The sequence below is a fragment of the Malaclemys terrapin genome, chromosome 1, assembly GCF_027887155.1.
Source record: "Malaclemys terrapin pileata isolate rMalTer1 chromosome 1, rMalTer1.hap1, whole genome shotgun sequence".
NCBI classification, from domain to species: Eukaryota; Metazoa; Chordata; order Testudines; family Emydidae; genus Malaclemys; species Malaclemys terrapin.
This window is the reverse complement of record NC_071505.1, coordinates 349,053,735-349,122,868: the sequence shown is the minus strand read 5'-3', so window position 1 is coordinate 349,122,868 and position 69,134 is coordinate 349,053,735. Positions and strand designations below refer to the sequence as shown.

General features: G+C 46.5%; 5 protein-coding genes across 6 annotated transcripts in view; 3 read left to right on the top strand and 2 right to left on the bottom strand.

Annotated features, from left to right (window-relative positions):
* Positions 1–3,927: 3,927 nt before the first annotated feature.
* LOC128830229 (olfactory receptor 51G2-like) lies at positions 3,928–4,863 on the top strand. The gene has a single exon (XM_054016015.1). The coding sequence runs from the start codon at positions 3,928–3,930 to the stop codon at positions 4,861–4,863; it is 936 nt and encodes a 311-aa protein (XP_053871990.1).
* Positions 4,864–16,228: 11,365 nt separating this feature from the next.
* LOC128830228 (olfactory receptor 51G2-like) lies at positions 16,229–17,164 on the top strand. Its single transcript, XM_054016014.1, has one exon. The coding sequence runs from the start codon at positions 16,229–16,231 to the stop codon at positions 17,162–17,164; it is 936 nt and encodes a 311-aa protein (XP_053871989.1).
* A 16,166-nt stretch (positions 17,165–33,330) lies between these two features.
* LOC128830227 (olfactory receptor 51G2-like) lies at positions 33,331–34,266 on the top strand. The gene has a single exon (XM_054016013.1). It carries the CDS (start codon positions 33,331–33,333, stop codon positions 34,264–34,266), a length of 936 nt encoding a protein of 311 aa, XP_053871988.1.
* Positions 34,267–42,802: 8,536 nt separating this feature from the next.
* LOC128830226 (olfactory receptor 51G2-like) lies at positions 42,803–43,738 on the bottom strand. The gene has a single exon (XM_054016012.1). The coding sequence runs from the start codon at positions 43,736–43,738 to the stop codon at positions 42,803–42,805; it is 936 nt and encodes a 311-aa protein (XP_053871987.1).
* A 23,754-nt stretch (positions 43,739–67,492) lies between these two features.
* Positions 67,493–69,134, bottom strand: part of LOC128830225 (olfactory receptor 51G2-like) — a 4,286-nt gene continuing 2,644 nt past the window's right edge. For both annotated transcript variants that reach the window (XM_054016009.1, XM_054016010.1), the window contains one exon: positions 67,493–68,468. In XM_054016009.1, coding sequence (XP_053871984.1) covers positions 67,493–68,428 — 936 coding nt within the window. In that variant the 5' untranslated portion in view covers positions 68,429–68,468. The remainder of the gene's footprint in view (positions 68,469–69,134) is intronic.

The window sequence follows — 69,134 nt, the reverse complement described above, 5'->3', positions numbered from 1 at the left end:
GATCCAACCTACACTCTTTTGGGAAGCCAAGGGGCTTTTGGGACCAGTGTTGTAGCTAGAACAGGAAAACTGGGTGGGCCCAGCTTTCAGGAGCCCCATCACCACCTACAGGGGCAGATTAGGGTTTTGTGTGGCCCTGGCTCAACCAGGAAAACTGAGGTTCCCTCTCCATTCCTTCTGCAACCCCCCTCCTCCTGGGGAAATGGGGTCAAGGGCTCAGGGGTTTGCACCCTTTTCTCCTACCAGGGAGTGGGGTCAGGGCAAGAGGTCAGTGGGTGGGGGCTTGTTCCACTTCCCCCACCCAGCGATTATGAGATGCTCGGCTTACCCCACTCCTACACTCAGTGCTATTCCAATGCCTTGACCAGTTCTCAGGCAGTTGGGTGTGGGGAGAGGGGCAATCCCCCGCAACCAGACCGCGCTTCACCAAAGGAGAAGCAGGTGGGCGGAACAGAGCAGGGTGACACCATTGGCCCAGGACCTGTGGCTAATCCACTACTGGCCCAAACCCGCCCCCAAGAAGGCACATCTCTATCTGGGACAAGAGAAGAGGGAATCAGTGCTCCCGACTGGCAGGAGAGGGATACAGCTGGGCACCAAATTGGAGTCGGGAGTCCCAGTTGGTGGATTGGGTTTGGATGCTCAGTGGGTGGACCACGGCCCCCCAGGCCCACTCATGGCTACACCCCTGCTTCAACCCAGCCTTGATTCCCTGTGTCTCTGAGACCATCTTCCACTCTGTTTGCTCCTTTCTTGTGGAAGCAGCTTTTGCTGAAACCCGTGTGAGCCTGCGCCCAGTCACCACAGTGCTCTATGCTCAGTGTGTTACAGGGTCAAGGTGTGAAGCTGACCTTTGCCCTCAGACTACGTTCTGCCAGACAGACCATCTAAGATGAGGCTCCTGTGTCTGTTCTTCCTTTGTTTGCAATGGCTTCCAAACACCGGTCTGGTGACTGTGTGGAAACTCCCGGCATCCCCGTGACACTCCCACACTCCCCTCCGAAATCCTCTTCCTTATTCCTTGTTCCTCATGGAGAAGGGAAGGGTCCTCCCCGACTGGAAGGATCCAAGGGAAATTTCCATGTAGGGAGCATTGTGGAATCTCCCTTCCCTGGCCTGCACCCTGGGTTTGTAATGCAGGAAAGGGGCTGCCAGGGAGTGATCAGGCCCCATATTATAATTTTATTTTATTTTATTTCAGCAACATCACAGCTGTGACGGCATCATCGTTATCACTCAGCCGCCCTCGAAGTAGCCATGTCACTAATCAGAACCATTCGAGCAGTGATGACAAGCCCGGATTCTAGGAATGGAGCCTGCAGCAGGGTTGGCGCTGCAGTCCATTTAAGTTGCATCACCCCACGTCCCCTGTGATTTGGCCTCCTGCAGTTTGCCATTGGCCATGACGGGGGTTAAAGCTGGTGCACATGAAGCCAAGCAGCTGAGGTTCCCTGATGGTCAAGTGGCCCCCAAGGGAATGTGCAAACATGCTTCATAAAGGCAGCTACCTCCCTATCTGAACAGGTACTGTCTGCTGCCCATGCTACTTCTGTGATGACTCCTTGTCCTTTAGGGTGAAAACCTGGTGTCAGCGGCTCCTCTTCTAGCAGGAATTGGGTACGTTGGCAGGTGTCACTATCTTTAAATTGTGAAGTGAAGGGTAAAGGCTGTGAGCTGTTTAAATTTGAAGATGTTTTGTGCCACCGCAGCAAACTCGGCTGGGCTGTCAGAGTGACTCCGTAAGAGGGGCAGGAGGACAGGCAGCACTAGATAGCTTGGGAACCTGTTCTCTACATCTGCCCAAGGTGCTCAGTGGGTTACTCAAATTACACAGAAACCGGAGCTTGGAGTGTTAAAACCCTGATGCCCTGAGACAGGATTTCTCCAGGGGTCTCATTTCTATAGGTGCTGTGTGCTCTGGGCCCGATCCTGCCAGGGGCTGAGTGACAGGAGACCCCACGAAATGTCAGTGACTAGCTTTCAAATCTATTCAGGTTTATTTGCTCCTGGAAATTTAATCAGGAAATGCATTTTCAAAGCTTTTATTCTCTGGCTTGATTGTGAAGGCAGAAATTCAGAGCTGCATTGCTCTGTGGTAACAGGTCCAAGAGGGCATATTTTTGCCCTATAGTTACTATAGTTACAGGGCTACGGGCATCTATTCCCCCTCTTTGGTCTCTGAGTGCCAGATGTTAGGCCTTGTAGCCTTCCTGATCATGGGATCGAATCCCTCCATTCTCCCACCCTCAGACTGGGCAATGGGCTACAGCCCACTCTTCTCCATATACTGTTTGGAATGGGTTTGTCCAATTAACTCTGTTCAGTGGACATTTGTCTCCTGGTAACTGACTAGAAGCTGTTTCTAACACTTACATTCAGAGTCATGCACTCAATAAGACTGCAAGGCTTGTGCAAGACTTTCCAAAAAGTCATGAGAGAGCAGAACTGCTGGTCTGTGTTCCAGCAAAGAGTTTAGCTGAGGTGCAGGAAAGGGGAGTGGTATAGTAGTTGTATGTAATTGACCCCCGTCACCAATTACATGAGCATGGGTGAAGTAACGAAAGCTTATGCTCAAATAAATTTGTTTGTCTTTAAGGTGCCACACATACTCCTGTTCTTTTTGTACACTTCAGTGGATATTAGTGCAATATCAGTGTTGACCCATTTGTGAAGCCAACTCCTCCCCTGCGCAGCTGAAATAACTGTCAGTGTCAGCTTGTAATTTTCCAAATATCTACAGACTGTTGCATGGGCAGAGGGTGCAGGTCCCAGGGGGATAAAGAGAAGCCTGTAGGATGATCAAAGTCTCTGCATTCCATCAACATTGGCCAGGCAAATCACTTCAGCCTCTCTTGGGGGGCTTCTTGGGGGTCAGAGTATATCACTGGAAGCGTTTGGTACGGGTGAGTTGATAGAGCCTGGTTCTGATTGAATTTACACATGAAACTCTGGTGTTAGGCTGTTGATATCACTGTTATTGAAATAAGGACCAGACCCTAAAAATTTATCCCATATGCTGGAAAGAGGCAGTTGCATAACTAGAACCGTCAGGAGCACAGAAAAAAATAATTCATATAATGAAGCAATAAAACACATTTAAAAAATAGCATCAGTGCAGGACAGATAAATACAATGACCATTTTCACCATGCACTTGCCATGTATTTACACACATGGCATGATACAAAGGGCCACAATGAGAAGTGGAGGGCCAGAAAGGGTGTCTGTGTGAAGGGTATAACAGAGTTCAAAAGAGAACTACATACATTCATGGATGACGGATCTCTTGATGATGACCTGTTCTGTTCATTCCCTCTGGGGCACCTATCCTAAGCCACTGTTGAAGACAGGATACTGGGATTGATGGACCTTTCGTCTCACACAGTATGGCCACTCTTATGTTTTTATGTTCTAAAGTCACAATGGTAAAATCACACAGTGCTCAAGTAGGCTGTGGAATTCACAGCCACAAGGTATCAATAGGGCCAAGAGCTTAGCAGGATTCAAAGAGGGACTGAGTGATCTGAAAATCCAATTACAGTAGAGGATTGTTTTAAAAAAGTTTTGGAGAGGCTCTAAACCTTCCTGATTTACACCACAACATATATCTAAATAGTGGGTGTCAGGAGGAAACTCTCTGGGAGCAGGTTATCTCATAGCTGCCTAATCAGGACTTCTTCCACCTTCCTGTGAAGCATCTGGACATTGCCACTGGTTACTGGGGTAGATAGACTACAAGTCCGATCCAGTCAGACTAACCAGAACCATGTAAATCCAACAATATGTTTTTGCTTATCTACCTTGAGCTTTGGGAGTTTGTAGGTTTGCACTGAGAGCAGAATGATTTCTTGCTAAATACCATATAATCTCCTCTTATTTTCCTTTTAGGAAAGACATTTCAGAACTCCTCGTACCTGCCCAGTACATTATGTCAACTGTCAATGACACAAAATTAAAATCTGTAATATTCCTTCTCACCGGGCTACCGAGTCATGGAGACACATATCTCTGGATTTCTGTCCCCTTCTGCTTCATGTATGGTATTTCGATAGTAGGAAATTCAGTCATTCTGTTCATTGTAAAAACAGATCCAAGCCTCCATGAGCCCATGTACATTTTCCTTTCCATGTTGGCCGTCATAGATCTTGGCATATTGATATCCACTATGCCGACGATACTGGGCATATATTTGTTTAACTCTAGGGAGATCAGCCTTGATGCCTGTTTAGCCCAGGTCTTCTTCATCCACTTGTTTCAGTGCATTGAATCCTGTTTGCTGTTGTTGATGGCCTTTGACCGCTTCATCGCGATCCATAACCCTCTGAGATATGCTTCCATCTTAACCCTGCCGAGAATAGCCAAGATGGGACTGTTGGCTGTGCTAAGAGCGATGGCCATAATACTTCCACTTCCCTTTCTCCTGAAACGGTTCCAATACTGTCGAGCCAATGTCCTCTCCCATTCCTACTGCCTGCACCGGGAAGTCATGAACATGGCTTGTTCGGATATCACAGTCAACATCATCTATGGATTGTTTACTAAATTCTTAACAATGGGGTTGGACTCGCTGCTCATCTTCCTCTCTTATGTGATGATCCTCAGAACAGTGATGCGCATCACCACCTACAAGGAGTGCCTGAGGGCCCTGAACACCTGCGTCTCCCACCTCTGTGCCCTTCTGTTCTTCTACACACCAGATATCAGCTTGATTGTGATACACAGCTTTGGGAAGGACTCTTATCCCTTACTTCAGATTCTCCTGGGCTATATCTCCCTGCTTCTCCCCCCGCTGATGAACCCAATTGTGTACAGTGTGAAAATCAAACACCTTCGGGTGAAGATAATCAGGGTATTTATCAAGTGAAGGGTCAGTTCACTACCAGGGTCCAGTGACATGGGAGACAAAATACATGGGCCACCTCTTCCATACTGGACCGTTATATCCAAGATGACATGATATTCACTATAAAGAGAAGTTCAGGTGAGGGAAGACAGGGCACTGCGGGAGGGAGACCAAAGCAGGCAGCAACATTTACAGAATGACTGTTTGTGAAGAGCCAGAGGATAGGTTGAATGTTCGACCATAAAGAGCTGTATTGGTTTCCACTCTAACCTCACAATTCCTGTCGATAATCAATAAAGAGAAGGGATGTGAATGCTGTTTTCCATGGCCTGTCACTGTCCCTTCTCTGGCTACATATCCAAGGGCTATGAAAAAAGCTGCAGAGCTGTTCTGATGTAGCAGGCCTGACCCTTTCTGAGTGCTCTGGGTGCAGCATGACCCATGGGTGCTGCACCAGCTGGGGACAGGGGCTATTCAAGGGGCATGGTCACTCAGTCTTCACCAGCACACTCAGTCAGGTGCTAGTGACTTACAGGTGTCAGACACATGATTAACGCAGAAGTGCCAGTAATGGTCTGACACACAGGAGTCCTGGTAAGAGACTCAGGCCTACGTTCCCTCCCTGTCCGCTCCATTTGTGCTGCCCCAGCAATGCAAAACTGTCTTAACTATAAAAGGAAGGGTAACAACCCTCCTGTGTACTATACAATAAAATCCCTTCTGGCCAGAGACACCAAAATCCTTTTACCTCTAAAGGGTTAAGAAGTTCAGGTAACTTCGCTGACACCTGACCCAAAGGACCAATAAGGGGACAAGATACTTTCAAATCTTTTGGGGAGGGGGGAAGGCTTTTGTTTGTGCTCTTTGTTTTGAAAGTGTTCGCTCTTGGGACTAAGAGGGACCGGACATCAATCCATGATCTCCAAATCTTTCTGAACAAGTCTCTCATATTTCAAACTTGTAAGTAACAGCCAGACAAGGCGTGTTAGTTTTATCTTTGTTTTCTCAACTTGTGAATTTTTTCTTTGCTAGAGGGAGGTTTATCCCTGTTTTGCTGTAACTTTGAAACTAAGGCTAGAGGGGGTTCCTCTGGGCTCTTTGCATCTGATTACCAAGTAAAGTTATTTTCCATCCTGATTTTACAGAGATGATTTTTACCTTTTCTTTAATCAAAATTCTTCTTCTAAGAACCTGATTGATTTTTCATTGTTTTAAGATCCAAGGGTTTGGGATCTGTGTTAACCAGGACTAACTGGTGAGGGTATACCATCAAGCCTACCCAGAAAAAGGGGTGTAAGGACTTGGGTGCGGGATTAGTCACAAATCTGCCCAGGAAAGGTGGGGTTAGAGACTTGGGAAATATTTAGGGAAATGCAGAGATCCAAGTGGCTCTCCCCTAATACGCTTGGAACAAGCCTGGTGGTGGCAGCTTACTGTTAACCTAAGCTGGAAAATAAGCTTAGGCGGCTTTCATGCGGGTCCCCCCATCTGTGCCCTAGAATTCAGAGTGGGGAAGGAACCCTGACAAAAACAGAGGAAACTGGCCTCAGCTCAGGCCCAGCTAGCTCCTATCCCAGCCCAGCCCATTCAGGGTAGGGTGACCACATTTTCAAAAGGCAAAAGCGGGACACAGGCCGAGAGCCCTGTTGCCTCGGTGACCCCGCCCCTGCCCCCCTTTTTCCTGCTGGAGGCCCCACTCCCTGCTCCTCTTATTCCACCGAGGCTACACCCCCTGTCCAGGCCAGAAGCCAGAGCCAGGCCATAGAAAGAGTTGATCAGGGAGCCATAGCCTCTGTGAGGAGCCCCAGATCCTCCACCTGCCCTGGACAAGGGACTGGGGGGACAAGAGAATACCCCAGCCTATGTCCCTGCCCCTCAGGACGCATCACCAGAGAAGGTGGAGAGTTTAGGAATCCCCACAGCAGCCTGGGCTTCCGGGGTAGCTATAACCGTGCTTTTGTGGGTCACAACTGAAAATATCCAATTCAGGACAAACTGCTGAGAAATAGGGAAGAGAGACCCCCAAAGTCGTGGTTCTTCTCCTGTGAGATATACCAAGGATGACCACAGTGAGTGGGGTGAGGTGAGGGAGAAGAGAGAGGCACGGTAAAGGAACTTTTTGTTGTAGAACTCAAGCATATGAGGTAGAAAACACTGCCCCACATGCACTGTTCTGCTCACAATTTTATGTTTATGAACCTTGCTTGTGGCATTTTCCCTAATTAATATCAGATGACTTCCCTCCTTTAATTAAAAGTTACTTTCCTACACTGAGACTTTGTGCTTGCAGGTGGAGAAGTATTGCCTTTCAGGGGCACCAAGGGGTGGGGTGTAATTTTCCCAGTTTACTGGATGGGGGCTTGAACTGCTTCTCTGTTGTACTGTTGAAAAGGAACCCCTAGAGATTGAAGGCGGCCCTGGTTGCTGCTGCCTCCACCCGGCAGAAGGATGACATCTGCCAAGCTCCATTGTAAAACCACCTGGGTTGTTTGCTCAACACTGCTCCTGGGGATGTTCCAGAACATCCCTCCTCCGATGGTCAGAAACCTCCTTCTCCTTTCTAGCCTCAGTTTACTTCTGGTCAGTTTGTCCTTGTGCCAACACTGTATTTTAGCTTCAGGAGCTCATCTCCCTCCCTGGTGTTTACTCCCCTGATGTATTTATAGAGCAATTGGATCCCTGCTCAGCCTGCCTTGTCTTAGGCTAAACCTGTAAAGGTGTTTCAGTCTTCTCCTAAACCAGGCCTTCCATTGCCCTGACCATGCTCTGCAATTCCAACCTGAATTCTTTTTTTGGAATAGGAGTGACCAGAATTTTATACAGTTTGCCAGAGGAGGTCTCACCAATGTCTGGTGTGAGGATATTAAAGCCCTGGCTGGGATGATACAGTTGGGAATTGGTCCTGCTTTGAGCAGGGGGTTGGACTAGATGACCTCCTGAGGTCCCTTCCAACCCTGATATTCTATGATTAATTCTTCCTTTTCTCACCAGACGCATTCTAGGATCTCATGTGCCTTGTACATCCCCATATCAAGACTGGATGCATTCCTGGAAGATAAGTTTTAGATTATTACAAGAAATGTATTAGACAAACACAAGTCATTGTGCTCAATACAGAGGTGACTGGGTGAAATTATGAATCATGAACAAGTAGCTACTGTGAATGCTGATAGGCACTCAACAAGGACATATGCTGGCCAAGAAGAATCAAGATTGTCACAATAAAACTCTGATATATGGTCTCTTTACCCTCTAAACTAGGTCATTGCCTGTCATGACAGGTGAAGAGAAAGGAAGTAGGGAATTGTTATTTACTGTTTCTCATAACCCAAGAACTAGGGGTCGTAAAAAGAAATTAATAGGCAGCAAGTTTCAAACAAAATATTTCTTTACACAACACACAGTCATCTTGTGGAACTCCTTTCCAGAGGATATTGTGACTTCCAAGACATTAAAATGGTTTAAAAAAGAACAAGTTAGGAGGATTCCTGGAGGATAGGTCCTACAATGGCTATTAGCCAGGATGGTCAAGGATGGTGTCCGTAGCCTCTGTTTGCCAGAAGCTGGGAATGGGCAACAGGGGATGGATCAATTGTCTATTCTTTCCATTCCTTATGGGGCATCTGGCATTTGCCATTGGCAGAAGACAAGATACTTGGCTAGATGTAATATCAGTCTCACCCAGTATGGCCATTCTTATATTCTTAATTATCCCACTCTTAGAGTTTGGAACAACACCCCGTCTCTGCTAAATGCTTATCACCAAGTAGATCCGACTCAGTCTCTTCCCTTTGGGTACTTGTGACCAGAGCGATATAGTTACCCGCAGCCTCCTTAAAACAAATAGGTTTAGGAGTAAGCAGCACAAAGCATTAGAAAAATTGGTTTTAAAATAACAGACAGCTGTCACACATCTACAGTCATCTATCATATCACTGAAATCTAAGGTAGACAGGCTTTGCTCTGGAGATAGAGAACCAGAACTGGCCCAAATTAAATTCTTTCAGGAAGCCAAGTAACTCTTGGGACCCAGCTTAGGTTCCCTGTGTCTCTGAAAGCATCTTCCCATCTGTTTGCCCCTTTCCTGTGGAAGCAGCCTTTGCTGAAACCTGTGTGAGCTTGGCCAAGTCACCATTGTGCTCCGCCGTCTCCATGTTACAGAGCCAAGGCGTGAAGCTGACCTCTGCCCTCAGACTGCTGTAACTGGTGCTGCTTGCTCCTCAGTTAAATCCATTCAGACTGTGTAGCTCGCAAACACTGGTCCGCTGACTGTGCTGAACCACTTGGAATCCCTGTGATGCTCCAATACTCCCCTCAATGTCAAGCCCGAGCACCCCACATTTGCCATGAAAACAAAGAGGCTGGACTCATGGGGCATGCCAGAATCCAGTTGTCACAGGAGGCTGTGGTAAGAAGCCTTTTGTAGAGAAATGTCGGAGGTGTTGCTCTGTGAAACCCTGAAACAGCCCCGATCTTAGGGACTCAGAGTATCTGAACACCTTGAATGTATTTATCCTCCTGCCATCTCTACAAGGCAGGGCTGGGCTGTTATCCACCTGAACACAGGCGTGGAGACAGCCAATGGCTTGCCCATGGTCACAGAAGACAAGGGAATTAAACGTGCCTGTCCTGAGTCACAGAGTAGTGCCTAGACCACAGCACCAAGCTTCTAGCCATCTGAGGGGTGACAGGCCTGGATGGAATCTCTGCTGCACCTGCAGAGCTCCCCCTCCCAGCCATGCTGCAGAGAGTGGTGATAGGAAGGAGCGAGTTACAGAGGTTTGATTCTCTGGCCTGTTCTCCCCCTGCCTCAGCAGAGTTGAGAGCAGCCCGGGCACTTGGCTAACCTCTGCCTGACTTTAACAGCTTCCAAGAGCACAGTTCACTCTGACCATGTTCATACGGATCAGTGCCACCACTGAGTGTCCCCTGAGGGCTTGAGGTAGCCCTGCAGGCACTCTGCTCTGCCCTCTAGGGCAGGGGTTCTCAAACTGGGGGTTGGGACCCCTCAGGGCGTCATGAGGTTATTACATGGGGGGTCGTGAGCTGTCAGCCTCCACCCCAAACCCCGCTTTGCCTCCAGCATTTATAATGGTGTTAAATATGTAAAAAAGGGTTTTTAATTTATAAGGGGGGTTGCACACAGAGGCTTGTTGTGTGAAACGGGTCACCAGTACAAAAGTTTGAGAACAACTCCTCTAGGGTTCTTGTAATGACTTACTCTCTGGCGGGAATATTTAAAACAAGAGCTCCCTTTGAGGGGTCACGTTTATTCAGGCTTCTCCAAAACACAAGGTCTCCTATCCTCCAACTTGACCTGTCTGCTTTACTCAGGAACACCCTATCACCCTTGTTGCTGGTGTCTGCATTGCTTCAGACTTGCTGCAACCCCTTTTCCCTTGAGCCCCTCCCCCGCATCTCTTATCACTAGGCCCTGCCCCCTGCTACTCCACTTCCCCTGAGGCTCGGCCTCATGGCCATGCCAGTGCTGGGCAGTTGCAAGAGCTACTGTGATGTTTTATGATCAAACTACGATCATGTAGATCACTTTCACAACCACTGTTCTATATTTGCAACACATATGTACAGAATCTGACATGTAAGATGTCTATGATAAGGTTATGATTTGATGGTTATGGTTGTGCTATCTGTATGCATGTATCATTTTTGTATTTGAAGGTATGACTATTGTCTCTATATCTGAATTTCAAATGTTTGCTCCTAGAGTAATGCCCACAAAGTAGTTAGCCTGCAAATTTTGGTGAGACTATTCAAATTAGGGGCTCATCAAGAAACACTTAACTGACAATGGACCATGGAAGATGCCCATCTACACTGAATGGACTGTTCCGCAAACATTCTGTCTGGATATAGGTAATAATTTCCTGCTGTGACTGAACAAAATTATACATGGACATGTGACTTCCTCATGTGATTCCAGACCCCAACTTCTCACCTGTAACTTTCCACTAGCTGTGCTGTGGGCGGTATAAGAAATGGTAGGCTTCCCTGCACATGGCAGATGCTATAAAAGGCTATAAAGAGAAACACCTCCTTTTTGCATCTTTCCTGCTCAAGCCTCTGGACTATGAACTTATACTAATGGGAGCAATTTGAACCAGTGGACTCAGGTCCTTCCAATGGAAGGAACCAGAGACTTATCAAGACAACAGCTTATTCCATCACTGCTACAAGCCTGTGGTAAGAACTTTGCATTTATTGGTCGGAAGATGTTCTCCGAGACATAGAGAAACTAGAATGGGTCCCAAGAGCTCCTTGGCTTTCCAAAAGAATGTAACTTGGAAATGTAACTTTTCTGCTTGATGAAGAGACAATTAAAGGGGGATATGATGAGGTCAATAAAATCACGACTGGTGTGGAGAAAGGAAAGAAGGAAGTGTTGTTTACTACTTCTCTTAACACAAAAACTAGGGGCCATCAAATGAAATGATTGGCAGAAGGTTTAAAACAAATAAAAGGAAGTATTTCTTCACATAACGCACAGTCAACCTGTGGAATTCTTTGCCAGAGGATGTTGTGAATGCCAATGCCATAGCAAGGTTCAAAAAAGACCTACATACATTTGTAAGCAGAGTCATCCCCACAAACAGCTCCGCTCGCCGTTCCTTGGGCCGCTCTAACTGTCCCCACAAGGCTCCGCACCGCTTGCTTGCTGCGCCTCCAGTCATCCCCACAAATTAATCTGCCAGCTGCTTAGCAATATAGCTCAGGCTCCCTCACTAGTTAACACAGCACTTAATAACTTTAACTCTTTTGTGATTTCAGCTCAGAGTAGGGGAGCCCCAGTGCTGGTGCCCTATTGGCCCAAAGTGGATTCAGCTCTGCAGCCTGTAACTAAACTCCTAATGGAATCAAAGTTAGCTCTGACAGTCAACAGTGGAGAGAGGGGATGGTGCAATTGGTATTTCAAGCCCTCAGAGAGAGGAGGAGTAGGCATATCATCAGATAAAAATACCTGTCCAAATCCTCTCTCCTTTCACTGGGTTTTGTAACCCATGCCCCTTGTCAAGCAAGTGCTACTTAGGTAATGGTGAAGGACTCACTCAGTCTTTCTGTCATACAACAGTTCCACTGGCCTTGATTCACAGAATCAGGGTAACAAAACTGTATTCTTCCTGCCCCAATAACAGAAAAACTGGGGATCCCACACCAGCCAAAGTAACCATTTTCAGTTGCTGTTGTTTCATGCCAGGCGAGTGGGTGTGCCTATGCAAACAAGATCAGCCCCTGGAGTTCTTTTCCACACTCACCATAATTCACCACCAGATGTCAGGGTAGAGTTCATCCTGACTCTGCTTATATATTCATGGAGTATAGATCCATCAATGGCTATTAGCCACGATGGGAAGGTGTGGTGTCCCTAGCCTCTGTTTCCCAGAAGCTGGGAATTAGCAACAGGATGCTGCTGTTCCCCCCTCCCAACTAGAGCCGTATCACCGCAAGCATCAGGAATCTCCTTCTGAAGCTGCAGAGGGTGGTATGTACAAGCAAGTGCAGGGCCGCACGGAGAGACCTGCACTCCTCACCAAATGGGACCTGCCCCAGGTCAGTGCCCCACACCTGGAACCCCCTTGCGCACTCTTACTCCTGTCCAGGCCCCGCACCCCAACTCCCAGCCTGCTCCTGAACCCTAACTCGCTCCCAGACCCCCAGACCAACCCCCTGCCCTGAGCTCCCTCCTGGACTCCAAACACCTCATCCTCAAACCCAGCCCAGAGCCCACACCCAGATTTGGAGCCCTCACCCTGTCCTGCACCCACCCTCCTGCCTTAACCTGCGGTCCCCTCCCACACTCTGAACCCCTCATCTTTGTGCCCACCCTGAACCCTAGGGAGCCCCACAAATTCGAATAGCCCTGGGCCCCCAGAAGAGTTAATCTGGTCCTGCTCACATATCACTACAAGTTAGACAGGCTTTGTTCTGGAGATAGAGAAACAGCTTTCAGAAGCCCCATCTCCTGAGGCAGATTAGAGTTTGGTGTGGCCTTGGGTCAGCAAGGAAAACTGAGGTTCCCTCGTCATCCCTTGTGCAGCCCCCCTCCTCCTGGGGAGTGCGGTCAGGGCCTGCGGTCAGGCAGTGGGGGCTTATTCCGCTTTTCCCCATCCAGCGATTCTGAGATGCTGGGCTTGCCCCACTCCTATGCCCAGCGCTATTCCAGTGCCCCGACCCACTATCCGGCAGTTGGGTGGGGCGCAGAGGGGCAAACCCCCTCACCCAGATCTTGCTTCACTTCATGAGAGGAAGGTGGGTGACACCATTGGCCCAGGACCAGTGGCTAATCCACTACTGGCCTAAACCCGCCCTAACGAGGAACACCCGAATCTGGAGCAAGAGACAGGGAATCAGTGCTCCGGACCAGCAGGAGAGGGATACAGCTGGGCACCAAACTGGAATCGGGAGTCCCAGCTGGTGGATTGGGCTTGGATGCTAAATGGGTGGGCTCCGGCCCCCTAGCATGTGTCTCTGAAAGCAGCTTCCCATCTGTTTGCCCCTTTCTTGTGAAAGCAGCTTTTGCTGAAACCCCTGTGAGCCTGGGCCCAGTCACCATAGTGCTCTGTGCTCAATGTGTTACGGGGTGAAGGTGTGAAGCTAACCTTTGCCCTCAGACTACTTTCTGCCAGCCAGACTGTTTAAGATGAGACTCCTGTTTGTTGTTCCATTCTTTGCAATGATTTGCAAACACCAGTCTTGTGAATGTGCTGAAACTCCTGGCATCCTTGTCACACTCCCACACTCCCCTCCAAAATCCTCCTCCTTCTCCCTTGTTCCTCACAGAGAAGGGAAGGGTACTCCCGTACTGGAAAGATCTGAGGGAAATTTCCATGTAGGGAGCCTTGTGGAATCTCCCTTCACTTCTCTGGCCTGCACCCTGGGTTTGTAAAGCAGGAAAGGGGGCTGCCAAGGAGAAATCATAACCCATAGTAACAAAGAGTCCTACAGATGTATTGGAGCATAAACTTTTGTGGGTGAATACCCACTTCGTCAGACGCCTGCCAGACATGCATCTGATGAAGTAGGTATTTACCCACGAAAGCTTATGCTCCAATACGTCTGTGAGTCTTTAAGGTGCAACAGGACTCTTTGTTGCTTTTTACTGATCCAGACTAACAGGGATACCCCTCTGATACTTGATACCTCGTAGTATTACTCTATTTTATTTTGTTTCAGCAAGATCACAGCTGTGATGGCATCATTGTTACCACTTGGCCGCCCCGGAAGTAGTCATGTCACTAATCAGAACCATATGAACAGTGATGACAAGCCCGGATTCTAGAAATAGAGTCTGCAGCAGGGCTGGCGCTGCAGTCCAGATGGGCAGCATCACCCCAAGTCCCCTGTGATTTGGCCTCCTGCAGTTTGCCATTGACTGTGACGGGATTGAAGCTGGTGCACATGAAGCCAAGGAGCTGAGGTTCCCTAATGGTGAGGTAGCCCCAAGGGAATGTGCAGACATGCTTCATAAACACAGTTCCCTCCCTATCTGAACAGACACTGCCTGCTGCCCTTGCAACCTCTCTGATGACTCCTTGTCCTTGAGGGTAAAAAACTCTGGTGTCAGCGGCTCCCCTTCTAACAGGAATTGGGTACGTTGGCAGGTTTCACTGTCTTTACAATGTGAAGTGAAGGGGAAAGGCTGTGAGTTGTTTACATTTGAAGATGTTTTGTGCTACCGCAGTGAACTCGGCTGGGCTGTCAGAGTGACTTAGTAACATGGGCAGGAGGACAGGCAGCACTAGGTAGTTTGGGGATCCCTCCCCTGCATGTACCCAAGGTGCTCAGAACCTTATTCAAGTTACACAGAAACCGGAGCTGGAAGTGTTAAAAGCCTGATTCCCCAAGTCAGTATTTCTCAAGGGTTCCCATTTCTAGAGGTGCCGTGTGCTCTGGGCCCGACCCTGCCAGGGGCTGAGTGACAAGAGACCCCAAAGAATTTCAGTGGCTAGTTCCCAAATCTATTTGGCTTTATTTGCTCCTGGAAATTTAATCAGCAAATGCTTTTTCAAAGCTTTTATTCTCTGGCTCGATTGTGAAGGCAGGAATTCAGAGCTGCATTGCTATGTGGTAACAGGTCCGAGAGGGCATATTTTTGCCCTATAGTTACTATAGTTCCAGGGCTACCGGCATCTCTTCCCCCTGTCTGGTTTCTGAGTGCCAGATGTCAGGCCTTGTAGCCTTCCCACTCATAGGATGGAATCCCTCCATTCTCCCCCCCCCATCAGACTGGGCACTGGGCTACAGCACACTGTGGGTGAACAGTGGTTGTTGAGCAGGCCCGAGTAAGTTCAGCACCTGTGGTTGACATGTGTGTACTAAGGTACAGAAGTGTAAATGTTATGCCAAAACTATTCATTGTAATACAAATACTAGAAGCAGAACACATGAAAGACTGGTGGGAGGCTGTTGATATCATTGTTATTGAATTAAAAACCTGACTCTAAAAATGTATCCCAGATGCTGGAAAGAGGCAGCTGCATTACCTGGAGTGTCAGGAGAGCAGAAAAAAATAATTCATATAATGAATCTATGAAACACGTTTAAAAATAGCTTCTGTGAAGGACAGATAAATACAATGACCGTTTTCACCATAAAATTGTCACATATTTACACACATGTCATGATGCAAGAGTCCACACTCAGAAGTGCAGGGCCAGAGAGGGTGTCTGTGTGAAGGGTGTAGCAGGGTTGAAAAGAGCACTGCATAAATGGACGATGAATCACTTGATGATGAACCTGTTCTGTTCATTCCCTCTGGGGCAAGTGGCATAAGCCACTGTTGAAGACAGGATACTGGGCTAGATGGACCTTTCACCTCAACCAGTATGGTCACTCTTATGTTTGTATGTTCTAAGGTCACAATGGTAAAATCATACAGCACTCAAGCAGGCTGCGGAAATCACAGCCACAAGGTATCAATGGGGTCAAGAGCTTAGCAGGATTCAAAGAGAGACTAAGTAACCAGAAAATCCAACAACAGTATAAAGAACTGTTTAAAAAAAAAATTTGGAGAGGCTATAAACCTTCCTGATTTATACCACAAAATATGTCTAACTATTGGGTGTCGGGGGAAACTTTCCCTGGGAGCAGGTTATCTCATATGTTCCTATTTCAGGGCTTCTTCCACCTTCCTCTGAAGCATCTGGACATTGCCACTGGTTACTGGTGTGGATAGACTACAAGTCTGATCCAGTCTGACTAATCAGAACCATGTAAATCCAACAGTCTATTTTTGCGTATCTACCTTGAGCTCTGGGAGTCTGTAGGGTTGCACTAAGAGCAGAATGATTTCTTGCTAAATATCATCTAATCTCCTCATCTTTCTTTTAGGAAGGACACTTCAGAACGCCTCGGACCTGCCCAGTACATTATGTCAGCTGTCAATGACACCAAATTAAAATCTGTAATATTCCTTCTCACTGGGCTACTGAGTCATGGAGACACACATCTCTGGATCTCTATCCCCTTCTGCTTCATGTATATAATTTCAATAATAGGAAATTCAGTCATTCTGTTCACTGTAAAAACAGATCCAAGCCTCCATGAGCCCATGTACATTTTCCTTTCCATGTTGGCCGTCACAGACCTTGGCATATCGATAACCACCATACCGACGATATTGGGCATATACTTGTTTAACTCTAGGGAGATCAGCCTTAATGCCTGTTTAGCCCAGCTCTTCTTCATCCACTTGCTTCAATACATTGAATCCTCTGTGCTGTTGTTGATGGCCTTTGACCGCTTCATTGCAATCCATAACCCGCTGAGATATACTTCCATCTTAACCCTGCCGAGAATAGCCAAGATGGGACTGGTGGCTGTGCTAAGAGCGATGGTCCTAATACTTCCACTTCCCTTTCTCCTGAAACGGTTCCAATACTGTCGTGCCAATGTCCTCTCCCATTCCTACTGCCTGTTCCAGGAGGTCATGAAAATGGCGTGTTCAGATTTCACAATCAACAGCATCTATGGCTTGTTTACTAAACTCTTCCAGTTGGGGTTAGACTCGCTGCTCATCTTCCTCTCTTATGTGATGATCCTCAAAACAGTGCTGCGCATCGCATCCCATAAGGAGAGCCTGAGGGCCCTGAACACCTGCGTCTCCCACCTCTGTGCCCTCCTGCTCTTCTACACACCAGAGATCAGTTTGTCTGTGATACACAGATTTGGGAAGAGCTCTTATCCTTTGCTTCAGATTCTACTGGGCTACATCGCCCTGCTTCTCCCCCCACTGATGAACCCAATTGTGTACAGTGTGAAAAGCAAACACCTGCGTGTGAGGATAATCAGGGTGTTCAACAGGTGAACGGACAATTCACCACCTGGCTCCTTTGACATGGGAGATGAAAAACATGGGTCAGCTGTTCCTTCCTGGACCCTTACATCTGAGATGACATGAGTTACTGATCTCGACTATATGGAGAGGTTCAGTCAGGGTCTAAGGCTGGTGAGGGGGGACAGGGATGGTGAGGGAGGACAGGGCACTGGGGGAGGGAGACCAAGGCAGGAATCAGCATTTACAAAGTGACTTTGTTTGCGAGATCCGGGGGATTGGTGGGAGGTTGGCTCATAAAGAGGCGTATTAGTAGCCTCTCTGACCTCACAATTCCTGTCTATAATCAATAAAGAGAAGGGATGTGGATGCTGTTTCCCATTACACCTGGCCTGTCACTGTCCCGTCTTTGGCTAAACAATCAAGGGCTATGAAAACAGCAGCAGAGCTGTTCTTCTGTCACAGTTCTGGCCCCTCCTGAGTGCTCTTGGTACAGCATGTCCCATGGGTGCTGCACCAGCTGGGGACAGGGGCTATGCCTTCCCCTATACCATCAGCCGGGTGCTTGTGACTGAGTGGTATAAGAGACAGGATTAACGCAGGAGGGCCAGGAGAAATTATTCAGTTAATGGCTTTGCACACAGCACACCTGCTCAGTCCACTCTCCATTGAGGCAGGGCAGAGCTGCACGTGTGAGTAATGGTCTGACACACAGGAGTCCTGGTAAGAGACTCAGGCCGAGGTTCCCTCCCCGTCCGCTCCATTTGTGCTGCCCCAGCAATGCAAAACAGTGGAAACTGGCCTCAGCTCAGGCCCAGCTAGCTCCTATCCCAGCCCAGCCCATTCAGGGTAGGGTGACCACCTTTTCAAAAGGCAAAAGCGGGACACAGGCCGGTAGCCCGGCCCCCTCAGTGACCCTGCCCCTGCCCCTCTTCTTCCCCCTGGAGGCCCACTCCCTGCTCCTCCTCTTCCACCGAGGCTGCACCCCCTGTCCAGGCTGGAAGCCAGAGCCGGGCCATGGAAAGATGTGATCAGGGAGCCAGAGCCTCTGTGTGGAGCCCCAGATCCTCCACCTCCCCTGGGCAGGGGACTGTGGGGGGGGGGCAAGAGAATGCCGCTGCCTATGTCCCTGCCCCTCAGGACGCATCCCCAGAGCAAGTGGAGAGTCTGGGAATCCCCACAGCAGCCTGGGCTCCCGGGGTAGCTGTAACCGTGCTTTTGTCGGTCACAACTGCGAATACCAAATTCAGGACAAACTGCTGAGAAATGGGGCAGACAGACCCCAAAACTGGTGCTTATTCTCCCATGAGATATACCAAACCAGCAACAGAAAATAAACTTCTGTTTCACCACAATGGCTGACAAGAAGCACAGTAACTTGTCAGTGTAGACAAGCCCTTAGTGATTGTTGGCTCTTAGATATTTTCAGCTTGTAGCAGGCTGGGCAGAAACACTGTCCCACTATAAGTGATTTCAGCTCTCATTTATGGCTGACTTAGAACAACGCTCCCTTAGCTCTCGTCCCCTAACGGCCCTACTCTACTTGCGCTATATTGATGATATCTCCATCATCTGGACCCATGGAAAAGAAGCCCTCAAGGAATTCCACCATGATTTTAACAATTTCCATCCCACCATCAACCTCAGCCTAGACCAATCCACACAAGCGGTCCATTTCCTAGACACTACTGTGCTAATAAGCCATGGTCACATAAACACCACCCTATACCGGAAACCCACTAACCACCATACTTACCTAAATGCCTCCAGCTTCCATCCAGGACATATCACACGATCCATTGTCTACAGCCAAGCTCTAAGATACAACCACATTTGTTCCAATCCCTCAGACAGAGATAAACACCTACAAGATCTCTATCAAGCATTCTTAAAACTACAATACCCACCTGCTGAAGTGAAATAACAGATTGACAGAGACAGACGAGTACCCAGAAGTCACCTCCTACAAGACAGGATTATCACTTCAAAGGTTTTTTTTCTTCTGTTGCTGGTAGCTCATCTCAATTGATTGGCCTCTTACAGTTGGTATACGTGCTTCCATCTTTTCATTTTCTCTGTATGTATAAATATCTTCTGTCTGTGTGTTCCATTCTATGCATCCGAAGAAGTGGGCTGTAGCCCACGAAAGCTCATGCCAAAATAAATGTGTTAGTCTGGAAGGTGCCACAAGGACTCCTGTTCTTTTTGCGGAAACAGACTAACACGGCTGCTACTCTGAAAGCTCTCATTTGAGCACTTCAAATAACAAATGCTCCTAATGGACCCTACTTTGATGTACCTTTGAACAGTGGGGAGGAACAAGATAAACCAGACTGGGGACCCTTAAGGAGAGTCCACATCTCCTTGCTAGGATACCTGTCCCCACCCCTCTTCCTTTCAAAGGGCTTTGGCATACGAGCCCCTGGCTTAATCAGGGAATTTCAGCTGAGGGTGACCCCATCATTTGGGACAGGTTAAGCACAGTTCTGCTCCCTTTTATTCATACAATAAAGACAGCAACACTGATAATAACATTTCTCTACCCCTGCATTCAGTACTACGTGATTTGTAAGCCAGCACCAGCCAAAGTTGATCACTTGGGCAGCACAGGTCGGTCTGCTGGATGCCTAGGCAGAGTAAGTGTGTTCACGTAAATACAGTTTGCTCTTGAAGTCTCTCCCCATTCCAGCCGGCTGTCAGAAGAGAACTCATTCGCACCCTCCTTACACAGGTTTATGCACCAGACGATATGCTGGGGTCGCCTGTCCTAGCAGAGGACTGGACTCATTGATCCAGGAGGTCTCTTCCAGGCCTATGTCTCTTTGGGTCACATTTCCCATTTTGTGTCACCCTGGGAGCTTATGTGGCATTGCTTGTCCACTATGACCCTGCTCCATGCCCTGGCTGATAGATTTGTCCCTTAATAGATGCAGGAGAGAGCAGTTATCCAGCGTTATCACCTGGAAAAGGAATTGTTCTTGGGCTCTTGTTTAGTGATGTCACAGGAGTTTAATTCCCTGAGTTTCTGGTAATCTCAGCATGCTGAGCTGCCAGCTGCTCCCTCCCCCACCCTTAGCCCAGAGAGGAAGGATGGTTCAGCGGTTTAAGTGCTGGCCTGGGACTCAGAAGAACTGGCTTCAGGTCCATGCTGTTCCACCAGCTTCTTCTGTGACCTTGGGCAACTCACTTAGTCCCTTTGTGCCTCAGCCAGAGGTGTTTTATTATGGCTCATATCACTACCTACTGCCCAATTTATAAATAGGAAGGAGGCATTGCTTCAATAAATTCTGCTGTTCCTGAGGTAGCCATTTGGTTCGATTGACTTCAGGTGAAATTGTAGTTGCTGCTCAGTTCCCGCCGTACGAAAGAAGAAGGAGCAGCACAGCACTTTTTGACAAAGGAGTTTTTTACTACTTCTCGTAACACAAGGAGTAGGGGCCACCACATGAAATTAATAGGCAGCAGGTTTAACACCAATAAAAGGAAGTATTTCCTTACACAACGCACAGTCAACCTGTGGAACTCTTTGCCAGAGGATGTTGTGAAGGCCAAGACTATAACAGGGTTAAAAAAAAACTAGATAAATTCATGGAAGATAGCTCCATCAATGGCTATAAGCCAGGAAGGGAAGGTATAGTGTCCCTAGCCTCTGTTTGCCAAAAGCTGGGAATGAGCAACAGGGAGCTGCCATCCCATACCCCGCGCCTAGAGCCGCGACACTGCGAGTGTCAGGAAGCTCCTTCCATGGGGGGGGGGGATGATACCTGCAGGCAAGCTCAGGGCCTTGCGGAGCCACCTGCACCCCTCCACCAAATGGGATTTACCCCAGGGAAGTGCCCCAGAGCCCAATCCTCTGCCCCAGCCCTGAACCCCTTTGAACACCCTTACTCCAGCCCAGGCGCCACACCCCAACCCCTAGCCATGCCCTGAATCCTAAGGCCTGCCCAGACTCCACATTCCCAGCCCAACCCCCTGTCCTGAGCCCCCTCCTGCACTCCAAACGCCTCATCCTCAGACCCACCCCAGAGCCCATACTCACAGTTGGAGCCCTCACCCACTCCTGCACCCACCCTCCTGCCTCATACTGCAGCTCCCTCCCACACTCTGAACCCCTCATCTTTCTCCCCACCCTGGAGCCTAGGGGGCCCTACAAATTCTAATAGCCCTGGGCCCCCAGAAGAATTAATCCGGCGCTGCTCACCTATCACTACAAGCTAAGTTAGACAGGCTTTGCTCTGGAGATAGAGAAACAGAAATGATCCAACCAACATTCTTTTGGGAATCCAAGGGGCTCTTGGGACCAGTGGTGTAGCTAGAACAGGAAAACTGGGTGGGCCCAGCTTTCAGGAGCCCCATCACCCCCTACAGGGTCAGACTAGGGCTGTGGAAGTAGAGCAAGAACTGACAGGGATTTGAAGGGGATTTCAATGCATACAGTCCCTTCTCTGACCAAGAGTCAAGCTAGCTGTAATCCTAATAACGCGAGATTTGTAGAAGCGAGGATTGTGTGAGGCGCGTGGGAAAGAACTGTGTGAGAAGTTGTTGTGACCTTGTGTAGATAAATATAGAATGTAGACTAGAGTCTAAATAGATGTGAAAAATAAGCTATCAGGATGACCTATGTATAAACAAAATGCAGCTGTTGCTCATTATTGTCTGTAACAAAAGGTATAAATGCTTGCTGTAATTGTTTACCTGTTGAGAGACCTGCCTAGGAGGGGGAGACCCTGTGTCCTAGTGCACTCTCTCCCTCTACGCAATTGCTTGAGAAAATAAAGAGTCTGACTTTGCTGTACCCAACCAAAAGAGTGAGAACTCTGTTTTTCTCTGACAATTTGGGGGCTTGTCCGGGATGGCAACGCCCGCTGAGACTGCGGCAACTGCTGCGTACCATTCCCCTTCAAACCCCATGGCGCCACAATAGAGGTAGGACACCTTTTGAAATCTCCATTGGGGTATTGGAGGAGGACTGTCCGTGGGGCCGTCTGTCCCTGTTGGGCTTACGCTATCTGAACTTATTGACTGTGCAGCAGGATCAGATGCAGAGCAGTGCTGGGGAACTGTTTTGCCACCCCCCAATAAGGTTAGTTTGAAGTGGTACTGAGGACTTAGTTTGCCACCCTCAATAAGGTAGCTGTATGCGGTACTGGGGACTATAGTTTGGCCGCCCCGAATAAGGTTAAAGCATAAGGGAAATGCATTAGGTTAATGCACCAGTGCAGAGGGGTTGTGGTAACGCCCTCAGAGAAGAACACAGGTATGTTCAGTCTGGACAGAGGGGTTGTGGTGACACCCTCAGGTTAACTAAAAAAAGGAGGAAAAAAGATAAAAAGAGGAGAAAACCGATGCATCATGGTATTTAGAAACAGAGGCCTTGGTGAGTGGGATTGGAAAATGGATGAGGGACAGTCTAAGCATTCTCCCTCACCCCCTAAGGGTACCCCAGCAGATTTCATGTACGTACATTATGGTCCTAGAACCTGCAGATATTTAGAAAATTGGAATCTTTACATGTGTGAAAATCCATCTAAACAATGCCCACTAGAACGTACCTTCAATCTAGATAAGTTCATACATCTCAAAGGAGCTTTTAATCACCAAAAAGCCTCTGACACACAATGGGAGCAATTTGTCTATTGAGGAAAGGAACGGGTTAATTTGAAATTCAGCTTGGCCCAGAGATAAAGAGAAAGCTGCTCTGCATTCAAGGTCAAGAATCAACACAGACCATGCCAAGTACAAAGCAAAACTGCTTTTGGCCCCAGCTGGTTGTGAAAAAATATAGACAGAGGCAAACCAAAGGCAACACAAGTTACAGGACTGAGATTACATTTTCAAAGCTTAACTGTTCAGTGAGATCCAACAGTCTGGCTTTGCGACCCTGGAGCCGACGTGGTTTGGGGATGCTGAAGAAGCCACAGGCAGCCGGCCTGGACTGGAGTCTCTGAAGAGACGCTGCAGGAGATCCCAGGGTGTAAAAGAACAGCCCTCCCAAGAGTGGAAGCAAGAGTGGAAGTCTCCCCCTTCTCTGGACATTATACACAGATGTGAGACATTAGTGTTTTTCTTCCCCTGAGTGATGTGGGAGCGTTCCCAACACTCTCTGTTGTTGTTTATTATTCTATTAATGAAGCTTTAAAATTCAGTCATATGGTGTGCCAACGATCCTGCCGTGTCAGTCTGATCACCTGACACGAGGGATAGATTGGTAACAGAAATATGTCAGTTTTGGTGGAAATTGAGAAAGGAGGGAGCCCTGCAGAATGCACATCATCTATTTGTTTTGCCCTTGTTATTTTATGTTTGCTTTGCTTGGTATTGTTGGTGTTATATGTTGAGGATTGCATGATTAAAAGTGTGCCTACTCTCAGCTGCAGTAAGTCTGAGAACCGGAGAGGGGTTTAGCATTCCTCTGTCCACTCCAGTTGACCGGGAAGGGTGTCAGGTGGATCTACCCCAGTCATAGCAGGACTGGGCAATAGAGAAGTTGGAGAAAAGGGAAGAGATGAGTGCTGGCTGTGATAACTAGAATTGAGAAATTAAGAGCATAGATCATGAACCAGGCAGCAACTCAAACCTATGCCCAGGGCAAGTTGCAAGCCTGGAGACAGGACTTCCAAGCAGAAAAGGAAGCACTGGCTAAGCAAGTGCCAGTACTTCAGGGACTTGTCAAAATTTAACCATTTGTGCTAAGCATACTCCGTAACAGCAGTGTGTTTGCCACAAGAGAAAATTGAATAGTTAAACGCCAGTGGGCCATGCGTTTTTGCCCAGGTGGCAAGCCTCACGAGGGAGGACTCGGGTAGCCTTGTGAGTAAGAATGTTTACAGGAAGAGACCAGGAAGGGTGGAGGGCTAGTTGAGAAGCCCACCCTCCTAGCTAAATTGATAGTGGAACAAGCCGGTGCCCATGGAAGGGACGGTTCAGTGAGAAAAGTAGGATCGGGCCCAAGCAGGTAGGCAACAGATAGAATATTTGGAAAACAGTTTGGAAACTTTGAGGGCATAGTAGAAGGAAAGGATTAAGTAATTATAAGCATGGGGATTTCAAATCCCCAGGACAATAATCGAAATGGTAAAATCTGTGTTGATTGGGTGTGGTTTTGGGAGACAAGCAAGTGATTTAAGGAAAGAGAGGGAGAAGTTAACTCTGTAGTTGCTAGAGGGAATCAAGCAGTGAAACTTGGTAGAAATGTCTGTAAGTAATCCAGGCAAGAGGTTATTTAAGTGGAATTATTCAACTATGAATACATTAGTCGAATTTGCTGAAGAACATTCCTGCTGTGTACAATCTGTGTTTTATAAGTTTGAGATGAATTGGTATTGTTTAAAGTTGCAAAACCAAGAATACTTTTGTCAGACACAGGAAACTAGTATTGTTTAATATGGTATTTAGCATTTAATCCTTAAGGTGACTTAATACTTTACAAGATTTAAAATGTTTTAAATAAAGACCAAAGGTTATGGCTGCAGCAGGGTAGTCAAAGCCAGGAGAATAAAAAAAATGAATTTGGTTTTGTGTAACAAAATAGCAGATAAAAGATCTAGTAAAGAGAGAGAAGGACAGTGCTCCTGGCTCTGTGTGGTCGAGCTGCCACTTTACTAGGGGTGCATGGAGATTTTGTAAGCACAAAAGAAACAGTTACACCTTGTGTAGAAATTAATGTGACTAGTATTGTGGAAGTTTCCGTATGGAGGAAATGTGCATTTTCCCCAGGACATGTGCAGCGTATGTGTAGCAGGGGGAAAAGAAATGCAAACCTACCATGCTATTTAATTAAAATCATATTGGAACTCCAAAGGGAGCCACAATAGGTTGTGTTGTCTTTTTCAGATCGCTGTGTGTTTGAAAACAGGAGTTAAAAGTTAATTGTGTCCCTTTTTGAGTAAGAATCTTTAAGCTGTGGATAGCTTTGGATCCAGAAGCAAGCCAGAAAGCATCTGTATTAATGCAAATTATCTAACTGATAAGGTAGAAGCCACTGAAACCTGGGCTGCCTATGAAACAAATACAAGAAAATATGGGGTAATTCCTCTGTTTTGCCTGAAATCAACAAAAGTATTTGTATATAAAGGAAATATTTTAAGCAATGACTGACTGCCCCAGAAGGGGTAGACCTCTGTTCTTTTTGTCTTTCAGAAAATCAGAGAAAACTGATGCCAGCTGAACAACATTCAATGTACCATGCATTTACTGGCACAATAGGAATTATGTTCTGTGTTCTATTTCCTGTCTTGTGATGTTTGTCTCGTGGTCAGAATTGTTGTGTTTAATATTTTCATAAGACAGTCTAATTCAAAATTAAATAGAAGGATTAAATCAAAAAGCAGATACTTGTTTTATTCAACTTGGAATACAAAGTGTTTGGCTGAATCAGGAAAATGTGATATACTAAAGTCTAATACATTTGCTTAAGTCAGAAAAAAAAGAAATTTCATTGGCCAAATCTTTTAATTGAAAAAAATTATTGTTAAAATTTGCATACCAACAGTCTTTGGAAGCAAGGACATGAAAGGTTAACCCACTCCCCATATTGTACATGGGATCCTTCTGGCTACCTCAGATTTCTAGCCAGAGGGTGGGGAGGGAGGAAAGCTATTGGACACCAGAAGTTGTACTGAGTGGACTCCTCAAAAGTGGGTGTGCTTGTCCTGGCTTGTTGCTCCAAAGCTCTGTAACAAAGTTATTTTACTGGAAGGGTATATGTAGCAGATATTGAATAATAAGATTAATGACCTGTATAATGGCAATGTGTATGTGTTCATTGCTAGGAAAAGGTGTATGAGTGAAGAGTGGAAATTTCCTTTGTAGGTTAAAAGAAGCCAAGAAGGGGAGAAGGAAAAAGAACAGAACAAATTAAAAAAAAAATAGCTAGCAAGCTCGGTCCAAAGATAAGATGCTGGCCCCGTTTAAGGACACTGCCGAGCTAAGACTTGGCTGACAACCAAGAAAAGGCAGGGCCTGAATGTACCCAAGCAGCTATGAGATCTGCAAACCACTGCCAGGCATTAATGAAATGTGTTAGGTTTCTTTTCTCACAGGTAATGAAGTGCTACCCAAAGACCCTAGCAGCCCTGCCACTCCTTGGAACCAGGAGACTGGATCTATATAAAGGTCCATCAGTGAAAGACTGCCCTGGCTCCACACTGGAAGGGCCCTTTCACAGTCCTGTTACCCACCAACACTGCCGTGAAGTGCCAAGGACTACCTGCCTGGACCCATGCTTCGCACTGAAAAAAAAAAAGACCCCTCCACCTCAGGAGGATTCTCCTACTGATGATTAGACTATTTCTCCTTCTAGGTCTGCTGTGCCTTCTGGACAGCAGGGAAAAAGGACAAGGCGAAGTGCTAGTAACCTCTCCCTTGTCCACTGACAGACCTACTGTGCCTTTGGATTTTTCTAGAAGAAGCAAAACCATTACAGGATGATGTGTTGGTAAGCTCTCCCCTGTATGATGCTGAACCATGACTGATTCAGGAAAAGAGAAGAAGGAACACTCGCTCCATTGAAACCACTAAAGTCCAAGGATTCCTGCCTACAAAAGACATTAAGAAATGACCCTGGTGAAGAAACAAAGAATTATAAAGTGGAAGGAAGAAACTTGTGGGACCCATGCTTGGGAATGTGGTATTGATTGGATTTTGGGGTTTATTCTACAGGCTGCGCCCTGTGTTTTGGATAAGTCCTTCAGCATGTATTGCCCTCCCTAATTGGATTTTAAATGACAAGTACCAAAGGCGCCTTGTTGCCACTGCCCCTGCCATCTCCTCCATTACACTTTTACCCCTGCAACACATCCGAATACAGACAATGCCATATATCTGATAAAACAAATGGCCAAGGCCTTCACACTTTAGTGATTTATTTCAATATTGTTTGGAAAAAATATTTTTAAGGTTCAGGATATCCCATATAAGCGAACAATTGAGTGGAAACAGACTGGTCAGAGGAGATACTAGTATATGATATCACTACAAATGAACCCCAATAATCTGTAATTGAAATTGATGGGTTCTATAGTGAAGTAGATATGATGGCTGTCCCTGGAGTTTGCAATGTGTTAGATGAAAGAGGCCCTTATTGTTATTTGGTAACCCAATTAGTGAATAATTAAAAAATACCCAAAGAGTTTGTTCTGCCATCAGAAATTTTATCTGTATTGAAATTATTCCAATGACTGATAATGTAACCTGTACTCTATTGCAATATACCCCCCTCTTATACCACTAATATTAATACCTCCCAGAAGTATATAAAGGTGTACAACCAACAGATGTGGCATAGTACTATACCAAAGAGAGATGTATTAGGATATCAATGGACTGTGATTAATACAACACTAGGGACTGTCAAATTTACATTACCCTTATCCAACTTCCAGATCACCTCTACATACCCAAATTGCTCCCAGGGAGCTGCCATTAGATTGTCACAACAAAGGGCCTGGGTTATTTCCTCTAGAAAGATGAGGGACTTGACCGGGTCCCTATGGAATGGGGCCAATAGTGTAGCAGCAATTTGGAACATTTTCAAGAGCCAAGAACATGATGAGAAATTGGGGCAACTAGAAAAGGCCACTGGTCTTATTTCTGGAGCACAGCTGACCCAGGTGCAAGGAGTTGGTGAATTACATGCTATTTCTACCTTTAGTTAATAACCAGGAGCTGTTGACAGAGATGGTATTGAAGATCACTGAGGCTGGGAAGGTATTGCAGTGGGATTTGGCATGTTCAGAATTCAAGATTTCCTGAATGACCAGCTGATGGCCATTCGGAGTGATCTCGAGCATGAAGCATAGCCTACTGCCCTTACAGATACCTCCGAAATGCCATCTGATGTGTGGCCATGGAGACATACTTGGAGATTTTCAGGATGGAGTTGTATATGCTCACAGTGCTCCTCTCAAGCATATGGGCCGGTAGGAGGGGTGTGGGCTCCCACATACCGAACCCTGCCATGTCCATGGGGAGGATGAATGTGGGACTAGATTATTCACCATGATATCTGGGAGATAAGACCACCTGGTATGCCTAGCCGATTTGTTGTTAGTGCTCCTCGAATAACACCCGACATTTGGATGGGGATAGGGAGTCAATGGACATTTTGGCCGTTAGAACCTCCACCGCTTCAGTGTACATGTAAACTGAAGCCAGGGGAAGTTGTCACTGTTCATGCCAATGTTTGCTGGGAGGGTAGGGGAAAGGAACTACCCTGACAGGACACCTACTTTTTCAAGCTAATGATAGCTGTGTGTATGTTAAAGCCACCACATTGCGAGATATACATTTTAATCGCATTACTGCTGCAGGCAATCATTTTTTATTATTTACTGGCCTGCGGATAGAGTTTTACAAGTAGCCCTTAGGTACCAGATACCCTTTAAATGGACTAGTTTAGTACCTGATTAATTTCAAAATTTGCTTTCACTGTTACCAGAGGTTCAAAGAATCTCTGAAGTACAAGGGCAAATTCATATAGAATATGAATATATTCAAAATATATATCAAGTTGAAAAGAATGTCTTTCATACAGCTCACAGAGTGTTTACTTTGTGTACTAAGTATGATGTATTGTGCTTTGTGACTAAAACTGTACAACAGCCCCATCATATTATTACTGTGGGAATGTTACTGCTTTTATTGTTGTTATTTGGTTTAGGATTATGTTATTGATCTTGTAAAGGATGTGATAATAGTAATACCTTTCATCCCCATGCTAATGATGCATTGTCATTGCATCCAATCAAAACACCTAAGCTTGAAGCATTTGATATAGAATCTGAAATCCAAGGCTTAATGCAAATGGAGGTTTAAGGATGTTAGTTATACTAGAAGTACAAAAGGGGTGTGTGTGGAAGTAGAGCAAGAACTGACAGGGATTTGAAGGGGATTTCAATGCATACAGTCTCTTCTGTGACCAAGAGACAAGCTAGCTGTAACCCTAATAATGCGAGATTTGTAGAAGCGAGGATTGTGTGAAGCGAGTGGGAAAGAACTGTGTGAGAAGTTGTTGCGACCTTGTGTAGATAAATATGGAATGTAGACTAGAGTCTAAATAGATGTGAAAAATAAGCTATCAGGATGACCTATGCATAAACAAAATGCAGCTGTTGCTCATTATTGTCTGTAACAAAAGGTATAAATGCTTGCAGTAATTGTTTACCTGTAAAGAGACCTGCCTGGGAGGGGGAGACCCTGTGTCCTAGTGCACTCTCTCCCTCTATGCAATTGCCTGAGAAAATAAAGTATCTGACTTTGCTGTACCCAACCAAAAGAGTGAGAACTGTGTTTTTCTCCGACAGGGTTTTGGGTGGCCCTGGCTCAGCCAGGAAAATTAACGTCCCCTCTCCATCCCTTCTGCAGCCCCCCTCTCCTGGGGAAATGGTCAAGTGCGCAGGGGTTTTCACCTGTCTCTCCTGCCGGGGAGTGGGGTCAGGGCACGCGGTCAGGGGCTGGGGGCTTATTCCACTTCCCCTACCCAGCGATTATGAGATGCTGGGCTTGCCCTACTACTACCGCCCAGCGCTATTGAAGTGCCCCAATCCATTCTCCGGCAGCTAGGTGGGGGAGAGGGGCAAACCCCCGCACCCAGACCGCGCTTCACCGCAGGAGTGGCAAGTGGGCTGAACAGAACAGGGTGACACCATTGGCCCAGGACCTGTGGCTAATCCACCACTGGCCCAAACCTGCCCCCACTTGGCACACCCCCATATGCTGCAAGAGACCAGGGAATCAGTGCTCCAGATCGGCAGGAGAGGGATACAGCTGGGCACCAAGCTGGAGTCGGGAGTCCCAGTTTGTGGATTGGGTTTGGATGCTAGGTGGGTGGACCCTGGCCGCCCAGGCCCACCCATGGCTACACCCCTGCTTCGACCCAGCCTTGTTTCCCTGTGTCTCTGAGAGCATCTTCCCATCTCTTTGCTCCTTTCTTGTAGAAGCAGAAACCCATGTGAGCCTGGGCCCTGTCACCATAGTGCTCTATGCTCAGTGTGTTATGGGGTCAAGGTGTGAAGTTGACCTTTGCCCTCACACTACTCTCTGCCAGCCAGACCCTCTAAGATGAGGCTCCTGTGTCTCTTCTTCCATTGTTTGCAATGACTTCCAAACACTGGTCTTGTGACTGTGTGGAAACTCCCGGCATCCCCGTGACACTCCCTCAGTCCCCTCTGAAATCCTCCTCCTTATTCCTTGTTCCTCATGGAGAAGGGAAGGGTCCTCCCATAGTGGAAGAATCCAAGTGAAATTTCCTTGTGGAATCTCCCTTCCCTGGGCTGCACCCTGGGTTTGTAATGCAGGAAAGGGGCTGCCAGGGAGTAATCAGGCCCCAAATTATAATTCTATTTTATTTTATTTCAGCAACATCACAGCTGTGACAGTATCATCGTTACCACTCAGCCGCCCTCGAAGTAGCCATGTCACTAATCAGAACCATTCGAACAGTGATGACAAGCCCGGATTGTAGGAATGGAGCCTGCAGCAGGGCTGGCGCTGCAGTCCAATTAAGTTGCATCAACCCACGTCCCCTGTGATTTGGCCTCCTGCAGTTTGCCATTGGCCATGACGGGGGTTAAAGCTGGTGCACACGAAGCCAAGCAGCTGAGATTCCCTGATGGCCAAGTGGCCCCCAAGGGAATGTGCAGACATGCTTCATAAAGGCAGCTACCTCCCTATCTGAACAGATACTGCCTGCTGCCCATGCTACTTCTGTGATGACTTCTTGTCCTTTAGGGTGAAAACCTGGTGTCAGCAGCTCCTCTTCTAGCAGGAATTGGGTACGTTGGCAGGTCTCACTATCTTTAAAATGTGAAGTGAAGGGTAAAGGCTGAAAGCTGTTTAAATCTGAAGATATTCTGTGCCACCACAGCGAACACAGCTGCGCTGTCAGAGTGACTCCGTCACAGGGGTAGGAGGACAGGCAGCAAGGTGCTTAGTGGGTTATTCAAGTTACACAGAAACCTGAGCTTGGAGTGCTAAAAGCCTGATGCCCCAAGTCAGGATTTCTCAAGGGGTCCCATTTCTACAGGTGCCGTGTGCTCTGGGCCCGATACTGCTAGGGGCTCAGTGAAAGGAGACCCCCACGGTATATCAGTGACTAGTTCTCAAATCTACTCAGGTTTATTTGCTCCTGGAAATTTAATAACCAAATGCTTTTAAAAAGCTTTTATTCTCTGGCTTGATTGTGAAGGCAGGATTTCAGAGCTTCATTGCTATGTGGTAACAGGTCCAAGAGGGCATATTTTGCCCTATAGTTACTACAGTTACAGGGCTACCGGTATCTCTTCCACCTCTCTGGTTTCTGAGTTCCAGATGTCAGGCCTTGTAGCCTTCCTGCTCCTGGGATGGATACCTCCATTCTCCCACCTTCAGACTGTGCACTGGGCTACAGCCCACTGTGGGTCAACTGTGCTTGTTGAGCAGGTCCGAGTGGGTTCAGCACCTGTGGTTGACATGTGTGTACTAAGGTACATACGTGTAAATGTTAGGCCAAAACTATTCATTGTAATAAAGACATTACAAACCAAACTTCCATGCCATGCCTCTATATCGAAAGCCAGGAGCAGAGTTGTTAGAATCTCGGCCGGAAGGAGCAGGGGTAACTTTACTGTTTAATTGCTTTTGCTTTAGAAAGTGTTTCAGAAGTGCTCCACGTACTGTTTGCAGTGGTTTTGTGCTGTTAACTCTTTGTTCAGTGCACATTTGTGTGATACTGTCTCCTGGTAACAGACTAGAAGCTGTTTCTAACACTTATATTCAGAATCATGCACTCAATAAGTCTTCAAGACTTTTGCAAGACTTTCCAAAAAGTCATGAGAGACCAGAACGGCTGGTCTGTGTTTCAGCAAACAGTTTAGCTGAGGTGCAGGAAAGGAGAATGGTATCGTGGTTGTATATAATTGACACCAGTCACCAGTTACATGAGCATAGCCGAAGTTGTACACTCAAGTGGATATTAGTGCAATACCTCTGTTTGAGGAATTGAACATTTGTGATCCCACCTCCTCCCCTGCCCAGCTGAAATAACTGTCAGTGTTAGCTTGTAATTTTCCAAATATCTACCGAAACTTGCATGGGCAGAGGATACAGGTCCCAGGGGTATAAAGGGAAGCCTGTAGGATGATGAAAGTCTCTGGATTCCATTAACATTGGCCAGGCACTTCAGCTTCTCCTGGAGGGTTTCTTGGGGGCCAGAGTAAATCACTGGAAGCATTTGATAACAGTGAGTTAATAGAGCCTGGTTTTGAGTGAATTTACACATGAAACTCTGGCATGAGGCTCCTGATATCACTGTTATTCAATTAAGGATCTGACCCTAAAAAATTATCCCATATGCTGGAAAGAGGCAGTTGCATAACTTGAACTGTCAGGGGCGCACAAAAAAATAATTCACGTAATGAAGCTATAAAATACATTTAAAAATAGCTTCAGTGCAAGACAGATAAATACGACTGTTTTCACCATTCACTTGCTATGTGTTTACACACATGGAATGATACAGTGGGACACACTCAGAAGTGGAGGGCCAAAGAGCGTGTCTGTGTGAAGGGTATAACAGAGTTCAAAAGAGAACTACATAAATTCATGGACGATGGATCACTTGATGATGACCTGTTCTGTTTATTCCCTCTGGGGCACCTGGCCTAAGCCACTATCGAAGACAGGATACTGGGCTAGATGGACTTTTGGTCTGACCCAGTATGGCTACTCTTGTGTTTTTATGTTCTATGGTCACAATTGTAAAATCATACAGTGCTCAAGTAGGCTGTGGTATTCACAGCCACAAGGTATCAATGGGGCCAAGAGCTTAGCAGGATTCAAAGACGGACTGATTAACCAGAAAATCCAGTTACAGTAGAGGATTGTTTTTAAAAAGTTTTGGAGAGGCTCTAAACCTTCCTGATTTAGACCACAAAATAACTAGTGGGTCTCATAGCTGCCTAATTAGGGCTTCTTCCACCTTTCTCTGAAGCATCTAGACAAATCCACTGGTTACTGGATAGATAGACTTCAAGTCTGATCCAATCTGAATAATCAGATTCATGTCAATCCAACCGTATGTTTTTGCTTATCTATCTTGAGCTCTGGGAGTCTGTAGGCTTGCACTGAAAGCAAAATGATTTATTGCTAAATATCATTTAATCTCCTCTTATTTTTCTTTCAGGAAGCACATTTCAGAACTCCTCCGACCTGCCCAGTACATTATGTCAGCTGTCAATGACACCGAATTGAAATCTGCAATGTTCCTCCTCACTGGGCTACCGAGTCATGGAGACACACATCTCTGGATTTCTATTCCTTTTTGCTCGATGTATGTTATTTCGACAGTAGGAAATTCAGTCATTCTGTTCATTGTAAAAACAGATCCCAGCCTCCATGAACCCATGTACATTTTCCTTTCCATGTTGGCTGTCACAGACCTTGGCTTATCGATAACCACCATACCGACGATAATGGGCATATACTTGTTTAACTCTAGGGAGATCAGCCTCGGTGCCTGTTTAGCCCAGCTCTTCTTCATCCACTTGCTTCAGTGCATTGAATCCTGTCTGCTGTTGTTCATGGCCTTTGACCGCTTCATTGCAATTTATAACCCTCTGAGATATGCTTCCATCTTAACCCTGCCGAGAATAACCAAGATGGGACTGGTGGCTGTGGTAAGAGCGATGGTCATAATACTTCCACTTCCCTTTCTCCTGAACCGGTTCCAATACTGTCGAGTCAATGTCCTCTCCCATTCCTTCTGCATGCACCGGGAGGTCATGAACATGGCTTGTTCGGATATCACAGTCAGCATCATCTATGGTTTGTTTACTAAACTCTTAACAATGGGGTTGGATTCACTACTCATCTTCCTCTCCTATGTGATGATCCTCAGAACTGTGCTGCGCATCACCACCTACAAGGAGTGCCTGAGGGCCCTGAACACCTGTGTCTGCCACCTCTGCACCCTGCTACTCTTCTACACACCAGAGATCAGCTTGACTGTGATACACAGCTTTGGGAAGGACTCTTATCCCTTACTTCTGATTCTCCTCGGATACATCTCCCTGTTTCTCCCACCAATGATGAACCCAATTGTGTACAGCGTGAAAATCAAACATCTTCGTGTGAAGATAATCAGGGTATTCATGAAGTGAAGGGTCAGTTCACCACCTGGGTCCAGTGACATGGGAGATGTAAAACATGGGCCACCTCTTCCATACTGGACCGCTACATCCAAGATCACATGAGTTATTGATCTCTACTATAAAGAGGGGTTCAAATGGGGTTTAAGCCTGGTGAGGGGGGACAGGGATGGTGAGGGAGGACTGGGCACTGGGAGAGTGAGACCAAGGCAGGCAGCAGCATTTACAGAGTGACTTTTTGTGGAGAGCCAGGGGATCGGTTGGATGTTGGACGAAAAACGGTCATATTAGTGGCCGCTCCGACCTCACAATTCATGTCGATAATCAATAAAGAGAAGGGATGTGGATGCTGTTTCCCATTAGATCTGTCCTGTCACTATCTCTTCTCTGGCTATACATCCAAGGCCTATTCAAGGGGCACAGTCACTCAGTCTTCCCATGCACACTCAGCCAGATGCTTGTGTCTGAGTGCTGTCAGGGACATAATTAACACAAAAGCACCAGGAGAAGCCTTTCAAGCAATGCCCCCATTAATGGCTTTGTGCACACCACACCCACTCAGTCCACTCCCCACTAAGGCAGGGCAGAGCTGCACGTGTGAGTAATGGTCTGACACACAGGAGCCCTGGTAAGACCCTCCCCGTCCACTCCATTTGTGCTGCCTCAGCAATGTGAAACAGAGGAAACTGGTCTCAGCTCAGGCCCAGCTAGCTCCTCTCCCAGCCCAGCCCATTCAGTGTAGGGTGACCACCTTTTCAAAAGGCAAAAGCGGGACACAGGCCGGGAGCCTGGTCCCTTCGGTGACCCTGCCTCTGCCCCTCTTCTTCCCCCTGGAGGCCCCACTCCCTGCTCCTCCTCCTCTACTGAGGCTCCACCCCCTGTCCAGGCCGGAAGCCAGAGCCAGGGAATGGAAAGAGCTGATCAGGGAGCTGGAGCCTCTGTGAGAAGCCCCAGATCATCCACCTCCCCTGGGCAAGGGACTGGGGGGACAAGAGAATGCCCCAGCCTATGTCCCTGCCCCTCAGGATGCATCACCAGAGGAAGTGGAGAGTCTGGGAATCCCCACAGCAGCCTGGGCTCCCGGGGTAGCTGTAACCGTGCTTTTTTGGATCACAACTGAAAATATCAAATTCAGGACAAACTGCTGAGAAATAGGGGAGAGAGACCCCCCAGATTCGTGGTTCTTCTCCTGTGAGATATACCAAGGATGACCACAGTGAGTGGGGTGAGGTGAGGGAGAAGAGAGGGGCATGTTAAAGGAACTTTTTGTTGTAGAACTCAAGCATATGAGGTAGAAAACACTGCCCCACATGCACTGTTCTTCTCACAATTTTATGTTTATGAACCCTGCTTGTGGCATTTTCCCTCATTAATATCAGATGACTTCCCTCCTTTAATTAAAAGTTACTTTCCTACACTCAGACTTTGTGCTTGCAGGTGGAGAAGTATTGCCTTTCAGGGGCACCAAGGGGTGGGGTGTAATTTCCCCAGTTTAGTGGATGGGGGCTCGAGCTGCTTCTCTGTTGTACTGTTGAGAAGGAACCCCTAGAGATTGAAGGCGGCCCTGGTTGCTGCTGCCTCCACCCGGCAGAAGGATGACATCTGCCAAGCTCCATTGTAAAACCACCTGGGTTGTTTGCTCAACACTGCTCCTGTTGGGAGGCTGTTCCAGAACATCCCTCCTCAGATGGTCAGAAACCTCCTTCTCCTTTCCGGCCTCAGTTTGCTCCCGGTCAGTTTATCCCCATTTGTTCTTGTGCCAACACCGTATTTTAGCTTCAGGAACTCATCTCCCTCCCTGGCATTTACTCTCCTGATATATTTATAGTGAAATTGAATCCCCACTCAGCCTGCCTTGTCTTATGCTAAACCTGCCAAGCTCTTTCAGTCTTCTCCTAAACCAGGCCCTCCATTGCCCTGACCATGCTCTGCAATTCCAGCCTGAATTCTTCTTTCTGGAATAGGAGTGACCAGAATTTTACACAGTTTGCCAGAGTAGGTCCCATCAGTGTCTGGTATAAGGATATTAATACTTCCCTTTGTCCTTGACACATTCTAGGATCTCATGTGCCTTGTTCACAGCCGCATCACATCAATGTCTCACAGTCATCGTTGGACTGACTAACGCACCTAGGTCTTTCCCCTCCTTTGCTGTTAAGAACTTACCCATGGCTATATAAATAGGAGTGTAATGAATGGAAGTAGGGAAGATTGAAAGCTGTATTGATGACAGTGTATAAGCACTTTCACTGGGATGAAATAGCAGCTATTAACAGGTTCTTTTATCTAGCAGGGAAAAGTATAACGAGAACCAATGGCTGGTAACTGAAGCAGAAAAAATTAAATTTGGAAATGAGGCACCCATTCTTCATAGCAAGGGCGCTTAACAAGTGGAACAAACTCCCAAGGGAAGTGGTGGATTCTCCAGACATCCCCATGTGAAGATTGGATGCCTTCCTGGAAGGTATGCTTTAGATTAATACAAGAGGTGGTTTAGTCAAACACAAGTCATTGTGCTCAATATGGAGGTAACTGAGTGAAATTATGCAGGACATCAGACGAGATGATCTTATAATTCCATATGCCCATAAATTCTATGAATCTATGAATCTTGAGTGTGTTAGGATATAGATATTCAGGCCTGTTTGCAAAGGCCTATACTTTAAGAATTTAGCTAGTTACAAAGGTATAATAGAAAGAATTAAAATCACTGTCTGCTGGTATAACGGTCTTTTCTCACTGTGACAGTCTAAGGCCTTGTTGTAAGCCTAAGGCCTTCAGCTAAGCAGCATAGGCAGCCATAAACTGAAAAAGTGTATAGTCATATCCTTACATTTCAAACTAGTCACATGGAAATAAGGTGCTATTGGGCTGTTAGGAACACAATCCTGTCCTAATATTTTTATCACCTCCAGAGAAATGGAAGAGCCTAGAAGATGTAAAAGGAAACTTAGTTTGATAGCATCCTGTCTGGCAAGAACTCACTTATCAATGGCTGGGATGTAAAATCCCCATTTCTGTATTGTTCTATCACTGTAGTCTCTACTTCCCTATTGTTTGTCTGTATAATCTCTGTCTGATTCTGTGATTGATTCTGTCTGCTGTATAATTAATTTTGGTGGGTGTAAACCAATTAAGGTGATGGTATATAGTTGGTTAAATAATTATGTTACAATACGTTAGGATTGGTTAGTTAAATTTCAGTAAAATGATTGGTTAAGGTATAGCTAAGCAAAACTCAAGTTTTACTATATAGTCTGCAGTCAATCAGGAAGTAAGGGGGGGATGGGAACAGGGACTCAGACAAGTTTCTGTGGTGTCAGATCTGGGAAGGGGGACACTGAGGAAGGAAACTGAAATCATGCTTGCTGGAAGTTGACCCCAATAAACATCAATTGTTTGCACCTTCGGACTTCGGTTATTGTTGCTCTCTGTTCATGTGAGAAGGACCAGGGAAGTAAGAGGGTGAAGGAATAAGCCCCCTAACAGAGTGGATCATTATCTTGGATGCAACATGAACAAGTAGCGACTCTGAATGCTGATAGGCAGTCAGCAAGGACATATGCTGGCCAAGAAGAATCAGGATTGTCACAATAAAATTCTGATATATGGTCTCTTTACCCTCTAAACTGGGTCTTTGCCTGTCATGACAGGTGAAGAGAAAGTAATTAGGGAATTGTTATTTACTCTTTCTCATAACACAAAAACTAGGGGTCATAAAAATAAATTAATAGGCAGCAACTTTAAAAAAAACATATTTCTTCACACAACACACAGTCAACCTGTGGAACTCCTTTCCAAAGGATGTTGTGACTTCCAAGACTTTAAAATGGTTAAAAAAAGAACAAGTTAGAAGGATTAATGGAGGATAGGTCCATCAATGGCAAACACTGGTCCGCTGACTGTGCTGAACCACTTGGAATCCCTGTGATGCTCCAATACTCCCCTCACTGTCAAGCCTGAGCACCACACATTTGCCATGAAAACCAAGGGGCTGGACTCATGGGGCATCACAGAATCCAGTTTTTACCGGAGGCTCTGGTGAGAACCTTTTGTAGAGAAATGTCAGAGGTGTTGTTCTGTGAAACCCTGAAACAGCCCCGATCTTAGAGACTCAGAGTATCTGACAAAAACAACAAAGAGTCTGGTGGCACCTTAAAGACTAACAGATTTATTTGGGCATAAGCTTTCGTGAGTAAAAACCTCACTTCTTCGGATGCATGAACACGGCTACCCCCTGGTACTTGATCAGAGTATCTGAGTACCTTGAATGTATTTATCCTCTCTGTGAGGCAGGGCTGGGGTACTATCCACCTGAGCAGAGGCTCAGACACACGCAATGTCTTGCCCATGGTCACAGACGACAAGGGAATTAAACGTGCCTGTCCTGAGTAACAGAGCAGTGCCTAGACCACAGCCCCAGGCTTCCAGCCATCTGAGCGGTGACAGGCCTGGATGGAATCTCTACTGCACCTGCAGGGCTCCCCCTCCCGGCCATGCTGTACAGAGCAGGGATGGCAAGGAGCCAGTTACAGAGGTTCGATTCTCTGGCCTGTTCTCCCCCTGCGACAGCAGAGTTTACAGCAGCCTGGGCACTTGGCTAACCTCTGCCTGATTTTAAAAGCTTCAAAGAGCACAGCGCACTCTGGCCATCTTCCTGTGGATCAGGGCCACCACAGAGTGCCCCCTGGGGGCTTGAGGTAGCCCTACAGACATCCTGCCCTTCCCTCTAAGGTTCTTGCAATGGCTTACTCTCAGGCTGGAATATTTAAAACAAGAGCTCCCATTGAGGGGTCACATTTATTCAGTCTTCTCCAAAACACAAGGTCTCCTACCCTCCAACTTGACCAGTCTGATTTACTCATGAACACCCTAACATCCTTGCTGCTGGTGTCAGCATTGCTTCAGACTTGCTGCAAACCCTTTTCCCTTGAGCCCCTCCCCCGCATCTCTTACCACTAGGCCCTGCCCCTTGCTGATCCACTTCCCCTGAGGCTCCACCTCCTGGCCATGCCAGAGCCAGGCCATGGTAAGAGCTACTGTGATGTTCTTTGATCAAAATATGACAATTTACATCACTTTCGCAACCACTGTTATGTATTTGCAAGACACTCGTACAAAATGTGACATGTAAGATGTCTATGAAAAGGTTATGATTTGCTGGTTATAGCTGTGCTAACTGTATGCATGTATCATTCTTGTATTTGAAGGTATAACTATTGGCTCTATACCTGGATTTTAAATGTTTGCTCCTGGGGTAATGCCCACAAACTAGTTAGTCTGCAAATCTTGGAGGGATTATTCAAATTAAGGGCTCATCAAGAAACACTTAACTGACAATGGACCATGGGAGATGCCCATCTACACGGAATGGACTGTCCTGCAAATGTACTGTCCCCGTATAGGTAATGGTTTCCTGCTGTGACTAAGAAAAATTATGATGGACATGTGATTGGCCATGTGATTCCAAACCCCCACTTGTCACCTGCAATTTTCCACTGGCTGTGCTGAGGGTTTTGTTTAAAACAATGGGTTTCCCTCCACATGGCAGATGCTATAAAAGGTTGTAAAAGAAAACACCTCCATTTGGCTTCTTTCCCGCTCAAGCCTCAGAACAATGAATTGATACTAACGGGAGCATTCTAACCAGTGGACTGAGGTCCTGCCAATCATTTTTAAGCAACCAGAGACTTATCAAGCCAGCAGCTTATTCCTTCACTGCTACAAACCCGAAATAAGAACTTTGCATTTTTTGTACGTATTTGACTCTGTAACAGGGTGCTGGCCAGGAGGCGCTGAGCCAGGCCTCTGTTAGCCCTGCTCCAATTAAGAAGTATTAATTGGGGCTGGCTGGGTATGCCACGCCTAATTAGTGAAACAGAAGCACCAGCGGGCCTTATTAGCCAGGGGGCTATATAAAGCTGACAGGAAGGCAGTGAAGGTGGGACAGTGGTAAAGAGCAAGGAAAGGGCAGTGCATCCCTGCTGGCTGTCCTCCAGGTTGCTGGTTTGCAACTGACTGTAACTAGAAGTTGGTGGAAGTTGACAGTGTCGAGAGGAGGGATAGCTCAGTGGTTTGAGCATTGGCCTGCTAAACCCAAGGTTGTGAGTTCAATCCTTAAGGGAGCCACTTAGGAATCTGGGGCAAAATCAGTACTTGGTCCTGCTAGTGAAGGCAGGGGCCTGGACTCCTTGACCTTTCAAGGTTCCTTCCAGTTCTAGGAAATGGGATATCTCCATTAATTTAATAAAAGAAGCACTTGGAGGAGGTCTCTGACTGATTTGTTCAAGGGCAAGTGAAGGCCTCGTTACAGGCTCCTTTAACCAATTATCAGTCTTGCCTTTCTTTCTTTCTTTATAAATAAAGCTTTAGATTAGAGATAACAAAGGATTGGCATCAGCATGATTTTTGGGTAAGATCTCACTTCTATACTGACCTGCATGTGCGGCTGGTCCTTTGGAATCAAATGAACCAGTTATTACATTAAATTTGTTTTAAAGAACCACTCATCTTTAAATCTAGTGTTTTTTGGGATATTAGGGCTGGAATATCTAAGGAAACTGCTTTTATGACTTCTTGTTAGCCATTGTGGTGAAACAGAAGTTAATTTTGTATTTCTACTTTGGTATATCTCATGGGAGAATAACCACCAGTTTGGGGTCTGTTTGCCCTGTTTCTCAGCAGTTTGTCCTGAATGTGGTATTCACAGTTGTGACCCACCAAAGCATCGTGTGACAGACCCAGACCAGTGGGGTACAGGAGTCTGGTAGAGGGCAAATATACTGGTCACTGAATGAGTAGTTTTCTGTTCCCTGAGTGACCAGGGCAGGGGCTGCACTAGAGCAATCAGGAACCTGTTAGAACCAGTTAAAGCAGGCAGGCTAATTAGGACACCTGGAGCCAATTAAGAACAAGCTGCTAGACTCAATTAACGCAGGCTAATCAGGGCACCTGGGCTTTAAAAAGGAGCTCACTTCAGTTTGTGGTGCAAGTGTGAGGAGCTGAGTGGGAGGGGGAGGACTGAGGAGCGCAAGCGTTATCAGACACCAGGAGGAAGGTCCTGTGGTGAGACTAAGGAAGGTGTTTGGAGGAGGCCATGGGGAAGTAGCCCAGGGAGTTGTAGCTGTCATGCAGCTGTTACAGGAGGCACTATAGACAGCTGCTGTCCACAGGGCCCTGGGCTGGAACCTGAAGTAGAGGGTGGGCCCGAGTTCACCCCAAACCTCCCAATTGATCTGGACTGTGGGTTCTTCCAGAGGGGAAGGTTTCTGAGCTGTTCCTCAACCCACATGGTGAATCTCTGAGTCAAGAAAATCCACCAATAAGCGCAGGACCCACCACGATAGAGGAGGAACTTTGTCACAACTGTTACAGCTACCCTGGGAGCCCAGACTGAAGTGGGGACTCCCACACTCTCCACCTATTCTGGGGATGTGCCCTGAGGGGCAGAGACATAGGTTGGGGCATTCTCTTGTCCCCCTTGCCCAGGGCAGGTGGAGGATCTGCGGCTCCTCACAGAGGCTCTGGTTCCCTGATGAGCTCTTTCCATGGCCTGGCTCTGGCTTCTGGCCTGGACAGGGATGGAGCTTCAGTAGAAGATGAGGAGCAGGGAGTGGGACCTCAAGGGGGAAAAAGGGGTCAGGGTTACCAAGTGGATCTGGTTCCCTGCCTGTGTATCAGTTTTACCTTTTGAAAAGGTGGTCACCCTACCCTGAATGGGCTGGGCTGGGATAAGAGATAGCTGGGCCTGAGCTGAGGCCAGTTTCCACTGTTTTGCATTGCTGGGGCAGCACAAATGGAGCGGACCGGGAGGGAACCTAGGCCTGAGTCTCTTACCAGGACTCCTGTGTGTCAGACCATTACTCACACATGCAGCTCTGCCCTGCCTCAGTGGGGAGTGGACTGAGCAGATGTTCTGTGTGCAAAGCCATTAATGGAGGGGTTGCCTGAATGGTTTCTCCCGGCGCTCCTGCATTAATCATGTCCCTGACACCACTCAGTCTCAAGCAACAGACTGAGTGTGCAGGGGAACTCTGAGTGACCGTGCCCCTTGAATAGCCCCGGTCCCCAGCTGGTGCAGTACCCATGGGTCATGCTGAAGTCAGAAATGGCCAGGACTGCTACAGCAGAACAGCTCTGCAGCTTTTTTCATAGCCCTTGGATGTTTAGCCAGACATGGGACAGTGACAAACCAGATGTAATGGGAAACAGCATCCACATCCCCTCTCTTTATTCACTATTAACAGATATTGTGGGGTTGAAGTGGCCATGAATATGGCTCTTTTTGGGCCAACATCCCACGGATCCCCAGGCTCTCCACAAAAAGTCGCTCTGTAAATGCTGATGGCTGCCTTCGTCTTCCTCCCCCATTGTCCAGTCTTCCTTCACAATCCCTGTCCTCACTCACCAGCCCTAGATGCTGTTTGAACCTCTCTATATAGTGGAGATCAGTAACTCATGTCATCTCGGATGCAAAGGTACAGGACAGAATAGGTGGCCCATGTTTTTCGTGTCCCATGTCACTGGACCAAGGTGGTGAACTGACCCTTCACCTCATGAATACCCTGATTATCCTCACGCGAAGGTGTTTGCTTTTCACACTGTACACAATTGGGTTCATCAGCGGGGGGAGAAGCAGGGAGATGTAGCCCAGGACAATCTGAAGTAAGGGATAAAAGCCCTTCTCAAAGCTGTGTACCACAGTCAAGCTGATCTCTGGTGTGTAGAAGAGCAGGAGGGCACAGAGGTGGGAGACGCAGGTGTTCAGAGCCCTGAGGCACTCCTCGTGGGATCCGATGCTCAGCACTGTTTTGAGGATCATCACATAAGAGAGGAAGATGAGCAGCGAGTCCAACCCCATTGTTAAGAGTTGAGTAAACAATCGATAGATGATGTTGACTGTGATATCTGAACAAGCCATGTTCATGACCTCCCGGTGCGTACAGTAGGAATAGGAGAGGACATTGGCTCGACAGTATTGGAACCGTTTCAGTAGAAAGGGAAGTGGAAGTATTATGACCATCGCTCTTAGCACAGCCAGCAGTCCCAACTTGGCTATTCTCGGCAGGGTTAAGATGGAAGGATATCTCAGCGGGTTATAAATCGCGATGAAGCGGTCAAAAGCCATCAACAACAGCAGAGAGGATTCAATGCAATGAAGCAAGTGGATGAAAAAGAGCTGGGCTAAACAGGCATCAAGGCTGATCTCCCTAGAGTTAAACAAATATATGCCCAGTATCGTTGGTATGGTGGTTATCAATATGCCAAGGTCTGTGACGGCCAACATGGAAAGGAAAATATACATGGGCTCATGGAGGCTTGGATCTGTTTTTACAATGAACACAATGACTGAATTTCCTATTATTGAAATAACATACATGAAGCAGAAGGGGATAGAAATCCAGAGATGTGTGTCTCTATGACTCGGTAGCCCGGTGAGAAGGAATATTACAGATTTTAATTTGGTGTCATTGACAGCTGACATAATGTACTGGGAAGGTCCGAGGAGTTCTGCAATGTCCTTTCTAAATGAAAAGTAAGAGAAGATTAGTTGATATTTAGCAAATAATCATTCTGCTCTCAGTGCAGGCCTACAGACTCCCAGACCTCAAGATAGATAAGCAAAACATACTCTAGGATTTACATGGATCTGATTAGTCAGACAGGATCGGACTTGTAGTCTATCTACCCCAATAACCAGTTGCCATGTCCAGATACTTCAGATGAGGTAGAAGAAGCCCTGAAATAGACAGCTATGAGATAACAGATAACCTGCTCCCAGGGTGTTTCCCCCTGATACCCACTAGTTAGAAATACTTAGTGGTGTAAATCAGGAATGTTTAAAGCCTCTCCAAAAGTTTTTAAAAACAATCCTCTACTGTAATTGGATTTTCAGATTACTCAGTCCCCCTTGGAATCCTGCTAAACTCTTGGCCACATTGATATCTTGTGGCTGTGAATTCCACAGCCTACTTGAGCACTGTATGATTTTACTATTATGACCTTAGAACATACAAACATAAGAGTGGCCATACTGGGTGAGACAAAAGGTCCATCTGTCTTCGACAGTGGTTTATACCAGGTGCCCCAGAGGGAATGGGGAGAACAGGTCATCATCAAGTGATCCATCACCTATGAATTTCTGTAGTACTCATTTGAACCCTGATACACCCTTCACACAGACACCCTTTCTGGCTCTCCACTTCTGAGTGTGGCCCCTTGTATCATGCCATGTGTGTAAACATATGGCAAGATTATGGTGAAAACGGTCGTTGTATTTCTGTCCTGCAGTGAAGCTATTTTTAAATGTCTTTTATAGCTTCAGTATGTGAAATATTTTTTTGTGTGCCCCTGACAGTCCAGGTCATGCAGCTGCGTCTTTCCAGCATATGGGATACATTTTTAGGGTCAAGTTTTTAATTCAATAACAGTGATATCAATTGCCTCCGGACAGACTTTCATGTGTAAATTCAATCAGAACCAGGCTCTATTAACTCACCCTTACCAAAAGCTTCCAGTGATATACTCTGACCCCCCAAGAAACCCTCCAAGAGAGGCTGAAGTGCTTTGCCTGGCCAATGTTGATGGAATGCAGAGACTTCGATCATCCTACAGGTTTCTCTTTATACCCCTGGGACCTGCACCCTCTGCCCATGCAACAGTCTGTAGATATTTGGAAAATTACAAGCTGACACTGACAGTTATTTCAGCTGGGCAGGAGAGGAGCTGGCATCGTAAATGGTCAGTACTTCAAACACGGGTATTGCACTAATATCCACTGAAGTGTACAAAAAGAACAGGAATATGTGTGGCACCTTAGAGACGACCAAATTTATTTGAGCATAAGCTTTCGTTACTTCAGCCATGCTCATGTAATTGGAGACTGGGGTCAATTATATACAACCACTATACCACTCCCCTTTCCGGCACCTCAGCTAAACTCTTTGCTGGAACACAGACCAGCGGTTCTGGTCTCTCATGACTTTTTGGAAAGTCTTGCACAATCCTTGCAGACTTATTGAGTCCATGACTCTGAATGTAAGTGTTAGAAACAGCTTCTAGTCAGTTACCAGGAGACAGCATCACACAAATGTCCATGGAACAAAGAGTTAATAGGACAAACCCATTGCAAACAGTATGTGGAGCACTTCTGAAACACTTTCCAAAGCCAAAGCCATTAAGCAATAAAGTTACCACTGCTCCTTCCTGCAGAGATTCCAACAACTTTGCTGGTGGCCTTTGATATACAGACATGGCATGAAAGTTTGGTTTGTAATATTTGTATTACAATGAATAGTTTTGACCTTAGATTTACACATCTGTACCTTAGTTCACACATGTCAACTGCAGGTGCTGAACCCAGTTCGACCTGCTCGGCAAGCACAGTTGACCCACAGTGTGCGGTAGCCCAGTGCCCAGTCTGAGGGTGGGAGAATGGAGGAATTCCACCCCATGAGCACGAAGGCTACAAGGCCAGACATCTGGCACTCAGAGACCAGAGAGGGGGAAGAGATGCCAGTAGCCCTGCAGCTATGGTAACTATAGGGCAAAAATATGCGCTCTCGGACCTGTTAGCACAACGCAATGCAACTCTGAATTCCTGCCTTCACAATCAAGCCAGAGAATAAAAGCTTTGAAAAAGCATTTGCTGATTAAAGTTCCAGGAGCAAATAAAACCAAATAGATTTGGGAACTAGTCACTGACATTCTGTGAGGTCTCCTCTCGCTCAGCCCCTGGCAGGATCGTGCCCAGAGCACAGGGCACCTGTAGAAATGGGACCTCTTGAGAAATCCTGACTTGGGGCACCGGGGTTTTAACACTCCAAGCTCAGGTTTCTGTGTAACTTGAATAATGCTCTGAGCACCTTGGGCACATGCAGGGGAGGGGTTCTCAAGTTACCTAGTGCTGCCTGTCCTCCTACCCCTGTAACTGGGTCACTATGACAGCCCAGCCGAGTTTGTTGAGGTGGCACAGAACATCTTCAGATTTAAACATTTTGCAGCCTTTACCCTTCACTTCACATTTTAAAGACAGTGAAACCTGCCAACGTACCCAATTCCTGCTAGAAGGGGCGCCGCCAACACTAGAGGTTTTCACTCTAAAGGTCATCGGAGAGGTAGCACAGGCAGCAGGCGGTGTCTGTTCTGATAGGGAGGCAACTGTCTATATGAAGCATGTCTGCACATTCCCTTGGGGGCCACTTTGCCCTCAGGGAATCTCAGCTGCTTGGCTTCCTCTGCACCAGCTTTAACCGCCGTCATGGCCAATGGCAAACTGCAGGATGCAAAATCACAGGGGACACATGGTGATGCTACCTAATTGGACTGCAGCACCAGCTCTGCTGCAGACTCTATTCCTGGAATCCGGGCTTGTCATCACTGTTGGAATGGTTCTGATTAGTGACATGGCTACTTCGAGGGCGGCTGAGTGGTAACGATGATGCCATCACAGCTGTGATCTTGCTGAAATAAAATAAAATAGAATAATAATATGGGGCCTGATCACTCCCTGGCAGCCCCTTTCCTGCATTACAAACTCAGGGTGCAGGCCAGGGAAGGGAGATTCCACAATGCTGCCTACATGGAAATTTCCCTTGGATCCTTCCAGTAGGGGAGGACCCTTCCCTTCTCCATGAGGAATAAGGAATAAGGAGGATGGTTTCGGAGGGGACTGAGGGAGTGTCACGGGGATGCCGGGAGTTTCTGCACAGTCACCAGACCGGTGTTTGGAAGCCATTGCAAACAATGGAAGAACAGACACAGGAGCATCATCTTAGACAGTCTGGCTGGCAGAGAGTAGTCTGAGGGCAAAGGTCAGCTTCACATCTGATCCTGTAACCCACAGAGCACTATGGCGACAGGGCCCAGGTTCACATAGGGTTCAGCTTCCACAAGAAAGGAGCAAACAGATGGGAAGATGCTCTCAGAGACACAGGGAAACAAGGCTGGGTTGAAGCAGGGGTGGGCCTGAGGGGCCAGGGCTCACTCACTTAGCATCCAAGCGCAATCCACCAGCTGGGACTCCCGACTCCAGTTTCTGTATCCCTGTTCTGCCAATCTGGAGCACTGATTCCCTGATCTCTCGCCCCAGATGGGGGTGTGCCTCATGGGGGCAGGTTTAGGCCAGTAGTGGATTAGCCACTGGTCCTGGGCCAATGATGTCACCCAGCTCCATTCCACCCACCTGCCAGTCCTGCGGTGAAGCAAGGTCCGGGAGGGGGGCACTGCCCCCCCCTGCCCCGGCTGCCGAAGAGTGGGTCAGGACACTGGAATAGCACTGGGCAGTAGGAGTAGGGCAAGCCCAGCATCTCATAATTGCTGGGTGGGGAAAGTGGAATAAGCCCCCCCCACCAGATCGTTTTCCCTGATCCCACTCCCTGGCAGGAGTGCCGGGTGCAACCCCCTGCATCGTTTACCGCATTTCCCCAGCAGGAGGGGGGCTGCAGAAGGGATGGAAAGGGCACCTCAGTTTTCCTGGTTGAGCCAGGGCCACACAAAACCCTAATCTGCCCCTGTCATAACTATAAAGGGAAGGGTAACAACCCTCCTGTGTACAATACTTTAAAATCCCTCCTGGCCAGAGGCACCAAAATCCTTTTACCTGTAAAGGATTAAGAAGCTCAGATAACCTGGCTGACACCTGACCCAAAGGAACAATAAGGGGACAAGATACTTTCAAATCTTGGGGGCGGGCTGGGGGAGGCTTTTGTTTGTGCTCCTTGTTTTGTGTGTGTTCGCTCTTGGGACTAAAAGGGACCGGACATCCATTCATGCTCTCCAAATCTTTCTGAACAAGTCTATCATATTTCAAACTTGTAAGTAACAGCCAGTCAAGGTGTATTCATTTATCTTTGTTTTCTCAACTTGTAAATTTTTCCTTTGCTAGAGGGAGGTTTACCTCTGTTTTGTTGTAACTTTGAACTAAGGCTAGAGGAGCTTCCTCTGGGACCTTTGAATCTAATTACCCTGTAAAGTTATTTTCCATCCGGATTTTACAGAGATGATTTTTTTTCCTTTTCTTTTTATTAAAATCCTTCTTTTAAGAACCTGATTGATTTTTCCATTGTCCAAAGACCCAGGGGTTTGGGTCTTTGATCACTTTGTAACCAATTTGTGAGGATATTATTCTCAAGCCTCCCCAGGAAAGGGGCTGTAAGGGCTTGGGGGGATATTTTGGGGGAAGAGGAACTCCAAGTGGTCCTTTCCCTGTTTCTTTTTAAATCACTTGATGGTGGCAGCGTACCAGGTTTTAACCTAAGCTGGTAGAAACAAGCTTAGGGTGCTGTCATGCGGGTCCCCACATCTGCACCTAGAGTTCAGAGTGGGGAAGGAATACTGACAGCCCCTGTAGGTGGCGATGGGATTCCTGAAAGCTGGGCCCACCCAGTTTTCCTGTTCTAGCTACATCACTGGTCCCAAGAGCCCTTTGGCTTCCCAAAATAGCAAGTTGGATCATTTCTGTTCCTCTGTCTCCAGAACAAAGCCTGTCAAATTTAGCTTGTAGTGATATATGAGCATGACCGGATTAACTCTTCTGGGGGCCCAGGGTTATTAGAATTTGTGTGGCCCCCCAGGCTCCAGGGTGGGTACAAAGATGAGGGGTTCAGAGTGCAGGAGGAGGCTGCGGGTTGAGGCAGGACGGTTGGTGCAAGAGAGGGTGAGGGCTCCAACTGTGCATGTGGGCTCTGGGGTGGGTCTGAGGATGAGGCAGTTGGAGTGCAGGAGCATGGGGTTTGGGGTGGGAGTGCGGAGTCTGGATGGGACTTAGGGTTCAGGAGATGGCTGGGGCTTGAAGTGCGGGGCCTGGGCAGGAGTAAGGGTATGCAAGGGGGCTCAGGGCTGGGGCAGAGAGTTCTTGTGTGGGGCATGTCCCTAGGGTAGATACTGTTTGGTGTGGGGGTGTGCAGGTGGCTCTGAATGGCACTGTGCTGTGCCCCCCTCAGAAGGAGCTTCATGACACTTGCAAAATTGTGGCTCTAGCCGGGGGGCGGGAGATGGCAGCTCCCTGTTGCTCATCCCAGCTTCTGGGATACAGAGGCTAGGGACACTATATCTTCCCTTCCTGGCTAATAGCTATTAATGTACCTCTCCTCCATGAATTTCTCTAGTTCCTTTTTTAAACCTGTTATAGTCTTGACCTTCACAACATCCTCTGGCAAGTAATTCCACGGGTTGACTGTGCATTGTGTAAAGAAATACTTCCTTTTATTTTTGTTAAACCTGGGGCCCATTAATTTCATTTGGTGGCCCCTACTTCTTGTGTTATGAGAAATAGTAAACAACACTAACAACACTTCCTTCTTTACTTTCACCACACCAGTCATGATTTTATAGGCCTCAATCATATCCCCATTTAGTTGCCTCTTTATCAAGCAGAAAAGTTACATTTCCAAGATACATTATTTTGGAAAGCCATAGGAGCTCTTAGGACCCAATCTAATTTCCCTGCGTCTCTGAGATCATCTTCCCACCTGTTTACCTCTTTCTTGTGGAAGGAGCCTTTGCTGAAACCTGTGAAAGCCTGGCACCAAACCACTTTTCTCTCTGGGGTTAGTGGCTGGGGAGGGGGCAGCTGGCAGCTCAGCATGTTGAGATTACCAGGAACTCAGGGAATTAAACTCCTGTGACATCATTAGACAGAAGCCCAAGAACAATTCCTTTTTCAGATGGTAAACACTGAGTCATGCTTTCTCCTGAATCTACTGAAGGACAAATCCATTGGCCTGGCCACAGAGCAGGGTCATATTGGACAAGGAACTCCACATGAGCTCCCAGTGTGATGCATAGTGGGCTAATGTGACCAATAGGGACATAGACCTGGAAAGGACCTGCTGGGTCAGTGTCAGGGTTCCTTCCCATCTTTGAACTCTCGGGTATAGATGTGGGGACCCACATGGAAAACCCTATAAGCTTATTTCTACCAGCTTAGGTTAAAAACTTCCTCAAGGCAGAAATCCTCTTCCTTGTCCTTGGACGGTATTGCTGCCACCACCAAGTGATTTAGAAAAAAAATTCAGGGAAGGGTGAATTGGAGCCCTATCCCCCCAGAATATCCCAGAATCCCCTTCACTCCCTTTCCTGGGAGGCTTGAGAATTATATACCAACCAATTGCCTTTAATATAAATACAGATCGGACCCTTTATCTTTAGGACACTAAAATCAATCAGGTTCTTAAAAAAAGAACTTTATTATAAAGAAAAATGTAAAAGAATCAGATCTGCAAACTCAGGATGAAAGGTAACTTTACAGTTTTAATGACAGGTTTCTGAATAGCAGCCATGTTAGTCTGTATCCGTAAAAAGAACAGGAGTACTTGTGGCACCTTAGAGACGAACAAATACAATTTTAATAAATAAATAAATGTGTTAGTCTCTAAGGTGCCACAAGTACTCCTGTTCTTTTTAAAAATATTTAAAACACAGAGGACTCCCCCCCTGGACTAAGCTTCACACTTACAAAACAGGAATAAAACTCCCGCTTACCATAGGGAAAATTCAGAAGCTAAAACAAAAGATAACACTGCTCTACAGCCAAAATGCTTCTGAAATAAATGTAGTCAAACTTTACTAATTCTGGGTCACTGAGAACGAAAATGATGCTTAAAATTGTTGATTGGCTCTAGTTTTCAAGATATGCTATTGGGTCTCTATATATGACCCTTGACTTGGGAATGGCAGAGGATAAGTAAGTTATAAAGGGAAGGGATCTCAATTTAAACCAGAAATGACTAAAAGACATCTTTGACTGGACCTATGAATAAATCTATGACTGGGTTTGGACAGTACTTGCTTTTTAGGCAAAACAATGAATGATGTAATCTGAAGCTGGTATTGCGTCATACATGATATGAATTGCATCATGTTATTCCTAGAAGTCATGGATGATGCAATCATAACGAAGCTTACATCACTCTGCTGAACAAATTGCCCTATATCAGCTCTAGAAATCATACACTGTCATGCTCTCTTATTCGTCAGTGTTTGATTTTGCAAAGGGACACATTTCTGTTTAGCCAAAGTGAGCAGAGATGCCTCGTACTTGTGTGAACAGTGCAGATAACTTCTGCTATGTTTGTGGTGAAGTGACTTTTCCATCACAAAAGCGCAGTATAACCACTATGGTTAAGAAAGCCTATCACCTTTATTTTGGCTGCAAAACTGGAGATCAGGACAAGAGGTGGGCTCCACACATATGCTGCAACACTTGTGCAACAAATCTTCACCAGTGGTTGAACAGGAAAAGGAAATCTATGCATTTTGCAGTGCCAATGATTTGGAGGGAGCCAACAGATCATACCAGCAATTGTTACTTCTGCATGGTGCCTCCAGTTGGGAAAGGTGTGTCAAAGAAGAAACAGTGGACTGTGCATTATCCAAACATTCCATCAGCTATACACCCAGTACCCCACGGAGAAGGACTGCCAGTTCCTGATGCACCAGAATCATTCTCACTTGAGTCAGACGAGGAAGAGGAAGAGGAAGAGGATGAAACTTCTGGTCCTGAAACATCAATGTCACAGGACCCACATTTTCTCCCATCCTCCTCCTCTGAACCACACCTCATAACACAAGGTGAACTGAATGACCTTGTCAGGGATTTGGAACTACCCAAGAGTAAGGCAGAGCTGTTGGGTTCCAGACTACAGCAGTGGAATCTCCTGGCAGGTGATGTTAGGGTTTCCATGTCCCATGACCGTCAAAAGGATCTTGTCCCATTCTTCTTCATGGAAGGTGATCTTGTAGCCTGCAACAACATTGATGGTGTGATGGCAGCCCTCAACATCGTTCACGATCCAGAAGAGTGGAGACTGTTCATTGATTCATCGAAGATCAGTCTTAAAGCTGTTTTACTGCATAATGGCAATGTTTTGCCATCAATTCCAGTTGGTCATGCAGTCCATATGAAGGAAACCTATGACAACATGAAACAACTTTTGAGGTGCATAAACTATGACCAACATCAGTGGCAGCTTTGTGGCGATTTGAAGGTTGTTGCTCTCTTGCTTGGTCTGCAGACTAGATACACAAAGTACTGCTGTTTTCTCTGTGAATGGGATAGTCGTGCAAGAGATTCCCAGTACATCAAGAAAGATTGGCCACTCTGACAGTCATTGGAGCCTGGGAGGAAAAGTGTTCAGCATCCACCACTTTTTGAATCAAGGAAGATTTTGTTACCACCCTTACACATCAAGCTGGGTCTGATGAAGAACTTTGTCAAGGCCATTGACAAAACACAAGCAGCTTTCAAGTACCTCCGTGGAAAATTTCCAAGGTTAAGTGAAGCTACGATAAAGGAAGGTGTCTTTGTTGGTCCTCAGATTCGTGAACTTCTTCGAGATGATGCATTTGACCATTCACTGTGTGGCAAGGAAAAGACGACATGGAAAGCCTTCCAGTTACTGGCAATAAATTTTCTCGGAAGCAACAAGGCAGACACATACAGGTTGTTGGTGGAAAACCTCCTCAAGGCATACAAAAACCTTGGTTGCAACATGTCACTAAAGCTACATTTTTTGCACTCTCATCTAGATTTTTTTCCACCGAACTGGGGAGCAGTGAGTGACGAGCACGGCGAGCGATTTCACCAGGACATTGCAACAATGGAGAAACGCTATCAGGGCAAATGGAGCCCATCAATGCTTGCAGACTATTGTTGGACACTGACAAGAGATGCTCCTTTTAATGAATACAAGAGACAAGCCAAGAAGCGCCGAGTAGACACTGAATAGGACTAAACGATGTACATAATAGTTTTTTTGCCTTTTGTTTCATAATAAATTTTATTAATATAACCCTTTTGCTGATTTTTAAAGTGTCACATAAACAGGACAGGTGAAATATTATCATGTAAAGCAACCATAAACACATGAAAAGACCTAGGTTTACAATTTATGGTTAAAACTCTACTATCTACACAATATACATAGACATAAAATGTAAAAACTTAAATATCTTAGAAACAGTAGCCAATCAGTTGTTTTAATTGTCATATTTGAATTCAGCACATCAAAATGCATAATAAATAGCACATTTTATCTCTGAAGCAGACGACTTCTCAAAAATTGTAGACCAGTGTAATCTAACCCATTTCCTTGCCTCACTTACAATTTCTGTAATTCTGAGATGGATTATTTCAGGTATATTATCAGAAGATGTTGTCCTTGCTTGGCTTCTCTCTCCATCCAAAGAGGGAACAAAGAAAGAGAGAACAAAGAGAAAAACCTCCCTCCCCCCCAGATTTGAAAGTATCTTCTTTCCTTATTGGTCTTCTTTTTCTGGTGCCAACCAGGTTATTTGAGCTTCTTAACCCCTTTCAGGTAAAGTAATTTAGTTGAACTACGCGGGATGGATTTTATGTTACCCTTATCTCTGTTTATGACAGTCAGTGTGACCGGTCCCCTTCTATAGCAGGTGACCGCGGGCATATCATCCTGTGAATGAGCCTGTGTAAGCAGGGTCTGAGTGAGTTCTCCCTACGGCTATCTTGGAGGGGGAGAGACTTCAGGAGCAAACTTTATTTTCATGAACACACTTACCCTGCCTAGGTATCCAGCAGATAGAGTGTTGATGCTCAAAGAGATCAACTTTGGTTAGTGTTGGGTTACAAATCACTGTAGTGCTGAATGCATTGGGGATGAAATGTTATCAATGTTACTTCTATTTTTTGTATGAATAAAGGGGAGCAGAACTGTGCTTAACCTGCCCCAAATGAGGGTTTCACCCTCAGCTGAAAGTATCATGTTAAGGCAGGGGCTCGAATGCCAGATTCCTGTGAGAGTGGGGACAGGTGTTCCTAGCTAGGATGTATGGAGTCTCCTGAATGGTCCCAGGTCTGGTTTAACATTTTCCTATCCACTGTTCAAAGACAGAGCTAAATAGGGTCCATTGGTATTTTCAGTGATCAAATGAGAACTGAAATCACTCGTGGTGGGATGGCATTTCTGCCTAGCTTACTAAAAGTTGAAAATCACTAACTGCTGACAATCAAGAGACTGACCTTCCAAGATCAAAGTACAGATACTGGTGGCAGCATAAGGGAAGTAACAGTCTGCCAGTGCAGAAGAACTGAGTCTTGTGGGATGGCCAGACAGAGCAAGTGCTCAGGTGGAGGAACAAGCAAGGTTTCTTCTTCCCCAGGTGGGAGGTGAACTCACACATATGCACCTCTCAACACTGTGTCCTCACTGACCAAGGATGACCACAGTGAGTGGGGTGAGGTGAGGGAGAATAGAGGGGCACAGTAAAGAAACTTTTCGTTGTAGAACTCAAGCATACGAGGCAGAAAACATTGCCCCATGCACTCTGTCCTGCTCACAGTTTTATGTTTATGAATCCTGCTTGTGGCATTTCCTCTAATTAATATCAGATGACTTCCCTCCTTTCATTAAAAGTTAGTTTCCTACTCTCAGGCCTGGTCTACACTATGAGTTTAGGTCGAATTTAGCAGTGTTAATTCGAATTAAGCCTGGACACGTTCACACGATGAAGCCATTTTTTTTTTTACTTAAAGGGCCCTTTAAACCGGTTTCTTTACTCCACCTCCGACGAGGGGATTAGCGCTAAAATCGGCCTTTGCGGGGCGGAATTGGGGTAGTGTGGACGGAATTCGATGTTATTGGCTTCCGGGAGCTATCCCACAGTGCTTCACTGTGACCACTCTGGACAGCACTCTCAACTCAGGTGCACTGACCAGATAGACAGGAAAAGGCCCGCAAACTTTTAAATTTCATTTCCTGTTTGCCCAGCGAGGAGAACACAGGTGACCACGCAGAGCTCATCAGCACAGGTAACCACGATGGAGTCCCAGGATCGCAAAAGAGCTCCATCATGGACCGAACGGGAGGTACAGGATCTGCTCGCCATATGGGGAGATGAATCAGTGCTAGCTGAACTCCGTAGCAGTAAATGAAATGGCAAAATATTAGGAAAGGTCTCAAAGGCCATGAAGGACAGAGGTCATAACAGGGACGCACAGCAGTGCCACATGAAAATTAAGGAGCTAAGGCAAGCCTACCACAAAGCCAGAAAGGCAAATGGAAGGTCCAGGGCAGAGCTGCAAACATGCCGCTTCTTCGCGGCGCTGCATGCCATTCTAGGGGGTGCAGCCACCACTACCCCAACCGTGTGCTATGACTCCATCAATGGAGAAACACGCAACAGCGGGTTCGGGGTATGAGGAAGATGAGGATGAAGATAATGTAGATAGCTCACAGCAGCAAGGAAGCGGAGAGACCGGTTTCCCCAACAGCCAGGATATGTTTATCACTCTGGACCTGGAACCAGTAGCCCCCGAATTCACTCAAGGCGTGCTCCCAGACCCTGAGGGCACACAGGGGACCTCTGTTGAGTGTACCTTTGTAAATATTACACATGGTTTAAAAGCAAGTGTGTTTAATGATTAATGATTAATTTGCCCTGGCAATCGTGGCCAGTACAGCTACTGGAAAAGTCTGTTAACGTGTATGGGGATGGAGCGGAAATCCTCCAGGGAGATCTCCAGAAAGCTCTCCTTCATGTACTCCCAAAGCCTTTGCAAAAGGTTTCTGGGGAGGACTGCCTTATCCTGTCCGTCATGGTAGGACACTTTACAACGCCAGGCCAGTAGCACGTAGTCTGGAATCATTGCATAACAAAGCATGGCAGCGTATGGTCCCAGTCTTTGCTGGCATGCAGACAACATCCATTCCTTATCTCTCTTTATTATCCTCAGGAGAGTGATATCATTCACGGTCACCTGGTTGAAATAGGGTGATTTTATTAAGAGGACATTCAGAGGTGCCCGTTCCTGCTCAGCTGAACAGAAATGTTCCCCGCTGTTAGCCACGCGGTAGGGGGGAGGGGTGAAATGATCATCCCAGAGAATTGGGTGTGTGTGTGGGGGTAGTAGGGTTTGTGCTGCATGTTAATCCAGAAACCGCAGCCCCATTTTAAATGGCCAACCCAACGGGTGCTTGGTATGGGAAATGAGGGCGCTACTGTTTGAAACCATTCCCACATGTTAATAAGGTTAAAAAAGCCAAAAGACTGTGGCTTACCATGGCTACCTGCAAACAGAAATCTGTTGCCTGGCACTGCGTGAGTGATCTCTCACACCAAACCGGCAGGCCCTCAATATAACAGGAAAAATGCGACCTTGTAACGAAAGCACATGTGCTGTGTAATGTGAACAGCAAAATTTAACATGAAAGAGTGTACCCATTGTTCTCTAAAATGTGTCTTTTTTAACCACTTCTCCCTTCTCCTCCACCAGCTACAAATGTTTCTCCTTCACAGAGGCTAGCGAAGATTAGAAGGAGAAAACGGCGGACTCGGGATGATATGTTCTCGGAGCTCCAAATGTCCTCCCAGGGTGACAGAGCACAGCAGAATGCATGGAGGCAGTCAATGTCAGACTACAGAAAAACACAATATGAACGAGAGGAGAGGTGGCGGGCTGAATCGCGGGATGAACAGAGCAAGTGGTGGGCTGAAGATGATAGGTGGCATCAGCTTTCAGACAGAAGTCAAGAGTCGATGCTCCGGCTGCTGGAGCATCAAACTGATATGCTCCAGCGTATGGTTGAGCTGCAGGAAAAGCAGCAGGAGCAGAGACCGCTGCTACAGCCCCTGTGTAACCAACAGCCCTCCTTCCCAAGTTCCATAGCCTCCTCACCCAGACACCCAAGAACACGGTGAGGGGGCCTCCGGCCACCCAGTCACTCCACCCCAGATGATTGCCCGAGCATCAGAAGGCTGGCCTTCAATAAGAGTTAAAGTTTTAAACTGCAGTGTGTCCTTTTCCTTCCCTCCTCCCCCACCCATCCCGGGCTACCTTGGCAATTATCCCCCTACTTGTGTGATGAATTAATAAAGAATGCATGAATGTGAAATAACAATGACTTTATTGCCTCTGCAAGCGGTGCTCGAAGGGGGGAGGGGAGGGTGGGGTGGTTGGTTTACAGGGAAGTAGAGTGAACCGGGTGGCAGGTGCGGAGGGTTCATCAAGGAGAAACAAACAGAAGTTTCACACCGTAGCCTGGCCAGTCACAAAACTCATTTTTCAAAGCTTCTCTGATGCGCACCGCGCCCTGCTGTGCTCTTCTATCCGCCCTGGTGTCTGTCTGTGCGTAATCAGCGGCCAGGCGATCTGCCTCAACCTCTCACCCCGCCATAAATGTCTCCCCCTTTCTCTCACAGATATTGTGGAGCGTAGAGCAAGCAGCAATAACAATGGGGATATTCTTTTCACTGAGGTCTGAGCAAGTCAGTAAGCTGCGCCAGCTCACTTCTAAACGTCCAAATGCACATTCCACCACCATTCGGCACTTGCTCAGCCTGTAGTTGAACAGGTCCTGACTACTGTCCAGGCTGCCTGTTTACGGCGTCATGAGCCATGGCATTAAAGTGTTGGCTGGGTCCCCAAGGATCACGATAAGCATTTCAACATCCCCAATGGTTATTTTCTGGTCCGGGAAGAAAGTCCCTTCCTCCAGCTTTTGAAACAGACCAGAATGCCTGAAGACACAAGCATCATGTACCTTTCCCGGCCATCCCACGTTGATGTTGGTGAAATGTCCCTTGTGATCCACCAGGTCTTGCAGCAGCATTGAAAAGTACCCCTTGCGGTTTATGTACTCGGTGACTTGGTGCTCGGGTGATAAGATAGGGATATGGGTTCCGTCTATCGCCCACCACAGTTTGGGAATCCCATTGCAGCAAAGCCATCCACTATGGTCTGCACGTTTCCCAGAGTCACTACCCTTGATATCACCAAGTCTTTGATTGCCCTGGCAACGTGGATCACAGCAGCCCCCACAGTAGATTTGCCCACTCCAAATTGATTCCTGACTGACCGGCAGCTGTCTGGCATTGCAAGCTTCCACAGGGCTATCGCCACTCGCTTCTCAACTGTGAGGACTGCTCTCATCCTGGTATTCTGGTGCTTCAGGGCAGGGGAAAGCAAGTCACAAAGTTCCATGAAAGTGCCCTTACATATGCAAAAGTTTCACAGCCACTGGGAATCATCCCACACCTGCCACATGATGCGGTCCCACCAGTCTGTGCTTGTTTCCCGTGCCCAGAATCGGCGTTCCACGCATGAACCTGCCCCAGTAACACCATGATGGGGCCCGTACCTTGTGTGCGGTCTATGGCCATGTCAATTTCCTCATCACTCTCGTCGCCGCGCTGCAATCGCCTCATCAGCTTGTCCTGGTTTTGCTTTGGCATGTCCTGGCTCTGCATATACTCCAGGAAATGTGCGTGGTGTTCATAGTGCTCATAATTGCCGCGGTGATCTGAGTGGGCTCCATGATCCCAGGGCTCTGGCGTCTGGTCTGAAAAAAGGTGCAAAACTATTGTCTGATGGAGGGAGTGAGGGAGGGAGGGAGGGAGGGGCGAGTGACGACATGGCGTACAGGTACAGAGAATTAAAATCAACAAAGATGGCTGTGCATCAGGGAGAAACACAAACAACTGTCACACAGAATGGCCCCTCCAAAGATTGAACTCAAAACCCTGGGTTTAGCAGGCCGTTGATTTCACGGAGGGAGGGGGAAGCAATTGAATACAGAACAAATCTATTTTTTACATCTTAAGCTGGCAGCCGACAGTGCAGCATGACTGATAGCCCTCGGCATCTTCTGGGTGCTTGGCAGAAAATAGTGTATTACAACTGATAGCTGCCATAATCATTGGGAAGGCAGCAGAATATGACTGGGGGACATATGGAGTTTCAGCCATCATCTGATCGAACTGCAGTATGACGACGACGGATACCAGTCGTAATACACCATCTATTGCCAAAAGGCAAGGAGCTGCTGCTGTATAGCAATGCAGCCCCACGTCTGCCAGCACCCAGATCACCGATGAAGGCTACCAGTCATACTGCACCATCTACTGCCAAAAGGCAATTAGCTGCTGCTGCTCTGTAGCAATGCAGTCCCACGTCTGCCGGCACCCAGAGGACATATGGTGACGGTGAGCTGAGCTGAGCTGAGCAGACTCCATGCTTGGCATGGTATGTTGTCTGCACAGGTAACCCAGGTAAAAAGGCGTGAATCGATTGTCTGCCATTGCTCTGACGGACGGGGAGGGGCCTGATGACATGTACCCAGAACCCTCCGCAACACTGTTTTGCATCATTCAGGCATTGGGATCTCAACCCAGAATTCCAATGGGTGGCGGAGAGTGCGGGAACTGTGGGATAGCTACCCATAGTGCAACGCTCCATTATTCGACGCTAGCCTCGATACTGTGGATGCGGTCCGCTGACTTAATGCACTTAGAGCATTTTATGTGGGGACACACACAATCAGCTGTACACAACCGATTTCTATAAAATCAGCTTCTATAAATTTGACCTTTCCAGGGGAGAAGTATTGCCTCTCAGAGGTACCAAGGGGTGGGGTGTAACTTTCCCAGTGTACTGGATGTGGGCTCGAGCTGCTTCTGTGTTGTATTGCTGAAAAGGAACCCCTAGAGATTGAAGGCGGCCCCGGTTGCTGCTTCTTCCCCCTGGAAGAAGGCTGAAATCTGTCAAGCTCCATTGTAAAACCAGCTGGGTTGTTTGCTCAACACTGCTCCTGTTGGGAGGCTGTTCCAGAACATCCCTCCTTGTATGGTCAGAAATCTCCTTCTCGTTTCCAGCCTCAGTTACTTCTGGTCAGTTTGTGCCATTAACCGTGCCCTCGCCAGTCTTGGCACCAAAAACACCCAGAAACCAACAGAAGTGCAGCACCCATGTCCTTTTATTGTTTGTGTTCGTTCCCACCACCTATTATTTACAAGTATTTACAGAGACCAACACTCTGGGAGACTACTAAATTCCCAACCAGCAGAGCTCTAGAGCCCACACTCCTCCCTGCTTCCCCTCTCTTAGCCAGCTTTATAGGGCAACCAGGCCTGCAGGTGGATCCCCTCTGGTAATTAGCGCGTGGCCCCTCAGCAGCCCAACTATTACCCTTCTTCCTCTGGAACAGGGCCAAAAGGGGCCTGGCTTGTTTCTGCTAGCCAGCACCCTGTTACAGTCCCCATTTGTTCTTGTGCCAACACTCTATTTTAACTTCAGGAGCTCATATCCCTCCCTGGCATTTACTCCCCTGATATATTTAGAGAGCAATTGGATCCCCGCTCAGCCTGCCTTGTCTTAGGCTAAACCTGCTAAGCTCTTTCAGTCTTCTCCTAAACCAGGCTCTCCATTGCCCTGACAATCCTAGAAGCTACTCTCTGCACCTGTTCCAGCCTGAATTCTTCTTTCTGGAATAGGAGTGACCAGAATTTTACACAGTTTGCCAGAGGAGGTCTCACCAGTGTCTTGTATGAGGATATTAATTCTTCCTTTTCTCACCTGACACATTCTAGGATCTCCTGTGTCTTTTTAACAGCCGCATTACATTGTTGTGTCACAGTTATCGTTGGACTGACTAATGCACCCAGGTCTTTCCCCTCCTTTGTCGTTTCCAACTTACCCATGGCTATATAAACAGGAGCAAAGTGAGGAGAAGTAGGGAAGATTGAAAGCTGAACTGATGATAGTGTACAAACATTTTCACCAGGATGAAATACCAGCTATTAACAGGTTCTTTATTCTAGCGGGGAAAGGTATAACAAGAACGAATGGCTGGTAACTGAAGCCAGAAAAAATAAATTTGGAAATGAGGCACACATTCTTCATATGAATCGTGCTTAACCAGTGGAACAAACTCCCAAGGGAGGTGGTGGATTCTCCAGACATACCCATATCAAGACTGGATGAATGCCTGGAAGATAAGTTTTAGATTGTTACAAGAAATGTATTAGACAAACACAAGTCATTGTGCTCAATACAGAGGTAACTGGGTGAAATTATGAATCATGAACAAGTAACTACTCTGAATGCTGATGGCACTCAACAAGAACATATGCTGGCCAAGAAGAATCAGGATTGTCAAAATAAAATTCTGATATAAGGTCTCTTTACCCTCTAAATTAAGTCCTTGACTGTCATGACAGGTGAAGGGAAAGTAATTAGGGAAGTATTATTTACTCTTTCTCATAACCAAAGAACTAGGGGTCATGAAAATAAATTAATAGGGAGCAGGTTTAAAACAAAATATGTCTTCACAGAACACACAGTCAACCTGTGGAACTCCTTTCCAGAGAAAAGAAGAACAGGAGTACTTGTGGCACCTTAGAGACTAACAAATTTGTTAGTCTCTAAGGTGCCACAAGTACTCCTGTTCTTCTTTTTGCGGATACAGACTAACACGGCTGCTACTCTGAAACCTTTCCAGAGAGTGCTGTGATTACCAAGACTTTAAAATGGTTTGAAAAACAAGTTTCTTCTTTGAAGAAGTTAGGAGGATTCATGGAGGATAGGTCCATCAGTGGCTATTAGCCAGGATGGTTAGGGATGGTGTCCCTAGCTTCTGTTTGCCAGAAACTGGGAATGGGCGACAGGGAATGGATCACTTGATAATTTTCTATTCTTTCCATTCCTTCTGGGGCATCTGACATTGGCCATTGTCAGAAGACAAGATACTTGGCTAGATGTAATGTCAGTTTGATTCAGTATGGCCGTTCTTATGTTCTTAATTATCCCACTCTTAGAGTTTGGAACAACACCCCGTCTCTGCTAAATGCTTATTACCAAGCAGATCTGACTCAGTGTCCTAACTTTGGCTACTTGTGACCAGAGCTACATAGTCACCCACAGCCTCCTTAAAACATGTAGGTTTCTTAGCAAACAGCACAAAACATTAGAGAAATTGTTTTTAAAATAACAGACAGCTGTCACACATCTATACTCATGTATCTCACATATCATTGAAAGCTAAGTTAGACCCGCTTTGCTCTGGAGATGGAGAAACAGAAAGGATCCAACTTACATATAGGTAGAAGCCCAGCAACAGAGTGGGAGATATCCAGTATATTGCATCCAGTGCAGCATGTGACATATATGTGCATTCTGTGCAAGGAGCTCCTAGTCCTCAGAGATGGTGTATGGACTTTGGAGACCAAGGTGGCTGAACTGGAGAAGCTAAGGGAGACAGAGAGGTACATAGATGAGACTTTCTGGGACAGATTAGAACAGTCCCACCCCTGGTCAGAAAGTCTCTGTCCTGTTGAGGAGCATGAAAGTCTCAGAGAAGGAGAATATTCAACTGGAGCAGAAGGAAAAGACTCCTTAGTTGGGACCCTCCTTCCAGATCATGTTGTGGTATCCTCTCACATTGAGGATACCTCTCCAGGGAAGAGAATTCCAGTTATTAGGAAGAGACAGGTCATAGTTTTCGGACATTCGATAATTAGGGTTTGAGATGACTGGGAGAACTGCATGGTGACTTGCCTTCCTGGAGTGAAGGTTGCAGATCTCTCAAAACATCTGGATAGACTTATGTGTAGTGCTAGGGAAATCGTGGTACATGTTAGTACCAATGACATAATGAAGGATAGGAGAGAGGTCATGGAGACCAAATTTAGTCTGCTAGGTAAGAGATTGAAGTCCAGGACCTCCGTGGTATCGTTCTCTGAAACATTTCCAGTTCCATGTGCTGGGCTAATGAGAAAAGGCAGAACTGCAGGATCTCAAAGCCTGGATGAGAAGATGGTATAGTCAGGAGGGTTATAGATTTATTGGAAATTTGGAAAACTTTTGGGAAAGGAGAAAGCCTATACAGGAAGGCTGGGCTCCACCTAAACCAAAATGGAACCAGAATCCTGACACTTAAAATTAAAAGTCTCATAGAGCAATTTTTAAACTAAGGGCTAGGGGAAAGCCGACAGGTGCAGAGGAGCATGGTTTGGGACAGAGACATCCCTTGGGGGTGATCTATTCATGGAGATTCTTTATGTCCTAGTAAAGAGAGAATGGAAGATGATAAAATACAGATAGGATCTGATGAGAAACAGTCAAATGAAAAAAAACTCCCATTTAATTACATCATATAATGGCATACAGCTAAAAAGTGACAGATCATAAAGTGTTTTTATACCTATGCTAGAAGTCTAAATAATAAGATGGGTGAACAAGAGTGCCCCCTCTTAAATGAGGATATTGATATAATAGTCATCACAGAAACTTGGTGGAATGCGGATAATCAAAGGGTGGAAAATATATCAGAAGGACAGAACAGATCGTGCTGGTGGAAGAGTTGCACTACATGTTAAAGAAAGTGTAGAAACAAATGAAGTAAACATCTTAAATGAACCCAACTGTACCAAAGGATCTCTATGAATAGTAATTCCATGCTCTAATAAAAAGAATATAGCAGTAGGGATATGTCATAACTATAAAGGGAAGGGTAACAGCCCTCCTGTGTACAGTACTATAAAATCCCTCCTGGCCAGAGACTCCAAAATCCTTTTACCTGTAAAGGGTTAAGAAGCTCAGGTAACCTGGCTGGCATCTGACCTAAAGGACCAATAAGGGGCCAAGATACTTTGAAATCTTGGTGGGGGAAGGCTTTTTGTTTGTGTTCTTTGTTTTGGGGGTTGTTCACTCTTGGGACTGAGAGGGACCAGACATCAATCCAGGTTCTCCAAATCTTTCTGAACAAGTCTCTCATATTTCAAACTTGTAAGTAAACAGCCAGCAAGGCGTGTTAGTTTTTATCTTTGTTTTCTCAACTTGTAAATGTACCTTTTTGCTAGAGTGTTTATCTCTATTTGCTGTAACTTTGAACCTAAGGCTAGAGGGGATTCCTCTGGGCTCTTTAAGTTTGATTACCCTGTAAGGTTAGTTTCCATCCTGATTTTATAGAGATGATTTTTACCTTTTTCTTTAATTAAAGCCTTCTTTTTAAGAACCTGATTGATTTTTCCTTGTTTTTAGATCCAAGAGCATTGGATCTTGATCCACCAGGAGTTGATGGGAGGTAGGAGGGGGGATGGTTAATTTCTCCTTGTTTTAAGATCCAAGGGGTTTGGATCTGTATTCACCAGGGAATTGGTGAAGAATTTCTCAAGGCTACCCAGGGAAGGGAATTAGCACATTTGGGAGTGGTGGCAGCGGACCAGATCTAAGCTGGTAGTTAAGCTTAGAAGTTTTCATGCAGGCCCCCACATTTGTACCCTAAAGTTCAGAGTGGGGAAGCAGCCTTGACAGGATATATTACCGATCAGCTGACCAGGGTGGTGGTAGTGATTGAATTGTTACTCTGTGGATCCCTGACACAGTCCTGATCCTATAGTCTCAGAGTATCTGAGCACCTTGAATGCATTTATCCTCCTGCCATCACTGCGAGGGAGGGCCAAGATATTATGCACCTGAGCAGAGGCTTGGAGACAGCCAATGGATTCCCCATGGCCACAGTCGACAAGGGAATTAAACCCACTTGTCCTGAGTCACAGAGCAGTGCCTAGACCACAGCACCAGGCTTCCAGCCATCTGAGTGGTGACAGGCCTGGATGGAATCTCTGCTGCACCTGCAGAGCTCCCCCTCCCAGCCATGCTGTACAGAGCAGGGATGACAAGGAGCCAGTTACAGAGGTTTGATTGTCAGGCCTCTTCTCCCCCTGCGACAGCAGAGTTTAGAGTAGCCTGGGCACTTGGCTAACCTCTGCCTGACTTTAACAGCTTCCAAGAGTACAGCACACCCTGACCATGTCCGTGCAGATCAGTGCCACCACAGAGTGCCCCCAGGGGCTTGAGGTAGCTGTTCGGGTGCCCAGCTCTTACCTCTAGGGTCCGTGCAATGTCTTACTCTCAGCCTGGAGTATTTAAAACAAGAGCTCCCTTTGTGGGGGTCACATTTATTCATCTATCCTCCAACTTGACCAGTTTGCTTTACTCATGAACACCCTATCATCCCTGTTGTTGGTGTCTGCATTGCTTCAGACTTGCTGAACCCCCTTTTCCCTTTAGCCCCCCAAACCCATCTCTTACCACTAGGTCCTCCCCCTGTTGATCCACTTCCCCTGAGGCTCCACCTCCTGGCAACCCCAGAGCCAGGCCACTCCAGAGCATCTACTGTGATATTCTCTGATCAAAATATGACCATTTAGATCATTTTTGCAACCACCGTTATATATTTGCAACACACTTGTACAAAATGTGGCATGTAAGATGTCTATGAAGAGGTTATGATTTGCTGGTTATAGCTGTGCTAACTGTATTCATGTATCATTTTTGTATTTGAAGGCATTACTATTGGCTCTATACCTGGATTTCAAATGTTTGCTCCTGGGGTAATGCCCACAAACTAGTTAGCCTGTAATTCTTGGAGAGACGATTCAAATTAAGGGCTGATCAAGAAAGACTTAAATGACAATGGACCATGGGAGATGCCCATCTACACTGAATGGACTGTCCTGCAAATGTACTGTCCGGGTATAGGTAATGGTTTCCTGCTGTGACTAAGGAAAATTATGTTGGAGATGTGATTCTCCATGTGATTCCAAACCCCAACTTGTCACCTGTAATTTTCCACTAGCTGTGCTGAGGGCTTTGTTTAAAACAATGGTTTTCCCTCCACATGGCAGAAGCTATAAAACACTATAAAAGAAAACATCTCCGTTTTGCTTCTTTCCTGCTCAAGGCTCTGGACTATGAACTTAAACTAATGGGAGCGTTCTCAGCAATAGAATGAGGTCCTTCCAGTGATTTGGAAGCAACCAGATACTCATCAAGGTAGCAGCTTATTCCATCTGCTACAAGCCTGAAATAAGAACTTTACATTTATTGTACATATTTGACTCCTTTAACCAATTTTAACTCTCACTTTTCTTTCTTTCTTTCTTTCTTTCTTTCTTTCTTTCTTTCTTTCTTTCTTTCTTTCTTTCTTTCTTTCTTTCTTTCTTTCTTTTAACAAATAAACCTTTAGATTATAGATACCAAAGGATTGGCATCAGCATGATTTTTGGGTAAGATCTGAGTTATATATTGACCTGGGTATGCGGCTGGTCCTTTGGGATCAGAAGCACATGTTATTGATTTTAAAGAACCACACATCTTTAAATCTAATGTTTTTGCTGGGGAACATGGAATGGGAGAATAACCACAAGTTTTGGGGTCTCTCTGCCCTTTTTCTCAGCAGTTTGTCCTGAATTTGGTATTCACAGTTGTGACCCACAAAAGCACAGTTACAGCTACCCTGGGAGCCCAGGCTGCTGTGAGGATTCCCAGGCTCTCCACCTTCTCTGGGGATGTGTCTCAAGGGGCAGAGACATAGGCTGGGGCATTCTTTTGGGCCCCCCAGTCCCTTGCACAGGGCAGGTAGAGGATCCGGGGCTCCTCACAGAGGCTCTGGTTCCCTAATCAGCTCTTTCTAAGGACTGGCTCTGGCTTCTGGCCTGGACAGGGAGTGGAGCTTCATTGGAGGAGGAGGAGCAGCAAGTGGGGCCTCCAGGGGGAAAAAGAGGGGCAGGGTCACTGAGGGGACATGGCTCCCAGCCTGTGTCCCACTTTTGCTTTTTGAAAAGGTGGTCACCCTACACTGAATGGGCTGGGCTGGGATAGGAGCTAGCTGGGCCTGAGTTGAGGCCAGTTTCCATTGTTTTGCATTGCTGGGGCAGCACAAATGGAGCGGACGGGGAGGGAACCTAGGCCTGAGTCTCTTACCTTTACTCCTGTGTGCCAGACCATTACTCACACATGCAGGTCTGCCCTGCCTCAGTACAGAGTGGACATAGTAGGTGTGCTGTGTGCAAAGCCATTAATGAAGGGGTTGCCTGAATGGCTTCTCCTGATGCTCCTGTGTTAATCATGTCTCTGATACCACTCAGTCACAAGAACCTGGCAGAGGGTGTATCGGAAAGGTGGGTGTTCATGCCCCTTGAATAGCCCCCATCCACAGCTGGTGCAGCACCCATTGGTCATACTGAACCCAGAGCGCTCAGGAAGGAACACGATTGTGACAGCAGAACAGCTCTGCAGCTGTTTTCATAGCCCTTGGATGTTTAGCCAGAGATGGTACAGTGACAGGCCAGGTGTAATGGGAAACAATATTCACATTCCTTCTCTTTATTGACTATCAACAGGAATTGTGAGGTCAGAGCGGCCACCAATATGGCTCTTTATGGGCCAACATCACACTGATCCCCTGTCCTTCCACAAACAGTCACTTTGTAAATGCTGCTCCTTGCCTTGGTCTCCCTCCCCCAGTGTCCAATCCTCACTCACCATCCCTGTCATCCCTCATCAGACTTAGACCCCATCTAAACTTCTCTATGGACAGGAGTTCGGTAACTCATGTCATCTTGGATGTAAGGTCCATGATGGAATAGGTGGCCCATGTTTTTTGTCTCCCATGTCACTGGACCCAGGTGGTGAACTGACCCTTCACTTGATGAACATCCTGATTATCCTTACACGAAGGTGTTTGCTTTTCATACTGTACACAATTGGATTTATCATCGGTGGGAGAAGCAGGGAGATGTAGCCTATGAGAATCTGAAATAACGGAAAAGAGCCCTCCCCGAATCTGTGTATCAGAGACAAGCTGATCTCTGGTGTGTAGAAGAGCAGGAGGGTGCAGAAGTGGGAGACGCAGGTGTTCAGGGCCCTCAGGGACTCCTTGTAGGATGCAATGCTCAGCACTGTTTTGAGGATCATCACATAAGAGAGGAAGATGAGCAGCGAGTCCAACCCCATTGTTATGAGTTTAGTAAACAATCCATAGATGCTGTTGACTGTGATATCTGAACAAGCCATCTTCATGACCTCCTGGTGCAGGCAGTAGGAATGGGAGAGGACATTGGCTCGACAGTATTGGAACCGTTTCAGGAGAAAGGGAAGTGGAAGTTTTATGACCATCGCTCTTAGCACAGCCACAAGTCCCATCTTGGCTATTCTCGGTGGGGTTAAGATGGTAGAATATCTCAGTGGGTTATGAATAGCGATGAAGCGGTCAAAGGCCATCAACAAAAGCACAGAGGATTCAATGCATTGAAGCAAGTGGATAAAGAACAGTTGGGCTAAACAGGCATTGAGGCTGATCTCCCTAGATTTAAACAAATATATGCCCATTATCGTCGGTATGGTGGTTATCGATATGCCAAGGTCTGTGACGGCCAACATGGAAATGAAAATATACATGGGCTCATTGAGGCTTGGATCTCTTTTTACAGTGAACAGAATAACTGAATTTCCTATTATTGAAATAACATACATGAAGCAGAAGGGGATAGAAATCCAGAGATGTGTGTCTCCATGACTCGGTAGCCCGGAGAGAAGGAATATTACAGTTTTTAATTTTGTGTCATTGACAGCTGACATAATGTACCGGGCAGGTCCAAGGCGTTCTGAAATGTCCTTCCTAAAAAAAAAAAATAAGAGGAGTTTACATTATATTTAGTATGTAATCATTCCGCTCTCAGTGCAAGTCTACAGCCTCCCAGAGTTCAAGTTAGATAAGCAAAAACATACTCTAGGATTTAGATGGATGTTATCAGTCTGACTGGATGAGACTTGTAGTCCATCTACCCCAGTAACCAGTGGCCATGTCCAGAAGCTTCAAAGGAAGGTGGAAGAAGCCCTGAATTAGGCAGCTATGAGATAACCTGCTCCCAGAGAGTTTCTCCCTGACACCTACTAGTTAGACATATTTTGTGGTGTAAATCAGGAAGGTTCAGAGCCTCTCCAAAACTTTTTTAAAACAATCCTCTCTTCTGTTATTGGATTTTCTGTTTATTCAGTCCCTCTTTGAATCATGCTAAGCTCTCGACCCCATTGATACCTTGTGGCTGTGAATTCCACAGCCTACTTGAGCACTGTCTGATTTTACCATTGTGACCTGAGAATATAAAAACATAGGGACAGCCTATGCATCCGAAGAAGTGGGCTGTAGTCCACGAAAGCTTATGCTCTAAAAAATTTGTTAGTCTCTAAGGTGCCACAAGTACTCCTGTTTTTTTTTTTTTTTGCTGATACAGACTAACATGGCTGCTACTCTGAAACCTGTCAAATAACAGTGATATCAACA

Bases quoted from the DNA above. Each gene is read 5' to 3' on its own strand.
- LOC128830227 (XM_054016013.1), top strand. From the start codon at position 33,331: ATGTCAGCTGTCAATGACACCGAATTGAAATCTGCAATGTTCCTCCTC.
- LOC128830228 (XM_054016014.1), top strand. From the start codon at position 16,229: ATGTCAGCTGTCAATGACACCAAATTAAAATCTGTAATATTCCTTCTC.
- LOC128830226 (XM_054016012.1), bottom strand. From the start codon at position 43,738: ATGTCAGCTGTCAATGACACCAAATTAAAATCTGTAATATTCCTTCTC.
- LOC128830229 (XM_054016015.1), top strand. From the start codon at position 3,928: ATGTCAACTGTCAATGACACAAAATTAAAATCTGTAATATTCCTTCTC.